The sequence below is a fragment of the Carica papaya genome, chromosome 1 (genome assembly GCF_054855325.1).
Source record: "Carica papaya isolate Zhongbai chromosome 1, ASM5485532v1, whole genome shotgun sequence".
Taxonomy (NCBI): domain Eukaryota; kingdom Viridiplantae; phylum Streptophyta; class Magnoliopsida; order Brassicales; family Caricaceae; genus Carica; species Carica papaya.
Window position 1 is genome coordinate 27,005,147 of NC_142309.1, and position 72,089 is coordinate 27,077,235.

Here is a 72,089-nt window from a genome sequence, read left to right on the forward strand (position 1 = left end):
TTCACTGAGCAACTAATGCTAAACTATTTCAATTTATAATCATTTCAACTCATGCAAAAAAATAAAAATAATTGTTTGATTAGTTAGTAAAAAAATAAAAATAATTGACTAATCAGATAATAAAATCATGAGGTAAAATTTCATACGAACTCATTTCCTCTGTCGCTCTAGTTCTCTTCTTCGTACACACTCTCCCTCTTTTGTCTCTCACAGACCATAAAGCACGCCGTAGGCTATACCGAGAACCTGCCAACGTAAGTAAGACAGCCACTATTCGCAGGTTTGCTACAACAAGTAATTATGAAAAATTATTAAAATAAAAATTAAATTTTCATCACTTACAGCACAATTTGGAAGAATGGTCAGGACCTCCTTCCAGCGATGCGAGAAATAAGATAAACATACCAAAACCCAGGAAATAGAATGTGAAAGACAAGAAGAAAGAGATACCTCATAAAACACAGCAGCTCATAGTACCAAATGACTGTATAATAGACCAGCTCCAATATCCTGATTACCAATTCAGTAAATGCAATCTTATTATAAACATTAAAGAAACAAAAAAATACCGCCGACCAAGCACTCCTGCAACCAAAGAAGATGAGTTCCTGCCATCAAATCGAACCACATATATTCTTTTCCACTAAAGTGATCATAGAGTAGATCTCCTTGTAGCTCCAAATGAAACCTTTTTAAAACTTAATGTGATTGATGATGCAGAAATAGATAGCGTTGTAACTCTCTCTAACTCCATCAAAAAAATTTTAAAAATAAATTAGGCTTAAAAAAAGCAAAACTAAACTGAAAAATATGATAAAAGAAGAAAGACAAACCTCTTATTCCACGGATACCTCATAATCCACGTCTAAAAGAGTGCTACCAACAAAAGAAAATAAAATACAAGTGACACGCCTATACTATCTTAAACTTTTTATCTAAAGAGTTACATACTAACAAAATATAAAAATTTTAACTACCCAAAAAGATAAAAACACATGCTTATTTACCTTAAAAGTGCTCCCTAAGATTGATAATAACGTTCACTAGTCCTACATTAAAGTAAACATAAAGAATATTACTGAATAAATAATTCTAAATAGAAAAAAATTATATATATATATTAGAAAATAAAATTTATATCGTAAGTAAAGCAAAATAAACCTTTTGTTCCACGAATATCTTATAAACCAACATGTTTCTAGTAGTGTTACCCACAAAAGATAACAAAAAAAAGATAATATATGATTGGACTCTCTTTAACTTTTTGCCTAAAGATCTTTACAGTAACAAAGAAAGAAAATTTTAACTAGTTATAGAAAAAATATAATATTGAATACGTGTTTATTTACCTGATTTTGAGCGTTTGAAATCTACAACAATTACACAAATGTGAGTATATCAATTTATAAATGATCAAGACTCTTTTAAAATCAGAAGAAAACCAATAGCAACTAAATGTAACAAATGCAGGCATAGACAGATATCAAAACTTTAAATTAAAAAAAACGACTAAAATAAAAAAGAAAAGACATTAAAAGAGGACAATTTTGTTGTCTTCTGCATAACATTAAAAACAGCCTCAAGTATTACTATGTTAATGTACACATAAAGAAATTCACTGACAAAATAATGCTAAATTGTTTCAATTTATAATCATTTCTACTCACGCAAATATTAAAACGAGATATTCGTTTTCAGGGCTAATACTTGGGTTTTACCATTTTTCCTTGTCAGTTTGTAAGGGAAGTTGTAATTTGTTTGCGGTAATTTATCGTTATTGTGTTTGAGATGTTTGTTTGCAGGAAAAGTTGAAGAGTCAAATGTAGTTTTTGTTTTGGTTTACTTGACTTTGTAATTGTATTTGAGTTTGTTTGTAAGGGTAGATGTAATTTGTTTGTTATAGTTTCTCGTTATTGTGTTTGAGATTTTTGTTATCTGGAAAAGTTGAAGAGTTAAATGTAATTTTTGTTTTGGTTTACTTGAATTTGTGATTCTATTTGAGTTTGTTTGTAATTGTATTAGAATTTCAACGCCTACTTGTTGTTAAAATATGTCGTTTTAGTTTGTTGTAATTTCACTCAAGTTAGTTGTTTGTTTTATTTATTAGGAATTACAAGAAAATCAATCGGATTTTTCTTTCAGTGTACTTAGATTACTAACTGTATTCAAGTTTTTTTGTATTTTTGTTCCAATTTCAGTTTCTAATTATAATTTGTTTGCTTTGCATTGTTCATATCGATCTATCGCATGTAGCTTTTTAGTGTTCAAATCCATCCTTTAACTAAGTTATAGTAGCATAATTTAAAAATTATTGTTTGATTAGATAGTAAAAAATTAAAAATAATTGACTAATCAGATAATAAAATCATGAGGTAAAATTTCATACGAACTCGCTTCCTCTGTCGCTCTGGTTTTCTTCTACGTACACACTCTCCCTCTTTTGTCGCTCACAGACCGTAAAGCACGCCGCAGGCTATACCGAGAACCTGCCAGCGTAAGTAAGACAGCCACTATTCGCAGGTTTGCTACAACAAGTAATTATGCAAAATCATTAAAACAAAAATTGAATTTTCATCACTTACAGCACAATTTTGAAGAATTGTCAGGACTTCCTTCCTTTTGTCAATGACGCGAGAAACAAGACAAAAATACCAAAACTCAGAAACTATAATGTGAAAGATAAGAAGAAGGAGATACCTCATAAAACACAACAGCTCATAGTACCAAACAACTGTGTAACAGACCAGCTCCAATATCCTGATTACCAATTCAGTAAATGCAACCTTATTAGAAATATTAAAAAAATAAAAAATAACCGCTGACCAAGTACTCCTGCAACCGAAGAAGACGAGTTCCCGCCATCACCAGTATCTGCCATCAAATCGAACCACATATCTTCTTTTCCACTAAAGTGATCGTAGAGTAGATCTCCTTGTAGCTCCAAATAAAACTTTTTTAAAACAGAATGTGATAGATGATGCTGAAATAGATAGCGTTGTAACTCTCTCCAACTCCATCAAAAAAATTTAAAAAATAAATTAGGCTTTAAAAAATTAAAACTAAACTTAAAAATATGATAAAAGAAGGAAGACAAACCTCTTATTCCACGGATACCTCATAATCCACGTCTAAAAGAGTGCTACCAACAAAAAAGAATAAAACACAAGTGACACGTCTGTACCATCTTAAACTTTTTGCCTAAAGAGTTACATACTAACAAAATATAAAAATTTTAACTACCTAAAAAGATAAAAACACATACTTATTTACCTTAAAAGTGCTCCTTAAGATTGATAATAACATTCGCTAGTCCTACATTAAAGTAAACATAGAGAATATTGTTAAGTAAATAATTCTAAATATAATATATATATATATATATTAGAAAATAAAATTTGTATCATAAGCAAAGTAAAATAAACCTTTTGTTTCACGAATATCTTATAACCCAACATGTTTTCAGCAGTGTTACCCACAAAAAAGAACAAAATATATATATATATGATTGGACTCTATTTAACTTTTTGCCTAAAGATCTTCATAGTAACAAAGAAAGAAAATTTTAACTAGTTATAAAAAAAACATAATATTGAATACGTGTTTATTTACCTGATTTTTGCCGTTTGAAACCTACAACAATTACACAAAAGTGAGCATATCAATTTATAAATGATCAAGACTCTTTTAAAAACAGGCATGCACGGATATCAAAACTTCAAATAAAAAAAAAACGACTAAAATCAAGAACAACAGACATTGAAAGAGGACAATTTTGTTGTCTTCTGCATAACATTAAAAACAATCTCAGGTATTACTATGTTAATGTACACATAAAGAAATTCACTGACAAAATAATGCTAAATTTTTTTATTTTATAATCATTTCAACTCATGCAAATATTAAAACGAGAATTTGTTTTTAGGGTTGATACTTGGGTTTTATTCTTTTTCTTTGTCAGTTTGTAATTTGTTTGCAGTAATTTGTCGTTATTGTGTTTGAGATGCTTGTTTACAGGAAAAGTTGAAGAGCCAAATGTAATTTTTATTTTGGTTTACTTGACTTTGTAATTGTATCTGAGTTTATTTGTAAGGGTAGATGTAATTTGTTTCTTGTAGTTTCTCGTTATTGTGTTTGAGATGTTTGTTTGTTGGAAAAATTGAAGAGCTAAATGTAATTTTTATTTTGGTTTACTTGAGTTTGTGATTGTATTTGAATTTATTTGTAATTGTATTAGAATTTCAGCGGCTACTTGTTGTTTTCGTTTATTGTACAGTTTCACTCGACTTAGTTGTTTGTCTCATTTTTATGGAATTGCAAAAAAATTAATTGAATTTTTCTTTCAGTATACTTGAATTTGTTAATGTATTTGAATTTGTTTGTATTTTTATTTCAATTTCAGTTTCTAATTACAATTTGTTTGTTTTGCATTGTTCATATCGATCTAGCGTCATGTATGTTTTTAATGTTCAAATTCATCCTTCAACTAAGTTATGGTAGCATAATTTAAAAATTATTGTTTGACTAGTTAGTAAAAAAATAAAAATAATTGACTAATCAGATAATAGAATCATGAGGTAAACTTTCATACGAACTCTCTTCCTCTGCCGTTCTGGTTCTCTTCTTCATACACACTCTCCCTCTTTTGTTGCTCACATACCGTAAAGCCCGCCGTAGGCTATACTGAGAGCTTGCCAGCGTAAGTAAGAGAGTCAGTATTCGCAGGTTTGCTACAATCAGTAAATATGCAAAATTATTAAAATGAAATTTGAATTTTCACAACTTACAGCACAATTTTAAAGAATGGTCATGACCTCCGTCATCTTGCCAGCGACGCGAGAAACAAGACAAACATACCAAAATCTAAGAAATATAATGGAAAAAACAAGAAGAAAGAGATACCTCATAAAACACAGCAGCTCATAGTACTAAACCACTGTATGGTTTAGCTCCAAAATCCTAATTACCAATTAAGTAAATGCAACCTTATTAGAAACATTGAAGAAACAAAAGAAACTGCTGACCAAGTACTCCTGCAACCGAAGAAGACGAGTTCCCGCCAGTACCATTATCTGCCATCAAATCGAACCACAAATCTTTTTAACTAAAATGATCATGGAGAAGATCTCCTTATGAAGCTCCATCTAAAAACTTTTTAAAACTTAATGTGATAAATGATGCAGAAATAAATAACGTTGTAACTCTCTCCAACTCCATTAAAAAATATTAAAGAAAAAATTAGGATGAAAAAAAACAAAACAAAACTGAAAAACAGGATAAAAGAAGAAAGACAAACCTCTTATTCCGCTGGTTCCTCATAATCTATATCTAAAAGAGTGCTACGAACAAAAGAAAACAAAACACAAGTGACACGCCTGGACCATCTTAAACGTTTTGACAAAGAGTTACGCACTAATAAAATATAAAAATATTAGCTACCCAAAAAGATAAAAACACATGATTATTTACGTTAAAAGTATTCCTAAGATTGATAATAACCTTCGGTAGTCCTATATTAAAGTAACCAAAAAGAATATAGTTAAGTAAATAATTCTAAATACTAAAAAATATATGTAATAAAAAATAAAATTCATGTCATAAGCATTAAAAAATAAACCTTTTATTTCACAAATATATCATAACCCGACATTTTTCCAGCAATGTTACCCAGAAAAGAGAACAAAACAGAGATAATATATGATTAGATTCCTTTCAACTTTTTACCTAAAGATCTTCATAATAACAAAGAAATAAAATTTTAACTAGTTAAAGAAAAAACATACTATTGAATATATGTTTATTTACCTGATTTTTACCATTTGAAATCTACAACAACTACACAAAAGTAAGCATATCAATTTATAAATGATCAAGACTCTTTTATGTTGTAATTCAAATCAGAAGAGAATCAATAGCAATTAAATATAACATATGCACAACTTGACATGGACATTAAAAACGACCATTAAAAGAGGACAATTTTGTTGTCCTATGCATGACATTAAAAACAGCCTCAAGTATTGCTACATTAATGTACACACAAAGAAATTCATTGACGAAAAATACTAGATTGTTTTAGTTTATAATCATTTCAACTCATGAAAATGTTAAAAACGAGATATTCAATTTCTGGGTTGATACTTAAAGTTTACTATTTTTCCTTGTCAGTTTGTAAGGGTAGTTGTAATTTGTTTGTTGTAGTTTGCCGTTATTGTGTTTGAGATGCTTGTTTGCTAAAAAAGTTGAAGAGCTAAATGTAATTTTTGTTTTAGTTTAAAAGCTATTAGGTTTCTAAGATCTTCAAAATAAGAAAATAGACGATAACTCTAAATGATAGGTTTCTTAAAATTAAACTCTTAAAATAAAATAATCTTCCAATCTAAATCTAAAGTAAAGCTAATATGTGATAAATTTTTAAATTAGAATTTTTCTGTCGCAGAATTTTATGTATTTTAAAAACTATTAGTTTTTTTAATGAAGTAAGAAAACTTGGCTCTCCATCTACATTTTGTATTTTTTTGATTAAATTATGTAGTTAAAAAATTTATGGATATAATCTTGCAGTAGATTTAGTTCGAGTGCCAAAAAAAATTATTTTTTCATTGCAAGTGCGGCATTTTGCAATACGTTCGGATGCCACATTACATAAACTATTAGGGTCCAACACACACACTTAATGCAGCAAATGAGTATATTTATTGCGAGGTATATTAACCTGCTGCCTAACTCTGATGCTCCAAACTCTTTTTCATGTTCTACTAGTGATGTCATCTTATAAACTACCTTTACTTGATACTTTTATTTTCCAAACTTTTTTTTCAATTACAAATTACTTTAAATTGTTATTATATTCAAATTATGTATTATCTTTTAGAACTAAATCCAAAAGAAAGTCGCATACATATGCAATCTTTTTTTTCTTCTCTAGCTTGCCTTTGAAACGATAATTTACCACTATCTTGGAGCTAAAATCAAACAAGAACTTACCTCCACAAACTTACTACTAACTATTCTATTCCTATTAGCTTCAATACATAAAAAATCAATCCATGTCCACTTCCTAACATTACTCAACAATCCTAACCATCTAAGTTTAAATAAACCACATAACAACCAACAACCACCATTTTTCTAACAATGGGTTATGACAAAAAAAAAAACAGTAAACCATACAAAAGAAAGTCATCTACCTCCAAAAAAACTACAGAATGATTCTAATCATCTTAAAACACCAATTACATCGAATATCTTAGAACAATACTAACCGACCATTGTGTTAGAGCTAAAATCAAACAAAAACTTTCTTGCCTATCACTAGTACTCAATACCTATGAGTTTTAGTACATAAAAGTCAATCAATATAAATTCCTAGTCTTATCTGAAAAAAGCAATCCTAACTATCTAGTTTTGAATGCATCACTAGCTCGTCACTAAATACTCGATACCTATCAGTTTTAATACATAAAAGTTAATCAACATTCAATTCTTAATCTTATTTGAAAATAGCAATTCTAGCTATCTAATTTTAAATATATGTCCAAGGATGATATTATATATTTGGCAACAACCACAACTCATTCTGTCTACTAGCCATTATCCAAAGGAAAAACCAGCAGACCATACAGAGAAAAGTAAATTATCTTGAAAAATTTATTAGCTTATTCAAGTTACCCTAAAAATACCAATTGCATTGCATTTCTTAAAAATAATATTGATCAACCATTATCTATGAGTTAAAGTCAAAGTTATAACGAGTGCATATTATTTTGCAAATAGTAAACAAGTTACTTTCAAGCAACTGACGAAATCATTCAATCGCATTCTAAGATTAAAGATTAAGTTTAAGAATGATTAAAGAGAGAGAGAGAAGAGATACTGAGTGTTTCAGGAAGCCACCAACCGGAATTGAGCAAGTTCTCAGCTTCCCATCTACGGACATACCTTTCATGCTATTTCAGTACCAAAGTTCACTAGCCCATGTCGACAGGTGTGGAGGAAATATATTAGGATGATCACTGAATAGTGAAGGGAACATCTCATCATACTGAAAATGCAAATGTTGCAACAATTGAAAGCATAAATGAGAAGTATGCGACACTTTAGAAAATATTCCCAATTATGAAAATATTTAAAGTAAAGTTCACAAGATAAAATCGTTTCTTAAGAAGTTTTAAATTGTGAAAGAAATGATAAGTTAAAGATTAAAAAGGACTACATTTCCATCTATGCAAAAGAGCTCCAAATCCAATCGTTTTTCTTGCTTTTATTTTTAGTATATTTATTATTGCTATAATATTTTTACACTGTTAGTCTTCAAAAAAATCCCAGTACTCTGAATACATTGGGAGGGTAATCAATCAAGCAATTCTTCTTTTCGAAAGTTCCCTCAGTCGGAAAAGGGTAATATATTCATATAACTGTGGAATATCCACAGCATTAATATTCTATTCCCACAACCTACCTGGGGCTCAAAGGAACATGTTAAATGTATTTAGAAACAGAGACCAAAAGATCACCTTTGCAAACTCCATCAAAAACAGAACCTACTAAATCAAATTCCAGAAGAGAGTTTGTCTGCAAAATTATTGAAGCTAATATGGAATATTTAAATGAAAAAACAAGAAACTGCTGCTATTTTTGAGTAAAATTCAAGTCTATAAATCATGGTAGAAAGGAATAAGAAAAACAACATCTCCACAAACTTACTACTAACTATTCTATTCCTATTAGCTTCAATAGATAAAAAATCAATCAGTGTCTAGTTCCTAACATTACTCAACAGCCCTAAACATTTAAGGTTAAATAAATCACTGTGAATGATACCACATAACAACTAACAACTACCATCTTTCCAACAACGGGCTTTGACCAAAACAAAAAAAATATTAAACCATACAAAAGAAAGTCATCTACCTTCAAAAAACTTTAAAATGATTCAAGTCATCTTAAAACACCAATTACATCGAATATCTTATAACAATACTAATCGATCATTGTGTAAGAGCTAAAATCAAACAAAAACTTTCTTGCCTATCACTAGTACTCTATACCTATCAGTTTTAGTACATAAAAGTCAATCAACATCAATTCTTAGTCTTATCTGAAAAAAGTAATCCTAACTATCTAGTTTTGAATGCATCACTATCTTATCACTAAATACTCGATACCTATCAGCTTTAGTACATAAAAGTTAATCAACATTTAATTTATAATCTTATTTAAAAATAGCAATTCTAGCTATATAATTTTAAATATATCTCCAAGGATGATATCATATATTTGCCAACAACCACAAGTCATTTTATCTACTAGCCATGATCCAAATGGAAAACCAGCAGACCATATAGAGAAAAGTAAATTATCTTAAGAAAATTATTAGCTTATTCAAGTTACCCTAAAAATACCAATTGCATTGCATTTCTTAAAAATAATATTGATCAACCATTATTTATGAGTTAAAGTCAAAGTTATAACGAGTGCATATTATTTTGCAAATAGTAAACAAGTTACTTTCAAGCAACTGACGAAATCATTCAATCGCATTCTAAGATTGAAGATTAAGTTTAAGAATGATTAGAGAGAGAGAGAGAGAGAAGAGATACTGAGTGTTTCAGGAAGCCACCAATTGGAATTGAGCAAGTTCTCAGCTTCCCGTCTGCGGACCTTTCATGCTATTTCAGTGCCAAAATTCACTAGCCCATATCGACAGGTGTGGAAGAAATATATTAGGATGATCACTGAATAGTGAAGGGAACATCTCATCATACTGAAAATGCAAATGTTGCAACAATTGAAAGCATAAATGAGAAGTATACGACACTTTAGAAAATATTTCTAATTACGAAAATATTTAAAGGAAAGTTCACAAGATAAAATAGTTTCTTAAGAAGTTTTAGATTGTGAAATAAATGATAAGTTAGAAGATTAAAAAAGACTAGATTACCATCTATGCAACAGAGCTCCAAATCCAATTGTTTTTCTTGCTTTTATTTTTAGTATATTTATTATTACTGTAACATTTTTACGCTGTTAATTTTCAAAAAAACCCGAATACTCTGAATACTTTGGGAGGGTAATCAATCAAGCAATTCTTCTTTTTGAAAGTTCCCTCAATCGGAAAAGGGTAATATGTTCATATTTGATTCATACATTAGCATATAACTATGGAATATCCACAGCATTAATATTCTATTCCCAACCCACCTGGGGCTCAAAGGAACATGTCAAATGTATTTAGAAACAGAGACCAAAAGATCAACTTTGCAAACTCCATAAAAAACAGAACCTACTAAATCAAATTCCAGAAGAGAGTTTGTTTGTCTGTAAAATTATTAAAGCTAATCTGGAATATTTAAATGAAAAAACAAGAAACTGCTGCTATCTTTGAGTAAAATTCAAGTCTGTAAATCATGGTAGAAAGGAATAAGAAAAACAACATCTCCCCAGTTAAGAAACCTGCTGCGATGTTTATAACAAGAAAGAACTCGAATTAATTTAGAAATATGTTATGTGTGAAATTTAGGAAGAGGGCTTTTAGGGTTTGGAATGTAGCAAACAAAGAGAGAAGTGCAGAGAGAGTGAGAAACAGACAAAGAGAGAAGAAAAGAGAGAAGAGAACACAGAGAGAGACAGAGAACCAATTCATTATTCCTCATTACAGATATAGTTGAAAATAACTGATGCTAAGAAACAATTAGTTAGTTAGTTAAGAACAGATGCTACACATAACAAAACAAATTTATGAAAACTAAAAACATTAAATAAGAAGAATAAATAAATAAGAAGACAGAAACTGTAAAAAGAAATTTAAAAAAAAAAAGATTTATGTAAACCCAGATTAAGAGAGACTAAATCACTTATGCCAACTTCATGAAAGGAGAACCAAATAAAAATAAACTCCATGAATGATCACCTACCAATATTAAGAGATAAGTAAAAATACCTCCGGCTACCGTTGGGTCTTTGAAGAGAAAGACATATCTCTTCTTTCGATCTTCTTCTTCCCTCTTTCTTTGCTCTTCTTTTCTTTCTCTATTCGGCTCTTTACTCCCAATAAACTGAAAAAGAAATAGAATGGAAGAAAGAGGACAGTTTAATTTGTTTTCTATCATCTTCTTCCTTACCTCTTTCTGATATTCTTTTCTTTCCGTCTCCACATTGAAGAGAATGGAGAGTCTCAGATCCATGTCTGCTCGTTCCTGATTTTTTCCCCTTTTTCTCTCTCCGTTATGCTCGTACTTCTCACCTTCTCTCTGGGCAAGGCTTGTGAACAAGAGAGATTGAAATTTAACAGAATGACTAAGTAGTGTTGGGTCTTTAAGAGAAACCCATCTATCTTCTTTTCGATCTTCTTCTTCCTTCTTTCTTTGTTCTTCTTTTCTTTCTCTATTTGATTCTTCGCTCTCAAGAAACTGAAGAAGAAAAAGAATGATAGGAGGAACCATTTTAATCTTGTTTTCTATCTTCTTCTTCCTCATCTCTTTCCGATATTCGCTTCTTTCCCTCCCGACATTGAAGAGAACGAAGAGTTTCAGACCCATGTCTGTTCTTTCCTATCTTTTTCCCCGTTCTCTCCCTCTGTTATGCTTGTATTTCTCTCCTCTCTGCCCATGGCTTGTGGGAAAGAGATTGAATCTTTCAATACTGTTGGGTCTTTAAGAGAAACCTATCTATCTTCTTTTCGATCTTCTTTTTTCCTTCTTTCTTTGTTCTTCTTTTCTTTCTCTGTTTGATTCTTTGCTCTCAAGAAACTGAAAAAGAAATAGAATGGTAGAAAGATGACCATTCTAATTTTTTTTCTATCATCTTCTTCCTTACCTCTTTCTGATATTCTTTTATTTCCCTCTCCACATTGAAGAGAATGGAGGGGTTTCAGATCCATGTCTGCTCGTTTCTGTCTTTTTCCCCTTTTTCTCTCTCTGCTATGCTCGTACTTCTCAACTTCTCTCTGGGCAAGGCTTGTGAACAAGAGAGATTGAAATTTAACAGAATGACCAAGTAGTGTTGGGTCTTTAAGAGAAACCCATCTATCTTCTTTTCGATCTTCTTCTTCCTTCTTTCTTTGTTCTTCTTTTCTTTCTCTATTTGGTTCTTTGCTCTCAAGAAACTGAAGAAGAAAAAGAATGGTAGAACGATGACCATTCTAATTTGTTTTCTATCATCTTCTTCCTTACCTCTTTCTGATATTCTTTTCTTTCCCTCTCCACATTGAAGAGAATGGGGGGGGTTTCAGATCCATGTCTGGTCGTTTCTGTCTTTTTCCTGTTTTTCTCTCTCTCTTTTGTGCTTGTATCTCTCTTCTTTTCTCTGGGCAAGGCCAGATCTGAAAACAAAGAACGTAGAAAACTTTTTGAAAGTAAAAGAAAGGAAGAAGGTGGTCTGAAGAGGAGAATCGCACGGTCAGTTTGCTTTTAAAGGGAAAATAAAGAAATGCAGACTGCGTTAAAATGACGCCGACAACGGTCAATTTGTTTTTTAAAAAACTTTTTAAAGAAAAGAAAAAGAAAGAAATAAGCAGCGTTAAAAAAGTTAAACTACACGGAGTCCAGGCTTAGGGTGTTGTTTTAAATTTTTGTTATATTTTATAAAAAATTAAAACATTTTTATGATAAAAAACTGTAATTATTAAGAGAGAGATAATAAATTAAAAGTTTTTTTTTAAGTAAAATATCATAAATAAGAATGTATGATAAACACTTATTAATTAATTCTAAAAAAATGTACATGATTATTTGACAGAAAAATGAAAAAGACTCCCTTGTAGATGATTTTTTTTATTAATTATTATTGAAAGAAAATAAAAATAAATAAATTTAAAGCAGATAAATATAATTTTACAATAAATTTTAATAATTTATGTTAGAATATAAATAATTAACTATATATATTTTGATTGTATTATATAATTGATTAACTATACATATAATTATGCTTCAAATGTAGATTATGAAATAATTCATAAAGTAAAATGTTTTTATTTAGTTTTAGAAAGTATGAAAATTTATGTATATTCAATGAAAGTTGGTGAGTTCCTCCATATTACTTTAAAAAATTATTAAATTTTGGGTATTTATTATTCAACTTTTGTAAACAGTTGGCATTTAATTATGAAATAAATATTTTATGTAATAGTTATAAGCTAATGTTGTATTATATTTTATTTAACAACTATTCAACAAAACTATATAGAATATTAATTAATTATTTAAAAAATTATAAAAAAATATCATACTTTTTGGGTTCTCTATATGCATTAATTAAAGCAACAGTATCTCAACCACACATTTGGAAAAAAATAATATCTTTCGTGTATGATAAATATGGACACCAACCACTACATGTCAATTAAAAAGAGAACAAAAAAAAAGATAAAAATGCAGAGGAGCACAGACCATTCAAGTAACAAAACAATGTTATCTATAAAAGAATTAAAAATGCAAAACAAACAACTAGACTATTTTAAATTTTTTGCCTAAAGAGTCACATAATAACATGAGCAATTTATTTTAATTAGCTGAGCAAAAACAAAATATTGGGTACACGATTATTTACCTCATCTTTGGAGTTCGAAATCAACAATAAGCAAATAAAAGTGAGCAAATCAATTTGTAAATAACAAAGATTCGTCGATATTATAATTCAAAGAAGTAAAAAATCATTAGCAAATAAATAGAACATATGGATAATTTCCCATGGGAGCTACGCGTACCAAAATTGAAATATAAAAAAAAATCAACTAGAACCGGGAGTAACAAGCATTAAAAGAGAACAATAAACTTATTTTTTTATGAACAAATAAGATTTTTCTACATTGTAATTTAAATGAGAAGAGAACTAAGCAATTAAATGTAACATATGCATAGTTTGGCATGAAAAAACAGATATCAAAACTTCAAATTAAAAAAAGACTAAAACAAAGAACAAACATCAAAAGAGGACAATTTTATTACTCTCAGCATAATATTTAAAATTGCCTCCTTTTAAGTACTGCTATGTTAATGTACACATAAAAGAAATTCACTAAGCAAATAATGCTAATTTTATCAATTTATAATCATTTCAACTCATACAAATGTAAAAAAAATGACATGTTCGTTCTATAGACTGATATTTGGGATTTATTGTTTTTTTATCCTTCACTTTTGTTTACTCATTTTTAGGCAATTAGTAGTCAAAATCCTAGATCACCTCAATTCTTAAAACAAACAATCATTGGATTCAAATATCAAATAGATATATTATAAATTTAAGTCAAAGTTATCCAATAGTCATCACTTGCAACTCTTCCAACAGTATTTTTGACATACAGCTAATGTTGTAAATTTACCAGACATTTCTTTTTCTTAAGCACCAATCCCTAAGTTCACTTTTCATAACTAGAAAACAATATTCTAATGGACATCCTTCAATAATTAGAATCATCCTCTATCTACTATATCAACTCGCAACACCTTGAACTATTTAATCCATGACTTTATCACTAAAATCTTCAAAATAAGAAAATGAACGATAATTCTAAATTATAGATTTCTAAAAATTAAACTCTTAAAATAAAATAATCCTCCAATCTAAATCTAAAGTAAAAACATAATATTGAATACGTGATGGATGATGCAGAAATAGATAGCATTGTAACTATCCCAAACTCCATCAATTGAATTTTAAAAAATAAATTAGGCTTAAAAAAAGTAAAACTATACTGAAAAATATAATAAAATAAGGAAGGCAAACCTCTTATTCCACAGATACCTCATAATCCACGTCTAAAAGAGTGCTACCAACAAAAAAGAATAAAATACAAGTGACACGTCCGGACCATCTTAAACTTTTTGCCTAAAGAGTTACATACTAACAAAATATAAAAATTTTGACTACCCTAAAAGATAAAAACACATGCTTATTTACCTTAAAAGTGCTCCATAAGATTGATAATAACATTCGGTAGTCCTACATTAAAGTAAACATAAAGAATATTGTTAAATAAATAATTCTAAATATAAAAATATATGTATATAAATACAAAATAAAATTTGTATCGTAAGTAAAGTAAAATAAACCTTTTATTCCACGAATATCTTATAACCCAACATATTTCCAGCAGTGTTACCCACAAAAGAGAACAAAAAAAAAAAGATTGGACTCTCTTTAACTTTTTGCCTAAAGATCTTCATAGTAACAAAGAAAGAAAATTTTAACTAGTTATAGAAACAACATAATATTGAATACGTGTTTATTCATCTGATTTTTGCCGTTTGAAATCTACAACAATTACACAAAAGTAAGCATATCAATTTATAAATGATCAAGACAGCCACTATTCGCACGTTTGCTACAACAAGTAATTATGCATAATCATTAAAATAAATATTTAATTTTCATCACTTACAGCACAATTTTAAAGAATCAAGACCTCCTTCCTTTTGCCAGCGATGCGAGAAACAAGACAAACATACCAAAATGCAGGAAATATAATGTGAAAGACAAGAAGAAAGAGATACCTCAAAAAACCTAGCGACTCATAGTACCAAACCACTATATAATAGACCAGCTCCAATATACTGATTACCAATTTAGTAAATGCAACCTTATTAGAAAGATAAAAGAAGCAAAAAAAACCGCTGACCAAGTATTCCTGCAACTGAAGAAAACGAGTTCCTGCCATCACCAGTATCTGCCATCAAATCGAACCACATATCTTCTTTTCCACTAAACTGATCATAGAGTAGATCTCCTTTTAGCTCCAAATGAAACCTTTTTAAAACTTAATGTGATAGATAATGCACAAATAGATAGCGTTGTAACCCTCTCCAACTCCATCAAAAAATTTTAAAAAATAAATTAGGCTAAAAAAAAACAAAACTAAACTGAAAAATATGATAAAAGAAGAAAGACAAATCTCTTATTCCACATATACTTCATAATCTACAAACAAAAGAAAATAAAACACAGGTGACACTGCTGGACCATCTTAAACTTTTTGCCTAAAGAATTACATACTAACAAAATATAAAAATTTTGATTACCCAAAAGGATAAACACACATGTTTATTTACCTTATAAGTGCTCCATAAGATTAATAATAACTTTCGGTAGTCCTACATTAAAGTAAACATAAAGAATACTGCTAAATAAATAATTCTAAATAGAAAAAATATTTATATATATATAATAGAAAATAAAATTTATATCGTAAGTAAAGCAAAATAAACCTTTTGTTCCACGAATATCTTATAATCCAACATGTTTCCAGTAGTATTACCCACAAAAGAGAACAAAAAAGAGATAATATATGATTGGACTCTCTTAAACTTTTTGCATAAAGATCTTTATAATAACAAAGAAAGAAAATTTTAACTAGCTATAGAAAAAAATATAATATTGAATACGTGTTTATTTATCTGATTTTGGGCGTTTGAAATCTACAACAATTACACAAAAGTGAGTATATCAATTTATAAATGATCAAGACTCTTTTAAAATTAGAAGAAAACCAATAGCAATTAAATGTAACAAATGCAGGCATGGACAGATTTCAAAACTTTAAATTAAAAAAAACGACTAAAATAAAAAAGAAAAAATATTAAAAGAGGACAATTTTGTTGTCTTTTGCATAACATTAAAAACAACCTCAAGTATTACTATGTAATTTTTGTTTTAGTTTACTTGAGTTTATGATTATATTTGAGTTTATTTGTAATTGTATTAGAATTTCAGCGTCTACTTGTTTTAGTTTGTTGTACAATTTCACTCAAACTTAGTTGTTTGTTTCATTTTTGTGGAATTGCAAAAAAATCAATTGGATTTTTCTTTAAATATACTTGAATTTATTAATTTATTTGAATTTGTTTGTATTTTTATTCCAATTTCAGTTTCTTATTACAATTTATTTGTTTTGCATTGTTCATATCGATCTAGCGTCATGTAGGTTTTTAGTGTTCAAATCCATCCTTCAACTAAGTTATGGTAGCATAATTTAAAAATTATTGTTTGATTAGTTAGTAAAAAATAAAAATAATTGATTAATCAGATAATAAAATCATGAGGTAAACTTTCATACGAACTCTCTTCCTCTGCCTTCCTGGTTCTCTTCTTCGTACACACTCTCCCTCTTTTGTTGCTCACATACCGTAAAGCACGCCGTAGGCTATACTGAGAGCCTGCCAGCGTAAGAGAGCCAGTATTCGCAGGTTTGCTACAATCAATAAATATGCAAAATCATTAAAATGAAATTTGAATTTTCATCACTTACAGCACAATTTTAAAGAATGCTCATGACCTCCGTTATCTTGCCAGCGACGCGAGAAACAAGACAAACATACCAAAATCTAAGAAATATAATGGGAAAGGCAAGAAGAAAGAGATACCTCCTAAAACACAGCAGCTCATAGTACCAAACCATTGTATGGTCTAGCTCCAAAATCCTAATTACCAATTCAGTAAATGCAACATTATTAGAAACAATGAAGAAACAAAAGAAACTGATGACCAAGTACTCCTACAACTGAAGAAGACGAATTTCCGCCAGTACCATTATCTGCCATCAAATCAAACCACAGATCTTTTTAACTAAAATGATCATGGAGAAGATCTCCTTATGAAGCTCCATCTAAAAACTTTTTAAAACTTAATGTGATAAATAATGCAGAAATAAATAACGTTGTAACTCTCTCCAACTCCATTAAAAAATATTAAAGAAAAAATTAGGATGAAAAAAAACAAAACAAAACAAAACTGAAAAACAGGATAAAAGAAGAAAGACAAACCTCTTATTCCGCTGGTTCCTCATAATCTATATCTAAAAGAGCGCTACGAACAAAAGAAAACAAAACACAAGTGACACGCCTGGACCATCTTAAACGTTTTGACAAAGAGTTACGCACTAACAAAATATAAAAATATTAGCTACCCAAAAAGATAAAAACACATGATTATTTACGTTAAAAGTATTCCTAAGATTGATAATAACCTTCGGTAGTCCTATATTAAAGTAACCAAAAAGAATATAGTTAAGTAAATAATTCTAAATACTAAAAAATATATGTAATAAAAAATAAAATTCATGTCATAAGCATTAAAAAATAAACCTTTTATTTCACAAATATATCATAACCCGACATTTTTCCAGCAATGTTACCCAGAAAAGAGAACAAAACAGAGATAATATATGATTAGATTCCTTTCAACTTTTTACCTCAAGATCTTCATAATAACAAAGAAATAAAATTTTAACTAGTTAAAGAAAAAACATACTATTGAATATATGTTTATTTACCTGATTTTTACCATTTGAAATCTAGAACAACTACACAAAAGTAAGCATATCAATTTATAAATGATCAAGACTCTTTTATGTTGTAATTCAAATCAGAAGAGAATCAATAGCAATTAAATATAACATATGCACAACTTGACATGGACATTAAAAACGACCATTAAAAGAGGACAATTTTGTTGTCCTCTGCATGACATTAAAAACAGCCTCAAGTATTGCTACATTAATGTACACACAAAGAAATTCATTGACGAAAAATACTAGATTGTTTTAATTTATAATCATTTCAACTCATGAAAATGTTAAAAACGAAATATTCAATTTTTGGGTTGATACTTGAAGTTTACTCTTTTTCCTTGTCAGTTTGTAAGGATAGTTGTAATTTATTTGTTGTAGTTTGTCGTTATTGTGTTTGAAATGCTTGTTTGCTAAAAAAGTTGAAGAGCTAAATGAAATTTTTGTTTTGGTTTAAAAGCTATTAGGTTTCTAAGATCTTCAAAATAAGAAAATGAACGATAACTCTAAATTATAAGTTTGTAAAAATTAAACTCTTAAAATAAAATAATCATCCAATCTAAATCTAAAGTAAAGCTAACATGTGATAAATCTTTAAGTTAGAATTTTTCAGTCGCAGAATTTTATGTATTTTAAAAACTATTAATTTTTTAATGAAGTAAGGAAACTTAGCTCTCCATCTACATTTCGCATTTTTTTTATTAAATTATGTAGTTGAAAAATTCATTGATATAATCTTGCAGTAGATTTATTTTGGGTGCCAAAAAAAATTGTTTTTTCAGTGCAAGTGCAGCATTTTTGCAATACGTTCACAAGCCACATTACATAAACTATTAGGATCCAATACACACACTTAATGCAGCAAATAAGTATATTTATTTCGAGGTGTATTAACCTACTGCCTAACTCCGATGCTCCAAACTCTTCTTCATGTTCTACTAGTGATGTTATCTTATAAACTATCTTTACTTGATACTTTTATTTACCAAACTTTTCTTTCAATTACAAATTACTTTTAACTGTTATTGTATTCAAACTATGTATTATCTTTTAGAATTAGATTCAAAAGAAAGCCACCAACTGGAATTGAGCAAGTTCTCAGCTTCCCGTCTGCGGACATACCTTTCATGCTATTTCAGTGCCAAAGTTCACTAGCCCATGTCGACAGGTGTGGAGGAAATATATTAGGAAGATCACTGAATAGTGAAGGGAACATCTCATCATACTGAAAAAACAAATATTGCAACAATTGAAAGCATAAATGAAAAATATGCGACACTTTAGAAAATATTTCTAATTATGAAAATATTTAAAGGAAAGTTCACAAGATAAAATAGTTTTTTAAGAAGTTTTAGATTGTGAAAGAAATGATAAGTTAGAAAATTAAAAAAGACTAGATTACCATCTATGCAATAGAGCTCCAAATCCAATCGTTATTCTTGCTTTTATTTTTAATATATTTATTATTGCTGTAACATTTTTACGCTGTTAGTTTTCAAGAAAACCCGAATACTCTGAATACTTTGGGAGGGTAATCAATCAAGCAATTCTTCTTTTCGAAAGTTCCCTCAATCGGAAAAGGGTAATATGTTCATATTTGATTCATACATTAGCATATAACTATGGAATATCCACAGCATTAATATTCTATTCCCAACCTACCTGGGTCTCAAAGGAACGTGTCAAATGTACTTAGAAACAGAGACCAAAATATCAACTTTGCAAACTCCATAAAAAACAGAACCTACTAAATCAAATTCCAGAAGATAGTTTGTTTGTCTGTAAAATTATTAAAGCTAAATTGGAATATTTAAATGAAAAAACAAGAAACTGCTGCTATCTTTTGAGTAAATTTCAAGTCTATAAATCATGGTAAAAAGGAATAAGAAAAACATCTCCCCAGTTAAGAAACCTGCTGCAATGTTTATAACAAGAAAGAACTCGAATTAATTTAGAAATATGTTATGTGTGAAATTTAGGAAGAGGGCTTTTAGGGTTTGGAATGTAGCAAACAAAGAGAGAAGTGCAGAGAGAGTGAGAAACAGACAAAGAGAGAACAAAAGAGAGAAGAGAACACAGAGAGAGACAGAGAACCAATTCATTATTCCTCATTACAGATATAGTTGAAAATAACTGATGCTAAGAAACAATTAGTTAGTTAGTTAAGAACAGATGCTACACATAACAAAACAAATTTATGAAAACTAAAAACATTAAATAAGAAGAATAAATAAATAAGAAGACAAACTGTAAAAAGAAATTTAAAAAAAAAAAGATTTATGTAAACCCAGATTAAGAGAGACTAAATCACTTATGCCAACTTCATGAAAGGAGAACCAAATAAAAATAAACTCCATGAATGATCACCTACCAATATTAAGAGATAAGTAAAAATACCTCCGGCTACCGTTGGGTCTTTGAAGAGAAAGACATATCTCTTCTTTCGATCTTCTTCTTCCCTCTTTCTTTGCTCTTCTTTTCCTTCTCTATTTGGCTCTTTACTCCCAGTAAACTGAAAAAGAAATAGAATGTTAGAAAGAGGACAGTTCAATTTGTTTTCTATCATCTTCTTCCTTACCTCTTTCAGATATTCTTTTCTTTCCCTCTCCACATTGAAGAGAATGGAGAGTTTCAGATCCATGTCTGCTCGTTCCTGTCTTTTTCCCCTTTTTCTCTCTCTGCTATGCTCGTACTTCTCACCTTCTCTCTGGGCAAGGCTTGTGAACAAGAGAGATCGAAATTTAACAGAATGAATAAGTAGTGTTGGGTCTTGAAGAGAAACCCATCGATCTTCTTTTCGATCTCCCTTGAAGAGAACGGAGAGTTTCAGATCCATGTCTGCTCGTTTCTGTCTTTTTCCCCTTTTTCTCTCTCTATTATGTTTGTATTTCTCACCTTCTCTCTGGGCAAGGCTTGTGAACAAGATAGATTGAAATTTAACAGAATGACTAGGCAGTGTTGGGTCTTTAAGAGAAACCTATCTATCTTCCTTTCGATCTTCTTTTTTCCTTCTTTCTTTGTTCTTCTTTTCTTTCTCTATTTGATTCTTTGCTCTCAAGAAACTGAAAAAGAAATAGAATGCTAGAAAGATGACCATTCTAATTTGTTTTCTATCATCTTCTTCCTTACCTCTTTCTGATATTCTTTTCTTTCCCTCTCCACATTGAAGAGAATGGAGGGGTTTCAGATCCATGTCTGGTCGTTTCTGTCTTTTTCCCCTTTTTCTCTCTCTTTTGTGCTTGTATCTCTCTCCTTCTCTCTGGGCAAGGCCAGATCTGGAAACAAAGAACGTCGAAAACTTTTTGGAAGTAAAAGAGAGGCAGAAGGTGGTCTGAAGAGGAGAATTGGAAAACTTTTGTGGGGTTTTAATCTAATCGCACGGTCAGTTTGCTTTTAAAGGGAAAATAAAGAAATTCAGACTGCGCACGCCGACAAGCATAACACAACGGTCAATTTGTTTTTTAAAAAACTTTTTAAAGAAAAGAAAAAGAAAGAAAAAAGCAACTATTGCAGATCCATGTCTGCTCGTTTCTGTCTTTTTCCCCTTTTTCTCTCTCTGCTATGCTCGTACTTCTCACCTTCTCTCTGGGCAAGGCTTGTGAACAAGAGAGATTGAAATTTAACAGAATGACTAAGTAGTGTTGGGTCTTTAAGAGAAACCCATATATCTTCTTTTCGATCTTCTTTTTTTTCCCCTTATTCTCTCTCTGCTATGCTCGTACTTCTCAACTTCTCTCTGGGCAAGGCTTGTGAGAACAAGAGAGATTGAAATTTAACAGAATGACTAGGCAGTGTTGGGTCTTTAAGAGAAACCTATCTATCTTCTTTTCGATCTTCTTTTTTTTTCCTTCTTTCTTTGTTCTTCTTTTCTTTCTCTATTTGATTCTTTGCTCTCAAGAAACTGAAAAAGAAATAGAATGCTAGAAAGATTACCATTCTAATTTGTTTTCTACCATCTTCTTCCTTACCTCTTTCTGATATTCTTTTCTTTCCCTCTCCACATTGAAGAGAATGGAGGGGTTTCAGACCTCGTTTCTGTCTTTTTCCCCTTTTTCTCTCTCTCTTTTGTGCTTGTATCTCTCTCCTTCTCTCTGGGCAAGGCCAGATCTGAAAACAAAGAACGTTGAAAACTTTTTGAAAGTAAAAGAAAGACGAAAGAAAGGAAGAAGGTGGTCTGAAGAGGAGAATTGGAAAACTTTTGTGGGGTTTTAATCTAATCGCACGGTCAGTTTGCTTTTAAAGGGGAGATAAAGAAATTCAGACTGCGTTAAAAGGACGCCGACAAGCATAACACAACGGTCAATTTGTTTTTTAAAAAACTTTTTAAAGAAAAGAAAAAGAAAAAAGCAACTACTGCGTTAAAAAAGTTAAACTACACGGAGCCCAGGCTTAGGGTGTTGTTTTAAATTTTGGTTATATTTTATAAAAAATTAAAATATCTTTATAATAGAAAACTGTAGTTATTAAGAAAGAGATAATAAATTAAAAAAAAAAAATTAAAGTAAAATAGCATAAATAAGAATGTGAAGAATGTGTGATAAACACTTAGTAATTAATTCTAAAAAAATGTGAGTGAATTTTACTGGGAAATAGAAAAAATTAAAAAAATTTGACAGAAAAATGAAAAAGACTCCCTTGTAGATGATTTTTTTTTATTAATTATTACTGAAAGAAAATAAAAATAAATAAATTTAAAGCGGATAAATATAATTTTGTAATAAATTTTAATAATTTATGTTAGAATATAAATAATTAACTATGATATTTTTTTACAATTTTTTAAATAATTAATTTAATCAATTATTTAATACAATCAAAACATATATACTTTTTTAGTTCTCTATATGCATTAAAGCAACAATACCGCTTTCTGATATTCTTTTATTTCCCTCTCCACATTGAAGAGAATGGAGAGTTTCAGATCCATGTCTGCTCGTTTCTGTCTTTTTCCCCGTTCTCTCCCTCTGTTATGCTTGTATTTCTCTCCTCTCTGCGCAAGGCTTGTGGGCAAGAGATTGAATCTTTCAATACTGTTGGGTCTTTAAGAGAACCCATCTATCTTCTTTTCGATCTTCTTCTTCCCTCTTTCTTTGCTCTTCTTTTCTTTCTCTATTTGGCTCTTTGCTCCCAATAAACTGAAAAAGAAATAGAATGGTAGAAAGAGGACAATTTAATTTGTTTTCTATCATCTTCTTCCTTACCTCTTTCTGATATTCTTTTATTTCCCTCTCGACATTGAAGAGAATGGAGGGGTTTCAGATCCATGTCTGGTCGTTTCTGTCTTTTTCCCCTTTTTCTCTCTCTCTTTTGTGCTTGTATCTCTCTTCTTCTCTCTGGGCAAGGCCAGATCTGAAAACAAAGAACGTTGAAAACTTTTTGAAAGTAAAAGAAAGGAAGAAGGTGGTCTGAAGAGGAGAATCGCACGGTCAGTTTGCTTTTAAAGGGAAAATAAAGAAATTCAGACTGCGTTAAAAGGACGCCGACAACGGTCAATTTGTTTTTTAAAAAACTTTTTAAAAAAAAGAAAAAGAAAGAAAAAAGCAACTACTGCATTAAAAAAGTTAAACTAAGAATGTGTGATAAACACTTATTAATTAATTCTAAAAAAATGTACATGATTATTTGACAGAAAAATGAAAAAGACTCCCTTGTAGATGATTTTTTTTATTAATTATTATTAAAAGAAAATAAAAATAAATAAATTTAAAACGGATAAACATAATTTTACAATTAATTTTAACAATTTATGTTAGAATATAAATAATTAATTATAATATTTTTCTATAATTTCTTAAATAATTAATTTAATCAATCATTTAATACAATCAAAACATATATACTTTTTGAATTTTCTATATGCATTAAAATAGCAGTATCTTAACCACACATTTGAAGAAAAGTAACAACACAATATTATCTATAAAAAAAAATGTAAGACAAACAATAGGAATATTTTAAATTTTTTGCCTAAAGAATCACATAATAACAAGAGTTAATTATTTTAGCTAGCTGAGCAAAAATAAAATATTGGGTACATGATTATTTACTTCATCTTTGGAGTTTGAAATCTACAATAAGCAAATAAAAGTGAGCAAATCAATTTGTAAATAACCAAGATTCGTCAATGTTATAATTCAAAGAAGTAAAAAACCATTAGCAAATAAATGGAACATATGGATAATTTTCTATGGGAACTATGCATACCAAAATTGAAATATAAAAGAAGAGAACCAAGCAATTAAATGTAACATATGCATAGTTTGGCATGAAAATATTTTTATGATAAAAAACTGTAATTATTAAGAAAGAGATAATAAATTAAAAGTTTTTTTTAAGTAAAATATCATAAATAAGAATGTGTGATAAACACTTTTTAATTAATTCTAAAAAATGTGAATGTGGATTTTACTGGGAAATAGAAAAAAATAAAAAAAAAAATTTGACAGAAAAATGAAAAAGAGCACCTTCTAGATGATTTTTTTTTATTAATTATTACTGAAAGAAAATAAAAATAAATAAATTTAAAACGGATAAATATAATTTTACAATAAATTTTAATAATTTATGTTAGAATATAAATAATTAACTATGATATTTTTTTATAATTTTTTAGATAATTAATTTAATCAATTATTTAATACAATCAAAATATATATACTTTTTAGGTTCTTTATATGCATTAAAGCAACATTATCTCAACCACATATTTAGAGAAAAGTAATACCTTTCATGTATGATAAATATGGACACCAACCACTGCATGTCAATTAAAAATAGGACAAAAAAAAAAGATAAAAATGCGCCCAGACCACTCAAGTAACAAAACAATGTTATCTATAAAAGAATAAAAAATGCAAAACAAACAACTGGACTATTTTAAATTTTTCGCTTAAAGAGTCACATAATTACAAGAGCTAATTATTTTAACTACTGAGCAAAAACAAAATATTGGGTACACGATTATTTACCTCATCTTTGGAGTTCGAAATTAACAATAAGCAAATAAAAGTGAGCAAATCAATTTGTAAATAATAAAGATTCGTCAATATTATAATTCAAAGAAGTAAAAAATCATTAGCAAATAAATAGAACATATGGATAATTTTCCATGGGAACTACGCGTACCAAAATTGAAATATAAAAAAAAAATCAACTAGAACCAGGAATAACAAGCATTAAAAGAGAACAATAAACATATCTTTTTATGAATAAATAAGATTTTTCTATATTGTAATTTAAATGAAAAGAGAACTAAGCAATTAAATGTAACATATGCATAGTTTGGCATGACAAAACGGATATCAAAACTTCAAATTAAAAAAACGACTAAAACAAAGAACAAACATCAAAATAGGACAATTTTATTATTCTCAGCATAATATTTAAAATTGTTTTTTGAATACTGTTTTGTATACACACATAAAAGAAATTCATTAAGCAAATAATGCTAATTTTATTAATTTATAATCATTTCAACTCATACAAATGTAAAAAATGACATGTTCGTTCTATAGGCTGATATTTGAGATTTATTATTTTTTTATCCTTCACTTTTATTTACTCATTTCTAGGCAATTAGTAGTCAAAATCCTAGATCACCTCAATTCTTAAAACAAACATTCATTGGATTCAAATATCAAATAGATCTACTATAAATTTAAGTCAAGGTTCTCCAATAGTCATCACTTGCAACTCTTCCAACAGTATTTTTGACATACAGCTAATGTTGTAAATTTACCAAACATTTCTTTTTCTTAAGCACCAATCCCTAAGTTCACTTTTCATAATTGGAAAACAATATTCTAATGAACATCCTTCAATAATTACAATCATCCTCTATCTACTATATCAACTCGCAACACCTTGAACTATTTAATCCATGACTTTATCACTAAGATCTTCAAAATAAGAAAATGAACGATAACTCTAAATTATAGATTTCTAAAAATTAAACTCTTAAAATAAAATAATCCTCCAATCTAAATCTAAAGTAAAGTTAACATATGATAAATCTTTAAGTTAGAATTTCTTTGTCACTTACACCATAATAGTTTTTTAATGAAGTAAGAAAGCTTGGCTCTCCATCTACATTTCGTATTTTTTTATTACACCATAATTTATGGATATAATCTTGCAGTAGATTTAGTTCGGGTGCTAGAAAAAATTGTTTTTTCATTGCAAGTGAAGCATTTTGCAATACGTTCGGAGGCCACATTACATAAACTATTAGGGTCCAATACACACTTAATGTAGCAAATGAGTATATTTATTGCGAGGTATATTAACCTGTTGGCTAACTCCGATACTCAAAACTCTTCTTCATGTTCTACTAGTGATGTCATCTTATAAACTATCTTTACTTGATACTTTTATTTGTCAAACTCTTTTTTCAATTACAAATTACTTTTAACTCTTATTGTATTCAAACTATGTATTATCTTTTAGAATTAGATTCAAAAGAAAATTACATACATTTGCAATCTTCTTTTTCTTCTATATCTTCCCTTGAAACGATAATTTACCACCATCTTGGAGCTAAAATTAAACAAGAACTTACCTCCACAAACTTACTACTAACTACTCTATTCCTATTAGCTTCAATACATAAAAAGTCAATCAGTGTCCACTTCCTAACATTACTCAACAATCCTAACCATCTAAGTTTAAATAAACCACTGTGGATGATACCACATAACAACCAACAACCACCATCTTTCTAACAACGGGCTATGACCAAAACAAAAAAATATTAAACCATACAAAAGAAAGTAATCTACCTCCAAAAACCTACAAAATGATTCAAGTCATCTTAAAACACCAATTACATCGAATATCTTAGAACAATACTAACCGACCAGTGTGTTAGAGCTAAAATCAAATAAAGACTTTCTGGCCTATCACTAGTACTCTATACCTATGAGCTTTAGTACATAAAAATCAATCAACATCAATTCCTAGTCTTATCTGAAAAAAGCAATCCTAACTATTTAGTTTTGAATGCATCACTAGCTACTCACTAAATACTCGATACCTATAAGCTTTAATACATAAAAGTTAATCAACATTCAATTCCTAATCTTAGTTGAAAATAACAATTCTAACTATCTAATTTTAAATATATCTCTAAGGATGATATTATATATTTGCCAACAACCACAAGTCATTCTGTCTACTAGCCATGATCCAAAGGGAAAACCAGTAGACCATACAGAGAAAAGTAAAATATTTTGAGAAAATTATTAGTTTATTCAAGTTACCCTAAAAACACCAACTACGTTGTATTTCTTAAAAATAATATTGATCTACCACTATGTATGAGCTAAAGCCAAAGTTATAACGAGTGTATATTATTTTGCAAATGGTAAACAAGTAACTTTCAAGCAACTGAAGAAATCATTCAATCGCATTTTAGGATTGAAGATTAAGTTTAAGAATGATTAAAGAAAGAAAGAGAGAGAGAGAGAGAGAAAGACAAGAGATACTAAGTGTTTTAAGAAGCCACCAACCAGAATTGAGTAAGTTCTCAGCTTCCCGCCTGTGGACAGGTGTGGAGGAAATATATCAGAATGATCATTAAATAGTGAAGGGAACATTTTATCATACTGAAGATGCAAATGTTGCAACAGTTGAAAGAATAAATGAGAAGTATGCAACACAAATAATAAAATAATGAGGTAAAATTTCATACGCACTCTCTTCCTCTGCCGTTCTATTTTTCTTCTTCGTACACACTCTCCCTCTTTTGTCGCTCACAGACCGTAAAACATGCAGCAGACTATACTGAGAACTTGCCAGCGTAAGTAAGAGAGTCAGTATTCTCATGTTTGCTACAACCAATCAACATGCAAAATCATTAAAATGAAATTTTAATTTTCACCACTTACAGTGCAATTTTGAAAAATGGTCGTGACCTCCGTCCTCTTGCCAACGAGCGAGAAAAAAGACAAACATATCAAAACCCAAAAAATATAATGTGAAAGACAAGAAGAAAGAAATACCACATAAAACACAGTAGCTCTTCGTACCAATTCAGTAAATGCAACCTTATTAAAAACATTGACGAATCAAAAGAAACTACTGACCACTCCTGCAATCAAAGAAAACAAGTTACCGCCATCACAGTATCTGCCATCAAATCGAACCACAGATCTACTTTTCGACTAAAATGATCATGCAGTAGATCTCCATGTTAAGCTCCATCAACTAACTTTTTAAAACTAAATGTGATAGATGATGCTGAAATAGATAGCGTTGTAAATCTCTCCAACTCCATCAAAAAAAATTTAAAAACAATTAGGCTAAAAAAGCAAAAAAAAAAAGAAAAATATGATAAAAGAAGAAAGACAAACCTCTTATTCCACAGATACCTTATAATTCACGTCTAAAAAAGTGCTACCAACAAAGAAAAAAAAACATAAATGACACATCTGGACCATCTTAAACGTTTTTCCTAAAGAGTTACACACTAACAAGATATAAAACTGTTATCTACCCAAAAAGATAAAAATATATGCTTATTTACCTTAAAACTGCTAACTAAGATTGATAATAATCTTCGGTGGTCCTATATTAAAGTAAACAAAAATAATATTGCTAAGTAATCCTAAATAGAAAAGAAAATATCTAATAGAAAATAAAATTTATGTCAAAGCATAGGAAAATAAACCTCTTATTCCACGTATATCTTATAACCTAACATGTTTCAAGCAGTGTTACCCACAAAAGAGAAAAAAACAGAGATAATATATGATTGGTCTCTGTTCAACATTTTGCCTAAAGATTTTCATAATAGCAAAGAAAGAAAATTTTAACTAGTTATGAAAAAAATATAATATTAAATACGTGTTTATTTACCTAATTTTTGCCGTTTGAAATCTACAACAACTACACAAAAGTAAGCATATCAATTTATAAATGATCAAAGCCTTTTTACATCGTAATTAAAATAAGAAGAAAACCAATAGTAATTAAATGTAACATATGTGCACAGCTTGGCATGGACAGATATCAAAACTTCAAATTAAAAATGAACGACTAAAATCAAGAAGAATAAATATTAAAAGAGGACAATTTTGTTGTCTTCTGTATAACATTAAAAACAGCTTCAAGTATTGCTATGTTAGTGTACACATAAAGAAATTCACTTACGAAATAATGCTAAATTATTTCAATTTATAATCATTTAACCTCATGCAAGTATTAAAATGAGATATTCGTTTTCAGGGCTGATACTTGGGTTTTACTCTTTTTTCTTATCAGTTTATAAGGGTAGTTGTAATTTTTTACAGGTACTTTATCGTTATTATGTTTGATATATTTGTTTGCAGAGAAAGTTGAAGAACTAAATTTAATTTTTATTTTGGTTTACTTGAGTTTTTGATTATATTTGAGTTTTTTTTTTGTAATTGTATTAGTATTTGAGCGCCTACTTGTTGTATTTTCACTCGAGTTAGTTGTTTGTTTCATTTATTTGAAATTGCAAAAAAAATCAATTGGATTTTTCATTCAGTGTACTTGGATTTGTAACTGTATTTGAGTTTGTTTGTTTTTTATTCCAATATCGGTTTCTAATTACAATTTGTTTGCTATGCATTGTTGATATCGATCTATCGTCATATAGGTTTTTAGTGTTCAAATCCATCCTTCAACTAAGTTATGGTAGCATAATTTAAAAATTATTGTTTGATTAGTTAGTAAAAAAATAAAAATAATTGACTAATCAGATAATAAAATCATGAGGCAAAATTTCATACGAACTCATTTCCTCTGTCGCTCTGGTTCTCTTCTTCGTACACACTCCCCCTCTTTTGTCGCTCACAGACCATAAAGCACGCCGCAGGCTATACCGAGAACCTGCCAACGTAAGTAAGACAGCCACTATTCGCAGGTTTGCTACAACAAGTAATTATGAAAAATCATTAAAATAAAAATTGAATTTTCATCACTTACAACACAATTTTGAAGAATGGTCAGGACCTCCTTCCAACGATGCGAGAAATAAGATAAACATACAAAAACCCAGTAAATAGAATGTGAAAGACAAGAAGAAAGAGATACCTCATAAAACACAGCAGCTCATAGTACCAAATGACTGTATAATAGACCAGCTCCAATATCCTGATTACCAATTCAGTAAATGTAACCTTATTATAAACATTAAAGAAACAAAAAAATACCGCCGACCAAGCACTCCTGCAACCGAAGAAGATGAGTTCCCGCCATCAAATCGAACCACATATATTCTTTTCCACTAAAGTGATCATAGAGTAGATCTCCTTGTAGCTCCAAATGAAACCTTTTTAAAACTTAATGTGATAGATGATACAGAAATAGATAGCGTTGTAACTCTCTCTAACTCCATCAAAAAAATTTAAAAAATAAATTAGGCTTAAAAAAAGCAAAACTAAATTGAAAAATATGATAAAAGAAGAAAGACAAACCTCTTATTCCACGGATACCTCATAATCCACGTTTAAAAGAGTGCTACCAACAAAAAAAAATAAAATACAAGTGACACACCTATACTATCTTAAACTTTTTATCTAAAGAGTTACATACTAACAAAATATAAAAATTTTAACTACCCAAAAAGATAAAAACCCATGCTTATTTACCTTAAAAGTGCTCCCTAAGATTGATAATAACGTTCACTAGTCCTACATTAAAGTAAACATAAAGAATATTACTGAGTAAATAATTCTAAATAGAAAAAAATTATATATATATATTAGAAAATAAAATTTATATCGTAAGTAAAGCAAAATAAACCTTTTGTTCTACGAATATCTTATAAACCAACATGTTTCTAGTAGTGTTACTCACAAAAGATAACAAAAAAAAGATAATATATGATTGGACTCTCTTTAACTTTTTGCCTAAAGATCTTTATAGTAACAAAGAAAGAAAATCTTAACTAGTTATAGAAAAAATATAATATTGAATACGTGTTTATTTACCTGATTTTGAGCGTTTGAAATCTACAACAATTACACAAATGTGAGTATATCAATTTATAAATGATCAAGACTCTTTTAAAATCAGAAGAAAACCAATGGCAACTAAATGTAACAAATGCAGGCATAGACGGATATCAAAACTTTAAATTAAAAAAAAACAACTAAAATAAAAAAGAAAAGACATTAAAAGAGGACAATTTTGTTGTCTTCTGCATAACATTAAAAACAGCCTCAAGTATTACTATGTTAATGTACACATAAAGAAATTCACTGACAAAATAATGCTAAATTGTTTCAATTTATAATCATTTCTACTCACGCAAATATTAAAACGAGATATTCGTTTTCAGGGCTAATACTTGGGTTTTACCATTTTTCCTTGTCAGTTTGTAAGGGAAGTTGTAATTTGTTTGCGGTAATTTATCGTTATTGTGTTTGAGATGTTTGTTTGCAGGGAAAGTTGAAGAGTCAAATGTACTTTTTGTTTTGGTTTACTTGACTTTGTAATTGTATTTGAGTTTGTTTGTAAGGGTAGATGTAATTTATTTGTTATAGTTTCTCGTTATTGTGTTTGAGATTTTTGTTATCTGGAAAAGTTGAAGAGTTAAATGTAATTTTTGTTTTGGTTTACTTAAATTTGTGATTCTATTTGAGTTTGTTTGTAATTGTATTAGAATTTCAACGTCTACTTCTTGTTAAAATATGTCGTTTTAGTTTGTTGTAATTTCACTCAAGTTAGTTGTTTGTTTTATTTATTAGGAATTACAAGAAAATCAATTGGATTTTTCTTTCAGTGTACTTAGATTACTGACTGTATTCGAGTTTTTTTGTATTTTTGTTCCAATTTCAGTTTCTAATTATAATTTGTTTGCTTTGCATTGTTCATATCGATCTATCGCATGTAGCTTTTTAGTGTTCAAATCCATCATTTAACTAAGTTATAGTAGCATAATTTAAAAATTATTGTTTGATTAGATAGTAAAAAATTAAAAATAATTGACTAATCAGATAATAAAATCATGAGGTAAAATTTCATACGAACTCGCTTCCTCTGTCGCTCTGGTTCTCTTCTACGTACACACTCTCCCTCTTTTGTCGCTCACAGACCGTAAAGCACGCCGCAGGCTATACCGAGAACCTGCCATCGTAAGTAAGACAACCACTATTCGCAGGTTTGCTACAACAAGTAATTATGCAAAATCATTAAAACAAAAATTGAATTTTCATCACTTACAGCACAATTTTCAAGAATTATCAGAACCTCCTTCCTTTTGTCAGCGACGCGAGAAACAAGACAAAAATACCAAAACTCAGAAACTATAATGTGAAAGATAAGAAGAAAGAGATACCTCATAAAACACAACAGCTCATAGTACCAAACAACTGTGTAACAGACCAGCTCCAATATCCTGATTACCAATTCAGTAAATGCAACCTTATTAGAAATATTAAAAAAATAAAAAATAACCGCTGACCAAGTACTCCTGCAACCGAAGAAGACGAGTTCCCGCCATCACCAGTATCTGCCATCAAATTGAACCACATATCTTCTTTTCCACTAAAGTGATCGTAGAGTAGATCTCCTTGTAGCTCCAAATAAAACTTTTTAAAAACAGAATGTGATAGATGATGCTGAAATAGATAGCGTTGTAACTCTCTCCAACTTCATCAAAAAAATTTAAAAAATAAATTAGGCTTTAAAAAATTAAAACTAAACTTAAAAATATGATAAAAGAAGGAAGACAAACCTCTTATTCCACGGATACCTCATAATCCACGTCTAAAAGAGTGCTACCAACAAAAAAGAATAAAACACAAGTGACACGTCTGGACCATCTTAAACTTTTTACCTAAAGAGTTACATACTAACAAAATATAAAAATTTTAACTACCTAAAAAGATAAAAACACATGCTTATTTACCTTAAAAGTGCTCCTTAAGATTGATAATAACATTCGCTAGTCCTACATTAAAGTAAACATAGAGAATATTGTTAAGTAAATAATTCTAAATATAATATATATATATATATATAATAGAAAATAAAATTTGTATCGTAAGCAAAGTAAAATAAACCTTTTGTTTCACGAATATCTTATAACCCAACATGTTTTCAGCAGTGTTACCCACAAAAAAGAACAAAAAATATATATATATGATTGAACTCTATTTAACTTTTTGCTTAAAGATCTTCAGAGTAACAAAGAAAGAAAATTTTAACTAGTTATAGAAAAAACATAATATTGAATACGTGTTTATTTACCTGATTTTTGCCGTTTGAAACCTACAACAATTACACAAAAGTGAGCATATCAATTTATAAATGATCAAGACTCTTTTAAAAACAGGCATGCACGGATATCAAAACTTCAAATTAAAAAAAATGACTAAAATCAAGAACAACAGACATTGAAAGAGGACAATTTTGTTGTCTTCTGCATAACATTAAAAACAATCTCAGGTATTACTATGTTAATGTACACAAAGAAATTCACTGACAAAATAATGCTAAATTTTTTTATTTTATAATCATTTCAACTCATGCAAATATTAAAACGAGAATTTGTTTTTAGGGTTGATACTTGGGTTTTATTCTTTTTCTTTGTCAGTTTGTAATTTGTTTGCAGTAATTTGTCGTTATTGTGTTTGAGATGCTTGTTTACAGGAAAAGTTGAAGAGCCAAATGTAATTTTTATTTTGGTTTACTTGACTTTGTAATTGTATTTGAGTTTATTTGTAAGGGTAAATGTAATTTGTTTCTTGTAGTTTCTCGTTATTGTGTTTGAGATGTTTGTTTGTTGGAAAAATTGAAGAGCTAAATGTAATTTTTATTTTGGTTTACTTGAGTTTGTGATTGTATTTGAATTTATTTGTAATTGTATTAGAATTTCAGCGGCTACTTGTTTTCGTTTATTGTACAGTTTCACTCGACTTAGTTGTTTGTTTCATTTTTATGGAATTGCAAAAAAATCAATTGAATTTTTCTTTCAGTATACTTGAATTTGTTAATGTATTTGAATTTGTTTGTATTTTTATTCCAATTTCAGTTTCTAATTACAATTTGTTTGTTTTGCATTGTTCATATCGATCTAGCGTCATGTAGGTTTTTAATGTTCAAATCCATCCTTCAACTAAGTTATGGTAGCATAATTTAAAAATTATTATTTGATTAGTTAGTAAAAAAATAAAAATAATTGACTAATCAGATAATAGAATCATGAGGTAAACTTTCATACGAACTCTCTTCCTCTGCCGTTCTGGTTCTCTTCTTCATACACACTCTCCCTCTTTTGTTGCTCACATACCGTAAAGCCCGCCGTAGGCTATACTGAGAGCTTGCCAGCGTAAGTAAGAGAGTCAGTATTCGCAGGTTTGCTACAATCAGTAAATATGCAAAATTATTAAAATGAAATTTGAATTTTCACAACTTACAGCACAATTTTAAAGAATGGTCATGACCTCCGTCATCTTGCCAGCGACGCGAGAAACAAGACAAACATACCAAAATCTAAGAAATATAATGGAAAAAACAAGAAGAAAGAGATACCTCATAAAACACAGCAGCTCATAGTACCAAACCACTGTATGGTCTAGCTCCAAAATCCTAATTACCAATTAAGTAAATGCAACCTTATTAGAAACATTGAAGAAACAAAAGAAACTGCTGACCAAGTACTCCTGCAACCCAAGAAGACGAGTTCCCGCCAGTACCATTATCTGCCATCAAATCGAACTACAAATCTTTTTAACTAAAATGATCATGGAGAAGATCTCCTTATGAAGCTCCATTTAAAAACTTTTTAAAACTTAATGTGATAAATGATGCAGAAATAAATAACATTGTAACTCTCTCCAACTCCATTAAAAAATATTAAAGAAAAAATTAGGATGAAAAAAACAAAACAAAACTGAAAAACAGGATAAAAGAAGAAAGACAAACCTCTTATTCTGCTGGTTCCTCATAATCTATATCTAAAAGAGCGTTACGAACAAAAGAAAACAAAACACAAGTGACACGCCTGGACCATCTTAAACGTTTTGACAAAGAGTTACGCACTAACAAAATATAAAAATATTAGCTACCCAAAAAGATAAAAACACATGATTATTTACGTTAAAAGTGTTCCTAAGATTGATAATAACCTTCGGTAGTCCTATATTAAAGTAACCAAAAAGAATATAGTTAAGTAAATAATTCTAAATACTAAAAAATATATGTAATAAAAAATAAAATTCATGTCATAAGCATTAAAAAATAAACCTTTTATTTCACAAATATATCATAGCCCGACATTTCTCCAGCAATGTTACCCAGAAAAGAGAACAAAACAAAGATAATATATGATTAGATTCCTTTCAACTTTTTACCTCAAGATCTTCATAATAACAAAGAAATAAAATTTTAACTAGTTAAAGAAAAAACATACTATTAAATATATATTTATTTACCTGATTTTTACCATTTGAAATCTACAACAACTACACAAAAGTAAGCATATCAATTTATAAATGATCAAGACTCTTTTATGTTGTAATTCAAATCAGAAGAGAATCAATAGCAATTAAATATAATATATGCACAACTTGACATGGACATTGAAAACGACCATTAAAAGAGGACAATTTTGTTGTCCTCTGCATGACATTAAAAACAACCTCAAGTATTGCTATATTAATGTACACATAAAGAAATTCATTGACGAAAAATACTAGATTGTTTTAATTTATAATCATTTCAACTCATGAAAATGTTAAAAACGAAATATTCAATTTTTGGGTTGATACTTGAAGTTCACTCTTTTTCCTTGTCAGTTTGTAAGGATAGTTGTAATTTATTTGTTGTAGTTTGTCGTTATTGTGTTTGAGATGCTTGTTTGCTAAAAAAGTTGAAGAGCTAAATGAAATTTTTGTTTTGGTTTAAAAGCTATTAGGTTTCTAAAATCTTCAAAATAAGAAAATGAACGATAACTCTAAATTATAAGTTTGTAAAAATTAAACTCTTAAAATAAAATAATCCTCCAATCTAAATCTAAAGTAAAGCTAACATGTGATAAATCTTTAAATTAGAATTTTTCAGTCGCAGAATTTTATGTATTTTAAAAACTATTAATTTTTTGATGAAGCAAGGAAACTTAGCTCTCCATCTACATTTCGCATTTTTTTTATTAAATTATGTAGTTGAAAAATTCATGGATATAATCTTGCAGTAGATTTAGTTCGGGTGCCAAAAAAAATTGTTTTTTCAGTGCAAGTGCAGCATTTTTGCAATACGTTCACAAGCCACATTACATAAACTATTAGGATCCAATACACACACTTAATGCAGCAAATAAGTATATTTATTTCGAGGTGTATTAACCTGCTGCCTAACTCCGATGCTCCAAACTCTTCTTCATGTTCTACTAGTGATGTCATCTTATAAACTATCTTTACTTGATACTTTTATTTACCAAACTTTTCTTTCAATTACAAATTACTTTTAACTGTTATTGTATTCAAACTATGTATTATCTTTTAGAATTAGATTCAAAAGAAAGCCACCAACTGGAATTGAGCAAGTTCTCAGCTTCCCGTCTGCGGACATACCTTTCATGCTATTTCAGTGCCAAAGTTCACTAGCCCATGTCGACAGGTGTGGAGGAAATATATTAGGATGATCACTGAATAGTGAAGGGAACATCTCATCATACTGAAAAAGCAAATATTGCAACAATTGAAAGCATAAATGAGAAATATGCGACACTTTAGAAAATATTTCTAATTATGAAAATATTTAAAGGAAAGTTCACAAGATAAAATAGTTTTTTATAGTTTTTTAAGAAGTTTTAGATTGTGAAAGAAATGATAAGTTAGAAAATTAAAAAAGACTATAGATTACCATCTATGCAATAGAGCTCCAAATCCAATCGTTATTCTTGCTTTTATTTTTAGTATATTTATTTTTGTTGTAACATTTTTACGCTGTTAGTTTTCAAGAAAACCCGAATACTCTGAATACTTTGGGAGGGTAATCAATCAAGCAATTCTTCTTTTCGAAAGTTCCCTCAATCGGAAAAGGGTAATATGTTCATATTTGATTCATACATTAGCATATAACTATGGAATATCCACAGCATTAATATTCTATTCCCAACCTACCTGGGTCTCAAAGGAACGTGTCAAATGTACTTAGAAACAGAGACCAAAATATCAACTTCGCAAACTCCATAAAAAACAGAACCTACTAAATCAAATTCCAGAAGATAGTTTGTTTGTCTGTAAAATTATTAAAGCTAAATTGGAATATTTAAATGAAAAAACAAGAAACTGCTGCTATCTTTTGAGTAAATTTCAAGTCTATAAATCATGGTAAAAAGGAATAAGAAAAACAACATCTCCCCAGTTAAGAAACCTGCTGCAATGTTTATAACAAGAAAGAACTCGAATTAATTTAGAAATATGTTATGTGTGAAATTTAGGAAGAGGGCTTTTAGGGTTTGGAATGTAGCAAACAAAGAGAGAAGTGCAGAGAGAGTGAGAAACAGACAAAGAGAGAATAAAAGAGAGAAGAGAACACAGAGAGAGACAGAGAACCAATTCATTATTCCTCATTACAGATATAGTTGAAAATAACTTATGCTAAGAAACAATTAGTTAGTTAGTTAAGAACAGATGCTACACATAACAAAACAAATTTATGAAAACTAAAAACATTAAATAAGAAGAATAAATAAATAAGAAGACAAACTGTAAAAAGAAATTTAAAAAAAAAAGATTTATGTAAAACCCAGATTAAGAGAGACTAAATCACTTATGCCAACTTCATGAAAGGAGAACCAAATAAAAATAAACTCCATGAATGATCACCTACCAATATTAAGAGATAAGTAAAAATACCTCCGGCTACCGTTGGGTCTTTGAAGAGAAAGACATATCTCTTCTTTCGATCTTCTTCTTCCCTCTTTCTTTGCTCTTCTTTTCCTTCTCTATTTGGCTCTTTACTCCCAGTAAACTGAAAAAGAAATAGAATGTTAGAAAGAGGACAGTTCAATTTGTTTTCTATCATCTTCTTCCTTACCTCTTTCAGATATTCTTTTCTTTCCCTCTCCACATTGAAGAGAATGGAGAGTTTCAGATCCATGTCTGCTCGTTCCTGTCTTTTTCCCCTTTTTCTCTCTCTGCTATGCTCGGACTTCTCACCTTCTCTCTGGGCAAGGCTTGTGAACAAGAGAGATCGAAATTTAACAGAATGACTAAGTAGTGTTGGGTCTTGAAGAGAAACCCATCGATCTTCTTTTCGATCTCCCTTGAAGAGAACGGAGAGTTTCAGATCCATGTCTGCTCGTTTCTGTCTTTTTCCCCTTTTTCTCTCTCTATTATGTTTGTATTTCTCACCTTCTCTCTGGGCAAGGCTTGTGAACAAGATAGATTGAAATTTAACAGAATGACTAGGCAGTGTTGGGTCTTTAAGAGAAACCTATCTATCTTCCTTTCGATCTTCTTTTTTCCTTCTTTCTTTGTTCTTCTTTACTTTCTCTATTTGATTCTTTGCTCTCAAGAAACTGAAAAAGAAATAGAATGCTAGAAAGATGACCATTCTAATTTGTTTTCTATCATCTTCTTCCTTACCTCTTTCTGATATTCTTTTCTTTCCCTCTCCACATTGAAGAGAATGGAGGGGTTTCAGATCCATGTCTGGTCGTTTCTGTCTTTTTCCCCTTTTTCTCTCTCTCTTTTGTGCTTGTATCTCTCTCCTTCTCTCTGGGCAAGGCGAGATCTGGAAACAAAGAACGTCGAAAACTTTTTGCAAGTAAAAGAGAGGCAGAAGGTGGTCTGAAGAGGAGAATTGGAAAACTTTTGTGGGGTTTTAATCTAATCGCACGGTCAGTTTGCTTTTAAAGGGAAAATAAAGAAATTCAGACTGCGCACGCCGACAAGCATAACACAACGGTCAATTTGTTTTTTAAAAAACTTTTTAAAGAAAAGAAAAAGAAAGAAAAAAGCAACTATTGCAGATCCATGTCTGCTCGTTTCTGTCTTTTTCCCCTTTTTCTCTCTCTGCTATGCTCGTACTTCTCACCTTCTCTCTGGGCAAGGCTTGTGAACAAGAGAGATTGAAATTTAACATAATGACTAAGTAGTGTTGGGTCTTTAAGAGAAACCCATATATCTTCTTTTCGATCTTCTTTTTTCCTTCTTTCTTTGCTCTTCTTTTCTTTCTCTATTTGATTCTTTGCTCTCAAGAAACTGAAAAATAAATAGAATGGTAAAACGATGACCATTCTAATTTGTTTTCTATCATCTTCTTCCTCACCTCTTTCTGATATTCTTTTCTTTCCCTCTCCACATTGAAGAGAATGGAGAGTTCCAGATCCATGTCTGCTCGTTTCTGTCTTTTTCCCCTTATTCTCTCTCTGCTATGCTCGTACTTCTCAACTTCTCTCTGGGCAAGGCTTGTGAGAACAAGAGAGATTGAAATTTAACAGAATGACTAGGCAGTGTTGGGTCTTTAAGAGAAACCTATCTATCTTCTTTTCGATCTTCTTTTTTTTTCCTTCTTTCTTTGTTCTTCTTTTCTTTCTCTATTTGATTCTTTGCTCTCAAGAAACTGAAAAAGAAATAGAATGCTAGAAAGATTACCATTCTAATTTGTTTTCTACCATCTTCTTCCTTACCTCTTTCTGATATTCTTTTCTTTCCCTCTCCACATTGAAGAGAATGGAGGGGTTTCAGACCTCGTTTCTGTCTTTTTCCCCTTTTTCTCTCTCTCTTTTGTGCTTGTATCTCTCTCCTTCTCTCTGGGCAAGGCCAGATCTGAAAACAAAGAACGTTGAAAACTTTTTGAAAGTAAAAGAAAGACGAAAGAAAGGAAGAAGGTGGTCTGAAGAGGAGAATTGGAAAACTTTTGTGGGGTTTTAATCTAATCGCACGGTCAGTTTGCTTTTAAAGGGGAGATAAAGAAATTCAGACTGCGTTAAAAGGACGCCGACAAGCATAACACAACGGTCAATTTGTTTTTTAAAAAACTTTTTAAAGAAAAGAAAAAGAAAAAAGCAACTACTGCGTTAAAAAAGTTAAACTACACGGAGCCCAGGCTTAGGGTGTTGTTTTAAATTTTGGTTATATTTTATAAAAAATTAAAATATCTTTATAATAGAAAACTGTAGTTATTAAGAAAGAGATAATAAATTAAAAAAAAAAAATTAAAGTAAAATAGCATAAATAAGAATGTGTGATAAACACTTAGTAATTAATTCTAAAAAAATGTGAGTGAATTTTACTGGGAAATAGAAAAAATTAAAAAAATTTGACAGAAAAATGAAAAAGACTCCCTTGTAGATGATTTTTTTTTATTAATTATTACTGAAAGAAAATAAAAATAAATAAATTTAAAGCGGATAAATATAATTTTGTAATAAATTTTAATAATTTATGTTAGAATATAAATAATTAACTATGATATTTTTTTACAATTTTTTAAATAATTAATTTAATCAATTATTTAATACAATCAAAACATATATACTTTTTTAGTTCTCTATATGCATTAAAGCAACAATATCTCAACCACACATTTGGAGAAAAGTAATATATTTCATATATGATAAATATGGACACCAACCACTGCATGCTAATTAAAAATAGGACAAAAAAAAAGATAAAAATGCAGAGGAGTCCAGACCACTCAAGTAACAAAACAATGATATCAATGAAATAAAAAAAAATGCAAAACAAACAACCGGACTATTTTAAATTTTTTGTCTAAAGAGTCACATAATAACAAGAGCTAATTGTTTTAACTAGCTAAGCAAAAATAAAATATTGGGTACATGATTATTTACCTCATCTTTGGAGTTTGAAATCAACAATAAGCAAATAAAAGTGAGTAAATCAATTTGTAAATAACAAAGATTCGTTAATATTATAATTCAAAGAAGTAAAAAATCATTAACAAATAAATAGAACATATAGATAATTTTTCATGGGAACTACGCGTACCAAAATTGAAATATAAAAAAAAATCAACTAGAACCATGAGTAACAAGCATTAAAAGAGAACAATAAACATATCTTTTTATAAATAAGTAAGATTTTTCTACATTATAATTTAAATAAGAAGAGAACCAAATAATTAAAAGTAACATATGCATAGTTTGGCATGAAAAAACGGATATTGAAACTTCAAAATTAAAAAAAAACGACTAAAATAAAGAACAAACATCAAAAGATGACAATTTTATTATTCTCAGTATAATATTTAAAATCGTCTTTTGAGTACTACTACGTTAATGTACATATAAAAGAAATTCACTAAGCTAATAATACTAATTTTGTCGATTTATAATCATTTCAATTCATACGAATGTAAAAATGATATGTTCATTCTATAAGCTGATATTTAGGATTTATTGTCATTTTATCATTCACTTCTGTTTACTCATTTCTAAGCAATTAGTAGTCAAAATCCTAGATCATCTCAATTCAAAAGACAAACATTCATTGGATTCAAATATCAAATAAATATACTATAAATTTAAATCAGAGTTCTCTAATAGTTATCACTTGCAACTCTTCCAACAGTATTTTTGACATATAGCTAATGTTGTAAATTTACCAAACATTTCTTTTTCTTAAGCACTAATCCCTAAGTTCACTTTTCATAACTGAAAAATAATATTCCAATGGACATCCTTCAAACATTCACTATGGATGATACCACATAATAACCAACAACCACCATCTTTCTAACAACACGCTATGAGCAAAACATTAAACCATACAAAAGAAAGTCATCTACCTCCAAAAACCTACAAAATGATTCAAGTCATCTTAAAACACTAATTACATCGAATATCTTAGAGCAATACTAACTGACCAATGTATTAGAGCTAAAATAAAACAAAGACTTTCTTGCCTATCACTAGTACTTTATAGATTTTTAAAAATTAAACTCTTAAAATAAAATAATCCTCCAATCTAAATATAAGTAAAGTTAACACGTGATAAATCTTTAATTTAAAATTTCTTTGTCACTTACACCGTAATAGTTTTTTAATGAAGTAAGAAAGTTTGGCTCTCCATCTACATTTTGTATTTTTTTATTAAATTAGGTAGTTGAAAAATTCATGGATATAATCTTGCAGTAGATTTAGTTCGGGTGCCAAAAAAATTTATTTTTTCATTGCAAATGCAGCATTGTGCAATACTTTCGGAGGCAACATTACATAAACTATTAGGGTCCAATACACACACTTAATGCAGCAAATGAGTATATTTATTGCGAGGTATATTAAACTGCTGCCTAACTCCGATGTTACAAACTCTTCTTCATGTTCTATTAGTGATGTCAAAACATATATACTTTTTTAGTTCTCTATATGCATTAAAGCAACACTATCTCAACCACACGTTTAGAGAAAAGTAATATATTTCATATATGATAAATATGGACACCAACCACTGCATGCCAATTAAAAATAGGACCAAAAAAAAGATAAAAATGCAGAAGAGTCCAGACCACTCAAGTAACAAAACAATGATATCAATGAAAGAAAAAAAAATGCAAAACAAACAACCGGACTATTTTAAATTTTTTTTCTAAAGAGTCACATAATAACAAGAGCTAATTGTTTTAACTAGCTGAGCAAAAACAAAATATTGGGTACATGATTATTTACCTCAACTTTGGAGTTTGAAATCAACAATAAGCAAATAAAAGTGAGTAAATCAATTTGTAAATAACAAAGATTCGTCAATATTATAATTCAAAGAAGTAAAAAATCATTAACAAATAAATAGAACATATAGATAATTTTTCATGGGAACTACGCGTACCAAAATTGAAATATAAAAAAAAATCAACTAGAACCATGAGTAACAAGCATTAAAAGAGAACAATAAACATATCTTTTTATAAATAAGTAAGATTTTTCTACATTATAATTTAAATAAGAAGAGAACCAAATAATTAAAAGTAACATATGCATAGTTTGGCATGAAAAAACGGATATTGAAACTTCAAAATTAAAAAAACGACTAAAATAAAGAACAAACATCAAAAGATGACAATTTTATTATTCTCAGTATAATATTTAAAATCGTCTTTTGAGTACTACTACGTTAATGTACATATAAAAGAAATTCACTAAGCTAATAATACTAATTTTGTCGATTTATAATCATTTCAATTCATACGAATGTAAAAATGATATGTTCATTCTATAAGCTGATATTTAGGATTTATTGTTATTTTATCATTCACTTTTGTTTACTCATTTCTAAGCAATTAGTAGTCAAAATCCTAGATCATCTCAATTCATAAGACAAACATTCATTGGATTCAAATATCAAATAAATATACTATAAATTTAAATCAGAGTTCTCTAATAGTTATCACTTGCAACTCTTCCAACAGTATTTTTGACATATAGCTAATGTTGTAACTTTACCAAACATTTCTTTTTCTTAAGCACTAATCCCTAAGTTCACTTTTCATAACTGAAAAATAATATTCCAATGGACATCCTTCAAACATTCACTATGGATGATACCACATAATAACCAACAACCACCATCTTTCTAACAACACGCTATGAGCAAAACATTAAACCATACAAAAGAAAGTCATCTACCTCCAAAAACCTATAAAATGATTCAAGTCATCTTAAAACACTAATTACATCGAATATCTTAGAGCAATACTAACCGACCAATGTATTAGAGCTAAAATAAAACAAAAACTTTCTTGCCTATCACTAGTACTCTATACATAAAAGTCAATCAACATCAACTCCTAGTCTTATATGAAAAAAGCAATCCTAACTATCTAGTTTTGAATGCATCACTAGCTCATCACTAAATACTCGATACCTATAAGCTTTAATACATAAAAGTTAATCAACATTCAATTCTTAATGTTATTTAAAAATAGCAATTCTAACTATCTAATTTTAAATATATCTCTAAGGATGATATCATATATTTGCCAACAACCACAAGTCATTCTGTCTACTAGCCATGATCCAAAGGGAAAACCAGCAGACCATATAAAGAAAAGTAAATTATCTTGAGAAAATTATTAGCTTATTCAAGTTACCCTAAAAACACCAATTACGTTGTATTTCTTAAAAATAATATTGATCTATCACTATCTATGAGCTAAATTAAAAGTTATAACGAGTGCATATTATTTTGCAAATGGTAAACAAGTAACTTTCAAGTAACTAAAGAAATCATTCAATCGCATTTTAGGATTGAAGATTAAGTTTAAGAATGATTAAAGAGAGAGAGAGAGAGAGAGAGAGAGAGAGAGAGAAGAGATACTGAGTGTTTTAGAAAGCCACCAACCAGAATTGAGCAAGTTCTCAGCTTCCCGTTTGTGGACAAGTGTGGAGGAAATATATCAGGATGATCACTAAATAGTGAAGGGAACATTTCATCATACTGAAGATGCAAATGTTGCAACAATTGAAAGAATAAATGAGAAGTATGCAACACAGATAATAAAATAATGAGGTAAAATTTCATACGCTCTCTCTTCCTCTGCCACTCTGGTTCTCTTCTTCGTACACACTCTCCCTCTTTTATCGCTCACAGACCGTAAAACATGCAGCAGACTATACTGAGAACTTGCCAGTGTAAATAAGAGAGCCAGTATTCTCATGTTTGCTACAACCAATCAACATGCAAAATCATTAAAATAAAAATTTAATTTTCATCACTTACAGCGTAATTTTTCATTACTTACAGCGCAATTTTGAAGAATGGTCAGGACCTCCGTCCTCTTGCCAACGAGCGAGAAAAAAGACAAACATATCAAAACCCAAAAAATATAATGTGAAAGACAAGAAGAAAGAAATAGCACATAAAACACAGTAGCTCTTCGTACCAATTCAGTAAATGCAACCTTGTTAAAAACATTGAAGAATCAAAAGAAACTACTGACCACTCCTCCAACCGAAGAAAACAAGTTCCCGCCATCACCAATATCTGCCATCAAATCGAACCACAGATCTACTTTTCGACTAAAATGATCATGCAGTAGATCTCCATGTTAAGCTCCATCAACTAACTTTTTAAAACTAAATGTGATAGATGATGCTGAAATAGATAGCGTTGTAAATCTCTCCAACTCCATCAAAAAAATTTAAAAAACAATTAGGCTAAAAAAGCAAAAAAATAGAAAAATATGATAAAAGAAGGAAGACAAACCTCTTATTCTACAGATACCTCATAATTCACGTCTAAAAGAGTGCTACCAACAAAAAAAAACAAAACACAAGTGACACATCTGGACCATCTTAAACGTTTTTCCTAAAGAGTTACACATTAACAAAATATAAAAATTTTATCTACCCAAAAAGATAAAAATATATGCTTATTTACCTTAAAAGTGCTAACTACGATTGATAATAACCTTCGGTAGTCCTATATTAAAGTAAACAAAAATAATATTGCTAAGTAAATAATCTTAAATAGAAAATAAAATTTATGTCATAAGCATAGGAAAATAAACCTCTTATTCCACGTATATCTTATAACCCAACATGTTTCAAGCAGTGTTACCCACAAAAGAGAACAAAACAGAGATAATATATGATTGGTATCTGTTCAACATTTTGCCTAAAGATTTTCATAATAGCGAAAAAAGAAAATTTTAACTAGTTATAGAAAAAATATAATATTAAATACGTGTTTATTTACCTGATTTTTGCCGTTTGAAATCTACAACAACTACACAAAAGTAAGCATATCAATTTATAAATGATCAAGACCCTTTTACGTTGTAATTAAAATAAGAAGAAAACCAATAGCAATTAAATATAACATATGTGCACAGCTTGGCATGGTCGGATATCAAAACTTCAAATTAAAAAAGAACGACTAAAATCAAGAATAACATATATTAAAATAGGACAATTTTGTTGTCTGCTGCATAACATTAAAAACAGCCTCAAGTATTGCTATGTTAATGTACACATAAAGAAATTCACAGATGAAATAATGCTAAATTATTTCAATTTATAATCATTTAACCTCACGTAAATATTAAAATGAGATATTCGTTTTCAAGTCTGATACTTGGGTTTTACTCTTTTTTCTTGTCAGTTTGTAAGGGTAGTTGTAATTTTTTACTGATACTTTGTCGTTAATTTGTTTGAGATTTTTGTTTGCTGGAAAAGTTGAAGAGCTAAACGTAATTTTTGTTTTGGTTTACTTGAGTTTGTGATTGTATTTGAGTTTGTTTGTAATTATATTAGAATTTGAGCGTCGACTTGTTCTTGTAATTTCGCTCGAGTTAGTTGTTTGTTTTAATTGTTTGGAATTGCAAAAAAAATCAATTGGATTTTTCTTTCAGTGTACTTAAATTTGTAACTGTATTTGAGTTTGTTTGTATTTTTATTCCAATTTCGGTTTCTAATTACAATTTGTTTGCTTTGCATTGTTGATATCGATCTATCACCATATAGGTTTTTAGTGTTCAAATACATCATTCAACTAAGTTTTGGTAGCATAATTTAAAAATTATTGTTTGATTAGTTAGTAAAAAAATAAAAATAATTGACTAATCAGATAATAAAATCATGAAGCAAAATTTCATACGAACTCACTTCCTCTATCGCTCTGGTCCTCTTCTTCATACACACTCTCCCTCTTTTGTCGTTCACAGACCATAAAGCACGCCGCAGGCTATACCGAGAGTCTGCCAGCGTAAGTAAGACAGTCACTATTCGCACGTTTGCTACAACAAGTAATTATGCAAAATCATTAAAATAAAAATTAAATTTTCATCACTTACAGCACTATTTTAAAGAATGGTTAGGACCTCCTTCCAGCGACGCGAGAAATTAAACAAACATACCAAAACTCAGGAAATAGAATGTGAAGAAAGAGATACCTCATAAAACACATCAACTCATAGTACCAAACGACTGTATAATAGACTAGCTCCAATATTCTGATCACCAATTCAGTAAATGCAACCTTGTTAGAAACATTAAAGAAAAAAAAAAACCACCGACCAAGCACTCCTGCAACCGAAGAAGATGAGTTCCTGCCATCAAATCGAACCACATATCTTCTTTTCTACTAAAGTGATCATAGAGTAGATCTCCTTGTAGCTCCAAATGAAACCTTTTTAAAACTTAATGTGATAGATGATGTAGAAATAGATAGCGTTGTAACTCTCTCCAACTCCATCAGAAAATTTTAAAAAATAAATTAGGCCTAAAAAAAGCAAAACTAAACTGAAAAATACGATAAAAGAAGGAAGACAAACCTCTTATTTCACGGATACCTCATAATTCACGTCTAAAAGAGTGTTACCAACAAAAAAGAATAAAACACAAGTGACACGCCTGGACCATCTTAAACTTTTTGCCTAAAGAGTTACACACTAAAAAGTTTAAAAAATTTTATCTACCAGAAAGTTAAAAAAAACATATTTATTTACCTTAAAAGTGCTCACTAATATTTATAATAACCTTCGGTAATCCTACATTAAAGTAAACAAAAATAATATTGCTAAGTACATATTTTTTTTTGAGATAAATATTGCAAGTAAATAATCCTAAATAGAGAAGAAAATATGTAATAGAAAATAAATTTTATGTCATAAGCATAGGAAAATAAACTTTTTATTCTACGAATATCTTATAACCCAACATGTTTCAAGCAGTGTTACCCACAAAAGAGAACAAAACAGAGATAATATATGATTGGACTCCCTTTTAACTTTTTGCCTAAAGATTTTCATAATAACAAAGAAAAAGAATTTTAACTAGTTATAAAAAAAATAATATTAAATATGTATTTATTTACCTGATTTTTGCCGTTTGAAATCTACAACTACACAAAACTAAGCATATCAATTTATAAATGATCAAGACTCTTTTACCTTGTAATTAAAATAAGAAGAAAATCAATAGCAATTAAATGTAACATATGCACAGCTTGACAAGGACATATATCAAAACTTCAAATTAAAAAAAAGACGAATGAAATCAAGAAGAACAGACATTATAAAGGACAATTTTGCTGTCATCAACATAACATTAAAAACAGCCTCAAGTATTGCTATGTTAATGTACACATAAAGAAATTCACTGAGAAACTAATGCTAATTCAGTAAATGCAACCTTATTAGAAAGATTAAAGAAACAAAAAAAATCGCTGACCAAGTACTCCTGCAACCGAAGAAGACAAGTTCCCGCCATCACCAATATCTGCCATCAAATCGAACCACATATCTTCTTTTCCACTAAAGTGATCATAGAGTAGATCTCCTTGTAGCTCCAAATGAAACCTTTTTAAAACTCAATGTAATAGATGATGCACAAATAGATAGCGTTGTAACTCTCTCCAACTCCATCAAAAAATTTAAAAAATAAATTAGACTCAAAAAAAGCAAAACTAAATTGAAAAATATGATAAAAGAAGAAAGACAAACCTCTTATTCCACAGATACTTCATAATCTACAAACTAAAATACAGGTGACACTGCTGGACCATCTTAAACTTTTTGCCTAAAGAATTACATACTAACAAAATATAAAAATTTTGACTACCCAAAAAGATAAAAACACATGCTTATTTACCTTAAAAGTGCTCCATAAGATTGATAATAATCTTCGGTAGTCCTACATTAAAGTAAACATAAAGAATACTGCTAAATAAATAATTCTAAATAGAAAAAAATTATATATATATATTAGAAAATAAAATTTATATCGTAAGTAAAGCAAAATAAACCTTTTGTTCCACGAATATCTTATAAACCAACATGTTTCTAGTAGTGTTACCCACAAAAGATAATAAAAAAAAGATAATATATGATTGGACTCTCTTTAACTTTTTGCATAAAGATCTTTATAGTAACAAAGAAAGAAAATTTTAACTAGTTATAGAAAAAATATAATATTGAATACGTGTTTATTTACCTGATTTTGAGCGTTTGAAATCTACAACAATTACACAAATGTGAGTATATCAATTTATAAATGATCAAGACTCTTTTAAAATCAGAAGAAAACCAATGGCAACTAAATGTAACAAATGCAGGCATAGACGGATATCAAAACTTTAAATTAAAAAAAACGACTAAAATAAAAAAGAAAAGACATTAAAAGAGGACAATTTTGTTGTCTTCTGCATAACATTAAAAACAGCCTCAAGTATTACTATGTTAATGTACACATAAAGAAATTCACTGACAAAATAATGCTAAATTGTTTCAATTTATAATCATTTCTACTCACGCAAATATTAAAACGAGATATTCGTTTTCAGGGCTAATACTTGGGTTTTACCATTTTTCCTTGTCAGTTTGTAAGGGAAGTTGTAATTTGTTTGCGGTAATTTATCGTTATTGTGTTTGAGATGTTTGTTTGCAGGGAAAGTTGAAGAGTCAAATGTACTTTTTGTTTTGGTTTACTTGACTTTGTAATTGTATTTGAGTTTGTTTGTAAGGGTAGATGTATTTTGTTTGTTGTAGTTTCTCGTTATTGTGTTTGAGATTTTTGTTATCTGGAAAAGTTGAAGAGCTAAATATAATTTTTGTTTTGGTTTACTTGAGTTTGTGATTGTATTTGAGTTTGTTTGTAATTGTATTAGAATTTTAGCGCCTACTTATTGTTAAAATTTGTTATTTTAGTTTGTTGTAATTTCACTCGAGTTAGCTGTTTGGTTCATTTATTAGGAATTACAAAAAAATCAATTGGATTTTTGAGTTTGTTTGTAATTGTATTAGAATTTTAGCGCCTACTTGTTGTTAAAATTTGTTATTTTAGTTTGTTGTAATTTCACTCGAGTTAGCTCTTTGTTTCATTTATTAGGAATTACAAAAAAATCAATTGGATTTTCCTTTCAGTGTACTTGGATTACTAACTGTATTCGAGTTTTTTTGTATATTTGTTCCAATATCGGTTTCTAATTATAATTTGTTTGCTTTGCATTGTTCATATCGATCTATCTTCGTGCAGCTTTTTAGTGTTCAAATCCATCCTTTAACTAAGCTTTAGTAGCATAATTTAAAAATTATTGTTTGATTAGTCAGTAAAAAATTAAAAATAATCGACTAATCAAATAATAAAATCATAAGGTAAAATTTCATACGAACTCGCTTCCTCTGTCGCTCTAGTTCTCTTCTTCGTACACACTCTCCCTCTTTTGTCGCTCACAGAGCATAAAGCACACCGCAGGCTATACCGAGAACCTGCCAGCGTAACTAAGACTGGCACTATTCGCAGGTTTGCTACAATCAATAAATATGCAAAATCATTAAAATGAAATTTGAATTTTCATCACTTACAGCACAATTTTGAAGAATTGTCAGGACCTCCTTCCTTTTGCCAGCGATGCGAGAAATAAGACAAAAATACCAAAACTCAGAAAATATAATGTGAAAGATAAGAAGAAAGAGATGTCTCATAAAACACAGCATCTCATAGTACCAAACAACTGTGTAATAGACCAGCTCCAATATCCTGATTACCAATTCAGTAAATGCAACCTTATTTGAAACATTAAAAAAACAAAAAATAACCACTGACCAAGTACTCCTGCAACCGAAGAAGACGAGTTCCCGTCATCACCAGTATCTGCCATTAAATCAAACCACATATCTTCTTTTCCACTAAAGTGATCATAGAGTAGATCTCCTTGTAGCTCCAACTGAAGAAATCACATTTTAAGATTGAAGATTAAGTTTAAGAATGATTAAAGAAAGAGAGAGAGAGAGAGAGAGAAAGAGAAGAGATACTGAGTGTTTTAGGAAGCCACCAACCAGAATTGAGCAAGTTCTCAGCTTCCCGTATGTGGACAGGTGTGGAGGAAATATATCAGGATGATCACTGAATAGTGAAGGGAACATTTCATCATACTGAAGATGCAAATATTGCAACAATTGAAAGAATAAATGAGAAGTATGCAACACAGATAATAAAATAATGAGGTAAAATTTCATACGCACTCTCTTCCTCTGCCGCTCTGGCTCTCTTCTTCGTACAAACTCTCCCTCTTTTGTCGCTCACAGACCGTAAAACATGCAGCAGACTATACTGAGAATTTGCCAGCGTAAGTAAGAGAGCCAATATTCTCATGTTTGCTACAACCAATCAACATACAAAATCATTAAAATGAAAATTTAATTTTCACCACTTACAGTGCAATTTTGAAGAATGGTTAGGACTTCCGTCATCTTGCCAACGAGTAAGAAAAAAGACAAACATATCAAAACCCAAAAAACATAATGTGAAAGACAAGAAGAAAGAAATACCACATAAAGCATAGTAGCTCTTCGTACCAATTCAGTAAATGCAACCTTGTTAAAAACATTGAAGAATCAAAAGAAACTATTGACCACTCCTGCAATCGAAGAAAATAAGTTCCCGCCATCACCAGTATATGCCATCAAATCGAACCACAGATCTACTTTTCGACATCATGCAGTAGATCTCCATTTTAAGCTCCATCAACTAACTTTTTAAAACTAAATGTGATAGATGATGCTAAAATAGATAGCGTTGTAATTCTCTCCAACTCCATCAAAAAAATTTAAAAAATAATTAGGCTAAAAAAGCAAAAAAATAGAAAAATATAATAAAAGAAGGAAGACAAACCTCTTATTCTACAGATACCTCATAATTCACATCTAAAAGAATGCCACCAACAAAAGAAAATAAAATACAAGTGACACATCTGGACCATCTTAAACGTTTTTCCTAAAGAGTTACACACAAACAAAATATAAAAATTTTATCTACCCAAAAAGATAAAAATATATGCTTATTTACCTTAAAAGTACTAACTAAGATTGATAATAACCTTTGGTAGTCCTATATTAAAGTAAACAAAATTAATATTGCTAAGTAAATAATCCTAAATAGAAAAGAAAATATGTAATAGAAAATAAAATTTATGTCATAAGCATAGGAAAATAAACCTATTATTCCATGTATATGTTATAACCCAATATGTTTCAAGCAGTGTTACCTAAAAAAAGAGAACAAAACAGAGATAATATATGATTGGTCTCTATTCAATATTTTGCCTAAAGATTTTCATAATAGCAAAGAAAGAAAATTTTAACTAGTTATAGAAAAAACATAATATTAAATACATGTTTATTTACCTGATTTTTGCCGTTTGAAATCTACAACAACTACACAAAAGTAAGCATATCAATTTATAAATGATCAAGGCCTTTTTACGTCGTAATTAAAATAAGAAGAAAACCAATAGCAATTAAATGTAACATATGTGCACAGCATGGCATGGACAGATATCAAAACTTCAAATTAAAAAAGAACGACTAAAATCAAGAAGAACAAATATTAAAAGAGGAAAATTTTGTTGTCTTCTGCACAATATTAAAAACAGCCTCAAGTATTGCTATGTTAATGTACACATAAAGAAATTCATTGGCGAAATAATGCTAAATTATTTCAATTTATAATCATTTAACCTCATGCAAATATTAAAATGAGATATTCGTTTTTAGGACTGATACTTGAGTTTTACTCTTTTTTCTTGTCAGTTTGTAAGGGTAATTGTAATTTTTTACCGGTATTTTGTCGTTATTATGTTTGAGATGTTTGTTTGTAGAGAAAGTTGAAGAGCTAAATGTAATTTTTGTTTTGGTTTACTTGAGTTTGTGATTGTATTTGAGTTTGTTTGTAATTGTATTAAAATTTGAGTGCCTACTTGTTGTTGTAATTTTGCTCGAGTTAGTTGTTTGCTTCATTTTTTTGGAATTGCGAAAAAAATCAATTGGATTTTTCTTTCAGTGTACTTAAATTTGTAATTATATTTGAGTTTGTTTGTATTTTTGTTCCAATTTCGGTTTCTAATCACAATTTGTTTGCTTTGCATGGTTGATATCGATCTATCCTCATATAGGTTTTTAGTGTTCAAATCCATCCTTCAACTAAGTTATGGTAGCATAATTTAAAAATTATTGTTTGATAAGTTAGTAAAAAAATAAAAATAATTGACTAATCAGATAATAAAACCATGAGGTAAAATTTCATACGAACTCGCTTCTTCTGTCGCTCTGGTTCTCTTCTTCGTACACACTCTCCCTCTTTTGTCGCTCACAAACCGTAAAGCATGCCGCAGGCTATACCGAGACCCTGTTAACGTAAGTAAGACAGCCACTATTCGCAGGTTTGCTATAACAAGTAATTATACAAAATCATTAAAATAAAAATTAAATTTTCGTCACTTACAGCACAATTTTGAAGAATGGTCAGGATCTCCTTCCTTTTGCCAGCGACGCGAGAAAAAAGAAAAACATACCAAAACCCAGGAAATATAATGTGATAGACAAGAAGAAAGAGATACCTCATAAAACACAACAGCTCATAGTACCAAACGACTGTATAATAGACCAGCTTAAATATCCTGATTACTAATTCAGTAAATGCAACCTTATTAGAAACATTAGAAAAAAAAAACCACTGACCAAGTAGTCCTGCAACCGAAGAAGACGAGTTTCCGCCATCACCAGTATCTGCCTTCAGATCGAACCACATATCTTTTTTTTCACTAAAGTGATCATAGAGCAGATCTCTTTGTAGCTCCAAATAAAACTTTTTTAAAACTTAATGTGATGGATGATGCAGAAATAGATAGCGTTATAACTCTCTCCAACTCCATCAAAAAAATTTAAAAAATAAATTAGGCTTAAAAAAAGTAAAACTAAACTGAAAAATATGATAAAAGAAGGAAGACAAACCTCTTATTCTACGGATACCTCATAATCCACGTCTAAAAGAGTGCTACCAACAAAAAAGAATAAAACACAAGTGACACGTCTGGACCATCTTAAACTTTTTGCCTAAAGAGTTACATACTAACAAAATATAAAAATTTTAACTATCCAAAAAAATAAAAACACATGCTTATTTACCTTAAAAGTGCTCCCTAAGATTGATAATAACCTTCGGTAGTCCTACATTAAAGTAAACATAAAGAATATTGCTAAATAAATGATTCTAAATAGAAAATAAAACTTATATCACAAGCAAAGCAAAATAAACATTTTGTTCCACGAATATCTTATAACCCAAGATGTTTCCAGTAGTATTACCCACAAAAGAGAACAAAAAAGAGATAATATATGATCAAACTCTCTTTAGCTTTTTACCTAAAGATCATAGTATCAAAGAATGAAAATTTTAACTAATTATAGAAAAAACATAATATTGAATACGTGATGGATGATGCAGAAATAGATAGCATTGTAACTATCCCCAACTCCATCAATTGAATTTTAAAAAATAAATTAGGCTTAAAAAAAGTAAAACTATACTGAAAAATATAATAAAATAAGGAAGGCAAACCTCTTATTCCACAGATACCTCATAATCCACGTCTATAAGAGTGCTACCAACAAAAAAGAATAAAATACAAGTGACACGTCTGGACCATCTTAAACTTTTTGCCTAAAGAGTTACATACTAACAAAATATAAAAATTTTGACTACCCTAAAAGATAAAAACACATGCTTATTTACCTTAAAAGTGCTCCATAAGATTGATAATAACCTTCGGTAGTCCTACATTAAAGTAAACATAAAGAATATTGCTAAATAAATAATTCTAAATATAAAAATATATGTATATAAATACAAAATAAAATTTGTATCGTAAGTAAAGTAAAATAAACCTTTTATTCCACGAATATCTTATAACCCAACATATTTCCAGCAGTGTTACCCACAAAAGAGAACAAAAAAAAAATGATTGGACTCTCTTTAACTTTTTGCCTAAAGATCTTCATAGTAACAAAGAAAGAAAATTTTAACTAGTTATAGAAACAACATAATATTGAATACGTGTTTATTCATCTGATTTTTGCCGTTTGAAATCTACAACAATTACACAAAAGTAAGCATATCAATTTATAAATGATCAAGACAGCCACTATTCGCACGTTTGCTACAACAAGTAATTATGCATAATCATTAAAATAAATATTTAATTTTCATCACTTACAGCACAATTTTAAAGAATCAAGACCTCCTTCCTTTTGCCAGCGATGCGAGAAACAAGACAAACATACCAAAATGCAGGAAATATAATGTGAAAGACAAGAAGAAAGAGATACCTCAAAAAACCTAGCGACTCATAGTACCAAACCACTATATAATAGACCAGCTCCAATATACTGATTACCAATTTAGTAAATGCAACCTTATTAGAAAGATAAAAGAAGCAAAAAAAACGGCTGACCAAGTATTCCTGCAACTGAAGAAAACGAGTTCCTGCCAGCACCAGTATCTGCCATCAAATCGAACCACATATCTTCTTTTCCACTAAAGTGATCATAGAGTAGATCTCCTTTTAGCTCCAAATGAAACTTTTTTAAAACTTAATGTGATAGATAATGCACAAATAGATAGCGTTGTAACTCTCTCCAACTCCATCAAAAAATTTTAAAAAATAAATTAGGCTAAAAAAAAACAAAACTAAACTGAAAAATATGATAAAAGAAGAAAGACAAATCTCTTATTCCACAGATACTTCATAATCTACAAACAAAAGAAAATAAAACACAGGTGACACTGCTGGACCATCTTAAACTTTTTGCCTAAAGAATTACATACTAACAAAATATAAAAATTTTGATTACCCAAAAGGATAAACACACATGCTTATTTACCTTATAAGTGCTCCATAAGATTAATAATAACTTTCGGTAGTCCTACATTAAAGTAAACATAAAGAATACTGCTAAATAAATAATTCTAAATAGAAAAAATATTTATATATATATAATAGAAAATAAAATTTATATCGTAAGTAAAGCAAAATAAACCTTTTGTTCCACGAATATCTTATAATCCAACATGTTTCCAGTAGTATTACCCACAAAAGAGAACAAAAAAGAGATAATATATGATTGGACTCTCTTAAACTTTTTGCATAAAGATCTTTATAATAACAAAGAAAGAAAATTTTAACTAGCTATAGAAAAAAATATAATATTGAATACGTGTTTATTTATCTGATTTTGGGCGTTTGAAATCTACAACAATTACACAAAAGTGAGTATATCAATTTATAAATGATCAAGACTCTTTTAAAATTAGAAGAAAACCAATAGCAATTAAATGTAACAAATGCAGGCATGGACAGATTTTAAAACTTTAAATTAAAAAAAACGACTAAAATAAAAAAGAAAAAATATTAAAAGAGGACAATTTTGTTGTCTTTTGCATAACATTAAAAACAACCTCAAGTATTACTATGTAATTTTTGTTTTAGTTTACTTGAGTTTATGATTATATTTGAGTTTATTTGTAATTGTATTAGAATTTCAGCGTCTACTTGTTTTAGTTTGTTGTACAATTTCACTCAAACTTAGTTGTTTGTTTCATTTTTGTGGAATTGCAAAAAAATCAATTGGATTTTTCTTTAAATATACATGAATTTATTAATTTATTTGAATTTGTTTGTATTTTTATTCCAATTTCAGTTTTTTATTACAATTTGTTTGTTTTGCATTGTTCATATCGATCTAGCGTCATGTAGGTTTTTAGTGTTCAAATCCATCCTTCAACTAAGTTATGGTAGCATAATTTAAAAATTATTGTTTGATTAGTTAGTAAAAAATAAAAATAATTGATTAATCAAATAATAAAATCATGAGGTAAACTTTCATACGAACTCTCTTCCTCTGCCTTCCTGGTTCTCTTCTTCGTACACACTCTCCCTCTTTTGTTGCTCACATACCGTAAAGCACGCCGTAGGCTATACTGAGAGCCTGCCAGCGTAAGAGAGCCAGTATTCGCAGGTTTGCTACAATCAATAAATATGCAAAATCATTAAAATGAAATTTGAATTTCATCACTTACAGCACAATTTTAAAGAATGCTCATGACCTCCGTTATCTTGCCAGCGACGCGAGAAACAAGACAAACATACCAAAATCTAAGAAATATAATGGGAAAGGCAAGAAGAAAGAGATACCTCCTAAAACACAGCAGCTCATAGTACCAAACCATTGTATGGTCTAGCTCCAAAATCCTAATTACCAATTCAGTAAATGCAACATTATTAGAAACAATGAAGAAACAAAAGAAACTGATGACCAAGTACTCCTACAACTGAAGAAGACGAATTTCTGCCAGTACCATTATCTGCCATCAAATCAAACCACAGATCTTTTTAACTAAAATGATCATGGAGAAGATCTCCTTATGAAGCTCCATCTAAAAACTTTTTAAAACTTAATGTAATAAATGATGCGGAAATAAATAATGTTGTAACTCTCTCCAACTCTATTAAAAAATATTAAAGAAAAAATTAAGATGAAAAAAAACAAAATAAAATTGAAAAACAAGATAAAAGAGGAAAGACAAACCTCTTATTGTGCTGGTACATCATAATCTATATCTAAAAAAGTGCTACGAACAAAAGAAAATAAAACACAAGTGACACGCCTGGACCATCTTAAACTTTTTGCCTAAGAGTTACACACTGACAAAATATTAAAATATTAGCTACCCAAAAAGATAAAAACACACGTTTATTACGTTAAAAGTGCTCCTAAAATTGATAATAACTTTCGGTAGTCCTATATTAAAGTAAACAAAAAGAATATTGTTATGTAAATAATTATAAATAGAAAAAAATATATGTAATAAAAAAATAAAATTTATGTCATAAGCATTGAAAAATAAACTTTTTATTTCACGAATATATCATAACCCAACATTTCTCCAGCGGTGTTACCCAGAAAAGAGAACAAAACAGAGATAATATATGATTGGATTCCTTTCAACTTTTTACCTAAAGATCTTCATTATAACAATTAAAGAAAATTTTAACTAGTTAAAGAAAAAACACACTATTAAATATATGTTTATTTACATGATTTTTGTCATTTGAAATCTACAACAACTACACAAAAGTAAGTATATCAGTTTATAAATGATCAAGACTCTTTTATGTTATAATTCAAATCAGAAGAGAATCAATAGCAACTAAATATAATGTGATAGACAAGAAGAAAGAGATATCTCATAAAACACAGCACCTCATAGTACCAAACGACTGTATAATAGACCAGCTCAAATATCCTGATTACCAATTCAGTAAATGCAACCTTATTAGAAACATTAGAAAAAAAAAAAAAATCGCTGACCAAGTACTCCTACAACCGAAGAAGACGAGTTTCTGCCATCACCAGTATCTGCCTTCAAATCGAACCACATATCTTCTTTTTCACTAAAGTGATCATAAAGCAGATCTCTTTGTAGCTCCAAATGAAACTTTTTTAAAACTTAATGTGATAGATGATGCAGAAATAGATAGCGTTGTAACTCTCCCCAACTCCATCAATTGAATTTTAAAAAATAAATTAGGATTAAAAAAAGTAAAACTAAACTGAAAAATATGATAAAAGAAGAAAAACAAACCTCTTATTCTACAGATACATCATAATCCACGTCTAAAAGGGTGCTACCAACAAAAAAAAATAAAACACAAGTGACACGTCTGGACCATAAACTTTTTGCCTAAAGAGTTACATACTAACAAAATATAAAAATTTTAACTACCCAAAAAAATAAAAACACATGCTTATTTACCTTAAAAGTGCTCCCTAAAATTGATAATAACCTATGGTAGTCCTATATTAAAGTAAACATAAAGAATATTGCTAAATAAATGATTCTAAATAGAAAATAAAACTTATATCATAAGCAAAACAAAATAAACCTTTTGTTCCACGAATATCTTATAACCCAAAATGTTTCCAGTAGTATTACCCACAAAAGAGAACAAAAAAGAGATAATATATGATTAAACTCTCTTTAACTTTTTACCTAAAGATCTTCATAGTATCAAAGAAAGAAAATTTTAACTAATTATAGAAAAAATATAATATTGAATACGTGTTTATTTACCTGATTTTTGGCGTTTGAAATCTACAACAATTACACAAAAGTGAGCATATATAAATGATCAAGACTCTTTTATGTTGTAACTAAAATAAGAAGAAAACCAATAGCAATTAAATGTAACAAATGCAGGCATGGACGGATATCAAAACTTCAAATTAAAAAAAAAACCGACTAAAATCAAGAAGAAAAGACATTAAAAGAGGACACTTCTGTTGTCTTCTGCATAACATTAAAAACAGCCTCATGTATTGCTATGTCAATGTACACATAAAAAAATTCACTAACGAAATAATGCTAAATTGTTTCCATTTAATCATTTCAACTCATACAAATATAAAAAATGAGATATTTATTTTCAGGACTGATACTTGGGTTTTGCTCTTTTTCCTTGTAAGTTTGTAAGGGTAGTTGTAATTTGTTTATTATGGTTTGTCGTTATTGTTTTTGAGATGTTTTTTTCTTGGCAAGTTGAAGAACTAAATGTAATTTTTGTTTTTGTTTATTTGACTTTGTAATTGTATTTGAGTTTGTTTGTAAGGGTAAATGTAATTTGTTTGTTGTAGTTTCTCGTTATTGTGTTTGAGATGTTTGTTATCTGGAAAAGTTGAAGAGCTAAATATAATTATTGTTTTGATTTACTTAAGTTTGTGATTATATTTGAGTTTGTTTGTAATTGTACTAGAATTTCAGTGCCAACTTAGTTGTTTGTTTCATTTATTTGGAATTAAAAAAAAAATCAATTGAATTTTTCTTTCGGTATACTTGGATTTGTAACTGTATTTGAGTTTGTTTGTATTTTTTTTCCAATTTCAGTTTCTAATTATAATTTATTTGCTTTACATTGTTTATATCGATCTATCGTCATGTAGCTTTTTAGTGTTCAAATCCATGTAGCTTTGTAGCTTTTTAGTGTTCAACTAAGTTATGGTACCATAATTTAAAAATTATTATTTAATTAGTTAGTAAAAAATAAAAATAATTGACTAATCAGATAATAAAATAATGAGGTAAAATTTCATACGAACTCGCTTCTTTTGTCGCTCTGGTTCTCTTCTTCGTACACACTCTCCCTCTTTTGTCGCTCACATATCGTAAAGCACGCCGCAGACTATACCGAGAACCTGCCAGCGTAAGTAAGACAGCCACTATTAGCAGGTTTGCTATAATAAGTAATTATACAAAATCATTAAAATAAAAATTGAATTTTCATCATTTACAGGATCTCCTTTCTTTTGATAGCGACGCGAGAAAAAAGACGAACATACCAAAACTCAGGAAATATAATGTGATACACAAGAAGAAAGAAATACCTTATAAAACACAGCAACTCATAGTACCAAACGACTGTATAATAGACCAGTTCAAATATCCTGATTACCAATTCATTAAATACAACCTTATTAGAAACATTAAAAAAATAAAAAAAAAAATCGCTAACCAAGTACTCCTGCAACCGAATATGAGTTTCCGCCATCACTAGTATCTGCCTTCAAATCGAACCACAAATCTTTTTCACTAAAGTAATCATAGAGCAGATCTCTTTGTAGCTCCAAATGAAACCTTTTTAAAACTTAATGTGATAAATGATGCAGAAATAGAAAGTGTTCTAACTCTCCCCAACTCCATCAATTGAATTTTGAAAAATAAATTAGGCTTAAAAAAAGTAAAACTAAACTGAAAAATATTATAAAAGAAGGAAGCCAAACTTCTTATTCCACGGATACCTTATAATTCTCGTCTAAAAGAGTGCTACCAACAAAAAAGAATAATACACAAATGATACGCCTGGACCATCTTAAACTTTTTGCCGAAGAATTATACACTAACAAAATATTAAAATATTAGCTACCCAAAAAGATAAAAACACACGTTTATTACGTTAAAAGTGCTCCTAAAATTGATAATAACTTTCGGTAGTCCTATATTAAAGTAAACAAAAAGAATATTGTTAAGTAAATAATTATAAATAGAAAAAAATATATGTAATAAAAAAATAAAATTTATGTCATAAGCATTGAAAAATAAACTTTTTATTTCACGAATATATCATAACCCAACATTTCTCCAGCAGTGTTATCTAGAAAAGAGAACAAAACAGAGATGATATATGATTGGATTCCTTTCAACTTTTTACCTAAAGATCTTCATTATAACAATTAAAGAAAATTTTAACTAGTTAAAGAAAAAACACACTATTGAATATATGTTTATTTACATGATTTTTACCATTTGAAATCTACAACAACTACACAAAAGTAAGTATATCAGTTTATAAATGATCAAGACTCTTTTATGTTATAATTCAAATCAGAAGAGAATCAATAGCAACTAAATATAACATATGCACAACTTGACATGGATATTAAAAACGACCATTAAAAGAGGACAATTTTATTGTCCTCTGCATGACATTAAAAACAGCCTCAAGTATTGCTATATTAATGTACACATAAAGAAACTCATTGACGAAATAATACTAAATTGTTTCAATTTATAATCATTTCAACTCATGAAAATGTTAAGAACGAGATATTCGATTTCTGAGTTGATATTTAAAGTTTACTCTTTTTCCTTGTCAGTTTGTAAGGGTAGTTGTAATTTATTTGTTGTAGTTTGCCGTTATTGTGTTTGAGATGCTTGTTTGCTAAAAAAGTTGAAGAGCTAAATGTAATTTTTGTTTTAGTTTAAAAGCTATTAGGTTTCTAAGATCTTCAAAATAAGAAAATGAACGATAACTCTAAATGATAGGTTTCTTAAAATTAAACTATTAAAATAAAATAATCTTCCAATTTAAATCTAAAGTAAAGCTAATATGTGATAAATTTTTAAATTAGAATTTTTCTGTCGCAGAATTTTATGTATTTTAAAAACTATTAGTTTTTTAATGAAGTAAGAAAACTTGGCTCTCCATCTACATTTTGTATTTTTTTGATTAAATTATGTAGTTGAAAAATTCATGGATATAATCTTGCAGTAGATTTAGTTCGAGTGCCAAAAAAAATTATTTTTTCATTGCAAGTGCGGCATTTTGCAATACGTTCGGATGCCACATTACATAAACTATTAGGGTCCAACACACACACTTAATGCAGCAAATGAGTATATTTATTGCGAGGTATATTAACCTGCTGCCTAACTCTGATGCTCCAAACTCTTTTTCATGTTCTACTAGTGATGTCATCTTATAAACTACCTTTACTTCATACTTTTATTTCCCAAACTTTTTTTTCAATTACAAATTACTTTAAATTGTTATTATATTCAAACTATGTATTATCTTTTAGAACTAAATCCAAAAGAAAGTCACATACATATGCAATCTTTTTTTTCTTCTCTAGCTTGCCTTTGAAACGATAATTTACCACTATCTTGGAGCTAAAATCAAACAAGAACTTACCTCCACAAACCTACTACTAATTATTCTATTCCCATTAGCTTCAATACATAAAAAATCAATCCGTGTCCACTTCCTAACATTACTCAACAATCCTAACCATCTAAGTTTAAATAAACCACTGTAGATGATACCACATAACAACCAACAACCACCATTTTTCTAACAACGGGTTATGACCAAAAAAAAAAACAGTAAACCATACAAAAGAAAGTCATCTACCTCCAAAAAAACTACAGAATGATTCTAATCATCTTAAAACACCAATTACATCGAATATCTTATAACAATACTAATCGATCATTGTGTAAGAGCTAAAATCAAACAAAAACTTTCTTGCCTATCACTAGTACTCTATACCTATCAGTTTTAGTACATAAAAGTCAATCAACATAAATTCCCAGTCTTATCTGAAAAAAGCAATCCTAACTATCTAGTTTTAAATGCATCACTAGCTCGTCACTAAATACTCGATACCTATCAGTTTTAATACATAAAAGTTAATCAACATTCAATTCTTAATCTTATTTGAAAATAGCAATTCTAGCTATCTAATTTTAAATATATGTCCAAGGATGATATCATATATTTGGCAACAATCACAACTCATTCTGTCTACTAGCCATGATCCAAAGGAAAAATCAGCAAACCATACAGAGAAAAGTAAATTATCTTGAAAAATTTATTAGCTTATTCAAGTTACCCTAAAAATACCAATTGCATTGCATTTCTTAAAAATAATATTGATCAACCATTATCTATGAGTTAAAGTCAAAGTTATAACGAGTGCATATTATTTTGCAAATAGTAAACAAGTTACTTTCAAGCAACTGACGAAATCATTCAATCGCATTCTAAGATTAAAGATTAAGTTTAAGAATGATTAAAGAGAGAGAGAGAAGAGATACTGAGTGTTTCAGGAAGCCACCAACTGGAATTGAGCAAGTTCTCAGCTTCCTGTCTACGGACATACCTTTCATGCTATTTCAGTGCCAAAGTTCACTAGCCCATGTCGACAGGTGTGGAGGAAATATATTAGGATGATCACTGAATAGTGAAGGGAACATCTCATCATACTGAAAATGCAAATGTTGCAACAATTGAAAGCATAAATGAGAAGTATGTGACGCTTTAGAAAATATTCCCAATTATGAAAATATTTAAAGTAAAGTTCACAAGATAAAATCGTTTCTTAAGAAGTTTTAAATTGTGAAAGAAATGATAAGTTAAAGATTAAAAAGGACTACATTTCCATCTATGCAAAAGAGCTCCAAATCCAATCGTTTTTCTTGCTTTTATTTTCACTATATTTATTATTACTATAACATTTTTACGCTGTTAGTTTTCAAAAAAACCCGAATACTCTGAATACTTTGGGAGGGTAATCAATCAAGCAATTCTTCTTTTTGAAAGTTCCCTCAATCGGAAAAGGGTAATATGTTCATATTTGATTCATACATTAGCATATAACTATGGAATATCCACAGCATTAATATTCTATTCCCAACCCACCTGGGGCTCAAAGGAACATGTCAAATGTATTTAGAAACAGAGACCAAAAGATCAACTTTGCAAACTCCATAAAAAACAGAACCTACTAAATCAAATTCCAGAAGAGAGTTTGTTTGTCTGTAAAATTATTAAAGCTAATCTGGAATATTTAAATGAAAAAACAAGAAACTGCTGCTATCTTTGAGTAAAATTCAAGTCTGTAAATCATGGTAGAAAGGAATAAGAAAAACAACATCTCCCCAGTTAAGAAACCTGCTGCGATGTTTATAACAAGAAAGAACTCGAATTAATTTAGAAATATGTTATGTGTGAAATTTAGGAAGAGGGCTTTTAGGGTTTGGAATGTAGCAAACAAAGAGAGAAGTGCAGAGAGAGTGAGAAACAGACAAAGAGAGAATAAAAGAGAGAAGAGAACACAGAGAGAGACAGAGAACCAATTCATTATTCCTCATTACAGATATAGTTGAAAATAACTGATGCTAAGAAACAATTAGTTAGTTAGTTAAGAACAGATGCTACACATAACAAAACAAATTTATGAAAACTAAAAACATTAAATAAGAAGAATAAATAAATAAGAAGACAGAAACTGTAAAAAGAAATTTAAAAAAAAAAAGATTTATGTAAACCCAGATTAAGAGAGACTAAATCACTTATGCCAACTTCATGAAAGGAGAACCAAATAAAAATAAACTCCATGAATGATCACCTACCAATATTAAGAGATAAGTAAAAATACCTCCGGCTACCGTTGGGTCTTTGAAGAGAAAGACATATCTCTTCTTTCGATCTTCTTCTTCCCTCTTTCTTTGCTCTTCTTTTCTTTCTCTATTCGGCTCTTTACTCCCAATAAACTGAAAAAGAAATAGAATGGAAGAAAGAGGACAGTTTAATTTGTTTTCTATCATCTTCTTCCTTACCTCTTTCTGATATTCTTTTCTTTCCGTCTCCACATTGAAGAGAATGGAGAGTCTCAGATCCATGTCTGCTCGTTCCTGATTTTTTCCCCTTTTTCTCTCTCCGTTATGCTCGTACTTCTCACCTTCTCTCTGGGCAAGGCTTGTGAACAAGAGAGATTGAAATTTAACAGAATGACTAAGTAGTGTTGGGTCTTTAAGAGAAACCCATCTATCTTCTTTTCGATCTTCTTCTTCCTTCTTTCTTTGTTCTTCTTTTCTTTCTCTATTTGATTCTTCGCTCTCAAGAAACTGAAGAAGAAAAAGAATGATAGGAGGAACCATTTTAATCTTGTTTTCTATCTTCTTCTTCCTCATCTCTTTCCGATATTCGCTTCTTTCCCTCCCGACATTGAAGAGAACGAAGAGTTTCAGACCCATGTCTGTTCTTTCCTATCTTTTTCCCCGTTCTCTCCCTCTGTTATGCTTGTATTTCTCTCCTCTCTGCCCATGGCTTGTGGGAAAGAGATTGAATCTTTCAATACTGTTGGGTCTTTAAGAGAAACCTATCTATCTTCTTTTCGATCTTCTTTTTTCCTTCTTTCTTTGTTCTTCTTTTCTTTCTCTGTTTGATTCTTTGCTCTCAAGAAACTGAAAAAGAAATAGAATGGTAGAAAGATGACCATTCTAATTTTTTTTCTATCATCTTCTTCCTTACCTCTTTCTGATATTCTTTTATTTCCCTCTCCACATTGAAGAGAATGGAGGGGTTTCAGATCCATGTCTGCTCGTTTCTGTCTTTTTCCCCTTTTTCTCTCTCTGCTATGCTCGTACTTCTCAACTTCTCTCTGGGCAAGGCTTGTGAACAAGAGAGATTGAAATTTAACAGAATGACCAAGTAGTGTTGGGTCTTTAAGAGAAACCCATCTATCTTCTTTTCGATCTTCTTCTTCCTTCTTTCTTTGTTCTTCTTTTCTTTCTCTATTTGGTTCTTTGCTCTCAAGAAACTGAAGAAGAAAAAGAATGGTAGAACGATGACCATTCTAATTTGTTTTCTATCATCTTCTTCCTTACCTCTTTCTGATATTCTTTTCTTTCCCTCTCCACATTGAAGAGAATGGGGGGGGTTTCAGATCCATGTCTGGTCGTTTCTGTCTTTTTCCTGTTTTTCTCTCTCTCTTTTGTGCTTGTATCTCTCTTCTTTTCTCTGGGCAAGGCCAGATCTGAAAACAAAGAACGTAGAAAACTTTTTGAAAGTAAAAGAAAGGAAGAAGGTGGTCTGAAGAGGAGAATCGCACGGTCAGTTTGCTTTTAAAGGGAAAATAAAGAAATGCAGACTGCGTTAAAATGACGCCGACAACGGTCAATTTGTTTTTTAAAAAACTTTTTAAAGAAAAGAAAAAGAAAGAAATAAGCAGCGTTAAAAAAGTTAAACTACACGGAGTCCAGGCTTAGGGTGTTGTTTTAAATTTTTGTTATATTTTATAAAAAATTAAAACATTTTTATGATAAAAAACTGTAATTATTAAGAGAGAGATAATAAATTAAAAGTTTTTTTTTTTAAGTAAAATATCATAAATAAGAATGTATGATAAACACTTATTAATTAATTCTAAAAAAATGTACATGATTATTTGACAGAAAAATGAAAAAGACTCCCTTGTAGATGATTTTTTTATTAATTATTATTGAAAGAAAATAAAAATAAATAAATTTAAAGCAGATAAATATAATTTTACAATAAATTTTAATAATTTATGTTAGAATATAAATAATTAACTATATATATTTTGATTGTATTATATAATTGATTAACTATACATATAATTATGCTTCAAATGTAGATTATGAAATAATTCATAAAGTAAAATGTTTTTATTTAGTTTTAGAAAGTATGAAAATTTATGTATATTCAATGAAAGTTGGTGAGTTCCTCCATATTACTTTAAAAAATTATTAAATTTTGGGTATTTATTATTCAACTTTTGTAAACAGTTGGCATTTAATTATGAAATAAATATTTTATGTAATAGTTATAAGCTAATGTTGTATTATATTTTATTTAACAACTATTCAACAAAACTATATAGAATATTAATTAATTATTTAAAAAATTATAAAAAAATATCATACTTTTTGGGTTCTCTATATGCATTAATTAAAGCAACAGTATCTCAACCACACATTTGGAAAAAAATAATATCTTTCGTGTATGATAAATACGGACACCAACCACTACATGTCAATTAAAAAGAGATCAAAAAAAAAGATAAAAATGCAGAGGAGCACAGACCATTCAAGTAACAAAACAATGTTATCTATAAAAGAATAAAAAATGCAAAACAAACAACTAGACTATTTTAAATTTTTTGCCTAAAGAGTCACATAATAACATGAGCAATTTATTTTAATTAGCTGAGCAAAAACAAAATATTGGGTACACGATTATTTACCTCATCTTTGGAGTTCGAAATCAACAATAAGCAAATAAAAGTGAGCAAATCAATTTGTAAATAACAAAGATTCGTCGATATTATAATTCAAAGAAGTAAAAAATCATTAGCAAATAAATAGAACATATGGATAATTTCCCATGGGAGCTACGCGTACCAAAATTGAAATATAAAAAAAAATCAACTAGAACCGGGAGTAACAAGCATTAAAAGAGAACAATAAACTTATTTTTTTATGAACAAATAAGATTTTTCTACATTGTAATTTAAATGAGAAGAGAACTAAGCAATTAAATGTAACATATGCATAGTTTGGCATGAAAAAACAGATATCAAAACTTCAAATTAAAAAAAGACTAAAACAAAGAACAAACATCAAAAGAGGACAATTTTATTACTCTCAGCATAATATTTAAAATTGCCTCCTTTTAAGTACTGCTATGTTAATGTACACATAAAAGAAATTCACTAAGCAAATAATGCTAATTTTATCAATTTATAATCATTTCAACTCATACAAATGTAAAAAAAATGACATGTTCGTTCTATAGGCTGATATTTGGGATTTATTGTTTTTTTATCCTTCACTTTTGTTTACTCATTTTTAGGCAATTAGTAGTCAAAATCCTAGATCACCTCAATTCTTAAAACAAACAATCATTGGATTCAAATATCAAATAGATATATTATAAATTTAAGTCAAAGTTATCCAATAGTCATCACTTGCAACTCTTCCAACAGTATTTTTGACATACAGCTAATGTTGTAAATTTACCAGACATTTCTTTTTCTTAAGCACCAATCCCTAAGTTCACTTTTCATAACTAGAAAACAATATTCTAATGGACATCCTTCAATAATTAGAATCATCCTCTATCTACTATATCAACTCGCAACACCTTGAACTATTTAATCCATGACTTTATCACTAAAATCTTCAAAATAAGAAAATGAACGATAATTCTAAATTATAGATTTCTAAAAATTAAACTCTTAAAATAAAATAATCCTCCAATCTAAATCTAAAGTAAAGTTAACATATGATAAATCTTTAAGTTAGAATTTCTTTGTCACTTACACCATAATAGTTTTTTAATGAAGTAAGAAAGCTTGGCTCTCCATCTACATTTCGTATTTTTTTATTAAATTATGTAGTTGAAAAATTCATGGATATAATCTTGCAGTAGATTTAGTTCGGGTGCCAAAAAAAATTATTTTTTCATTGCAAGTGCAGCATTTTGCAATACATTCGGATGCCACATTACGTAAACTATTAGGGGTCCAATACACACTTAATGCAGCAAACGAGTATATTTATTGCGAGGTATATTAACCTGCTGCCTAACTCCGATTCTCCGAACTCTTCTTCATGTTCTACTAGTGATATCATCTTATAAACTATCTTTACTTGATACTTTTATTTGCCAAACTCTTTTTTCAATTACAAATTACATTTAACTCTTATTGTATTAAAACTATGTATTATCTTTTAGAATTAGATTCAAAAGAAAATCACATACATTTGCAATCTTCTTTTTCTTCTCTATCTTGCCTTGAAACGATAATTTACCACTATCTTGGAGCTAAAATCAAACAAGAACTTACCTCCACAAACTTACTACTAACTACTCTATTCATATTAGCTTCAAAACATAAAAAATCAATCAGTGTCCACTTCCTAACATTACTCAACAATCCTAACCATCTAAGTTTAAATAAACCACTGTGGATGATACCACATAACAACCAACAACCACCATCTTTCTAACAATGGTCTATGACCAAAATAAAAAAATATTAAACCATACAAAAGAAAGTAATCTACCTCCAAAAACCTACAAAATGATTCAAGTCATCTTAAAATACCAATTACATCGAATATCTTAGAACAATACTAACCAATCAGTGTGTTAGAGTTAAAATCAAACAAAGACTTTCTGGCCTATCACTAGTCCTCTATACCTATGCACTTTAGTACATAAAAGTCAATCAACATCAATTCCTAGTCTTATCTGAAAAAAGCAGTCCTAACTATCTAGTTTTGAATACATCACTAGCTTCTCACTAAATACTCGATACCTATCAGCTTTAATACATAAAAGTTAATCAACATTCAATTCCTAATCTTAGTTGAAAATAACAATTCTAACTATCTAATTTTAAATATATCTCTAAGGATGATATCATATATTTGCCAACCACAACTCATTCTGTCTACTAGCCATGATCCAAATGGAAAACCAGCAGACCATACAAAGAAAAGTAAAATATTTTGAGAAAATTATTAGCTTATTCAAGTTACCCTAAAAACACCAACTACGTTGTATTTCTTAAAAATAATATTGATCTACCACTATTTATGAGCTAAAGCCAAAGTTATAACGAGTGCATATTATTTTACAAATGGTAAACAAGTAACTTTCAAGCAACTGAAGAAATCATTCAATCCCATTTTAAGATTGAAGATTAAGTTTAAGAATGATTAAAGAAAGAGAGAGAGAGAGAGAGAGAGAGAGAGAGAGAGAGAGAGAGAAAGAGAGAGAGAGAGAGAGAGAGAGAGAGAGAGAGAGAAATACAAGAGATACTGAGTGTTTTAGGAAGCCACCAACCAGAATTGAGCAAGTTCTCAGCTTCTCGTTTGTGGACAGGTGTGGAGGAAATATATCAGGATGATCACTGAATAATGAAGGGAACATTTCATCATACTGAAGATGCAAATGTTGCAACAATTGAAAGAATAAATGAGAAGTATGCAACACAGATAATAAAATAATGAGGTAAAATTTCATACGCACTCTCTTCCTCTGCCGCTCTGGCTCTCTTATTCGCACACACTCTCCCTCTTTTGTTGCTCACAGACCGTAAAACATACAGCAGACTATACTCAGAACTTGCCAGCGTAAGTAAGAGAGCCAGTATTCTCATGTTTGCTACAACCAATCAACATGCAAAATAATTAAAATGAAATTTTAATTTTCACCACTTACAGCGCAATTTTGAAGAATGGTCAGGACCTCCGTCCTCTCGCCAACGAGCAAGAAAAATGACAAACATATCAAAACCCAAAAAATATAATGTGAAAGACAAGAAGAAAGAAATACCACATAAAACACAGTAGCTCTTCGTACCAATCGAAGAAGATGAGTGCCCACCATCACTAGTATCTACCATCAAATCGAACCACAGATCTTCTTTTCCACTAAAGTTATCATGGAGTAGATCTCCTCGTAGCTCCAAATGAAACCTTTTTAAAACTTACTGTGATAGATGATGCAGAAATAAATAACGTTGTAACTCTCTCTAACTCTATCAGAAAATTTTAAAAAATAAATTAGGACTAAAAAAAGCAAAACTAAACTGAAAAATACGATAAAAGAAGGAAGACAAACCTCTTATTTCATGGATGCCTCATAATTCACGTTTAAAAGAGTGTTACCAACAAAAAAGAATAAAACACAAGCGACACGCCTGGACCATCTTAAACTTTTTGCCTAAAGAGTTACACACTAACAAGTTTAAAAAATTTTATCTACCAAAAAGATAAAAAAAACATGTTTATTTATCTTAAAAGTGCTCATTAATATTTATAATAACCTTCGGTAATCCTACATTAAAGTAAACAAAAATAATATTGCTAAGTAAATATTTTTTTTTGAGATAAATATTGCAAGTAAATAATCATAAATAGAGAAGAAAATATGTAATAGAAAATAAATTTTATGTCATAAGCATAGGAAAATAAACTTTTTATTTTACGAATATCTTATAACCCAACATGTTTCAAGCAGTGTTACCCACAAAAGAGAACAAAACAGAGATAATATATGATTGGGCTCTCTTTTAACTTTTTGCCTAAAGATTTTCATAATAACAAAGAAAAAGAATTTTAACTAGTTATCAAAAAAATATAATATTAAATATGTATTTATTTACCTGATTTTTGACATTTGAAATCTACAACAACTACACAAAAATGAGCATATCAATTTATAAATGATCAAGACTCTTTTACCTTGTAATTAAAATAAGAAGAAAATCAATAGCAATTAAATGCAACATATGCACAGCTTGGCATGGACGTATATCAAAACTTTAAATTAAAAAAAAAAAAAAAGACGACTGAAATCAAGAAGAACAGAAATTAAAAGAGGACAATTTTGTTGTCATCAACATAACATTAAAAACAGCCTCAAGTATTGCTATATTAATGTACACATAAAGAAATTCACTGAGAAACTAATGCTAAGTTGTTTTAATTTTTAATCATTTCAACTCCTGCAAATGTTAAAAACGAGATACTCATTTTCAGGGCTGATAGTTGGATTTACTCTTTTTCCTTGTAGGTTTGTAAGGATAATTGTAATTTATTTGTTTCAATTTGTCATTATTGTGTTTGAGATATTTGTTTGCAGGAAAAGTTGAAGAGCCAAATGTAACTTTTCTTTTGGTTCACTTGACTTTGTGATTGTTTGAGTTTGTTTGTAAGGGTAGTTTGTAATTTGTATTTTGTAATTTGTCATTATTGTGTTTGAGATGTTTGTTTGCTAGGAAAGTTGAAAAGCTAAATGTAATTTTTGTTTTGGTTTACTTGAGTTTTTTTGTAAGGGTAGAAGTAATTTATTTGTTGTAGTTTCTCGTTATTGTGTTTGAGATGTTTGTTATCTGGGAAAGTTGAAGAACTAAATGTAATTATTGTTTTGGTTTA

General features: G+C 29.3%; 2 protein-coding genes and 3 long non-coding RNA genes across 18 annotated transcripts; all 5 read right to left on the minus strand.

The window, feature by feature from the left end:
- Window positions 1-4,478: 4,478 nt before the first annotated feature.
- Window positions 4,479-12,812, minus strand: LOC148270499 (uncharacterized). The gene is made up of 2 exons (XR_015813062.1): window positions 10,940-12,812; window positions 4,479-9,763 (listed from the first exon to the last, which is right to left on the minus strand). It is a non-coding gene; the product is annotated as an uncharacterized LOC148270499 (long non-coding RNA).
- Window positions 12,813-14,705: 1,893 nt separating this feature from the next.
- LOC110825293 (uncharacterized) lies at window positions 14,706-23,755 on the minus strand. Of its 12 annotated transcripts, none has more exons than XR_015813045.1 (5): window positions 20,862-23,755; window positions 17,361-20,795; window positions 15,620-17,188; window positions 14,902-14,943; window positions 14,706-14,770 (listed from the first exon to the last, which is right to left on the minus strand). XR_015813045.1 is itself a non-coding variant. In XM_088206886.1 (5 exons), the coding sequence occupies exons 1-3, from the start codon at window positions 21,117-21,119 to the stop codon at window positions 17,792-17,794; spliced, it is 384 nt and encodes a 127-aa protein (XP_088063012.1). In that variant the 5' UTR covers window positions 21,120-23,734; the 3' UTR covers window positions 15,492-17,188; window positions 17,361-17,417; window positions 17,760-17,791. The 12 variants fall into 12 exon arrangements, 5 of the variants coding, with proteins under 5 accessions (XP_088063012.1, XP_088063002.1, XP_088062996.1 ...); XR_015813060.1 differs by lacking the exons at window positions 14,706-14,770; window positions 14,902-14,943 and having other exon boundaries at window positions 15,213-17,188; window positions 17,361-17,417; window positions 17,760-17,802; window positions 19,406-20,795; window positions 20,862-23,753; XR_015813058.1 differs by lacking the exons at window positions 14,706-14,770; window positions 14,902-14,943 and having other exon boundaries at window positions 15,213-17,188; window positions 17,361-17,530; window positions 17,760-17,802; window positions 19,406-20,795; window positions 20,862-23,752.
- A 2,333-nt stretch (window positions 23,756-26,088) lies between these two features.
- On the minus strand, window positions 26,089-30,064 carry LOC148270500 (uncharacterized). Its single transcript, XR_015813074.1, has 4 exons — window positions 28,309-30,064; window positions 28,168-28,203; window positions 27,976-28,070; window positions 26,089-27,818 (listed from the first exon to the last, which is right to left on the minus strand). It is a non-coding gene; the product is annotated as an uncharacterized LOC148270500 (long non-coding RNA).
- Window positions 30,065-34,365: 4,301 nt separating this feature from the next.
- On the minus strand, window positions 34,366-40,429 carry LOC148270501 (uncharacterized). 2 transcript variants are annotated; one of them, XM_088206912.1, is made up of 3 exons: window positions 38,297-40,429; window positions 38,116-38,230; window positions 34,366-34,843 (listed from the first exon to the last, which is right to left on the minus strand). In XM_088206912.1, exons 1-3 carry the CDS (start codon window positions 38,552-38,554, stop codon window positions 34,830-34,832), a joined length of 387 nt encoding a protein of 128 aa, XP_088063038.1. In that variant the 5' UTR covers window positions 38,555-40,429; the 3' UTR covers window positions 34,366-34,829. The 2 variants fall into 2 exon arrangements, with proteins under 2 accessions (XP_088063038.1, XP_088063042.1); XM_088206916.1 differs by having other exon boundaries at window positions 34,366-36,928; window positions 38,297-40,427.
- Window positions 40,430-56,777: 16,348 nt separating this feature from the next.
- LOC148270502 (uncharacterized) lies at window positions 56,778-66,407 on the minus strand. Of its 2 annotated transcripts, XR_015813076.1 has the most exons (4): window positions 64,775-66,406; window positions 60,440-63,599; window positions 57,193-60,250; window positions 56,778-57,021 (listed from the first exon to the last, which is right to left on the minus strand). It is a non-coding gene; the product is annotated as an uncharacterized LOC148270502 (long non-coding RNA). The 2 variants fall into 2 exon arrangements; XR_015813075.1 differs by having other exon boundaries at window positions 57,193-63,599; window positions 64,775-66,407.
- Window positions 66,408-72,089: the final 5,682 nt, after the last annotated feature.

Bases quoted from the DNA above. Each gene is read 5' to 3' on its own strand.
- LOC110825293 (XM_088206870.1), bottom strand. From the start codon at position 21,119: ATGGATCTGAAACTCTCCGTTCTCTTCAAGGGAGATCGAAAAGAAGAT. The intron at 20,796-20,861 runs GTAAGGAAGAAG...TTTCTTTTTCAG, and splicing joins GAAAAGAATATCTGAAAGAG to TTTACTGGGAGTAAAGAGCC.
- LOC148270501 (XM_088206912.1), bottom strand. From the start codon at position 38,554: ATGGATCTGAAACTCTCCGTTCTCTTCAAGGGAGATCGAAAAGAAGAT. The intron at 38,231-38,296 runs GTAAGGAAGAAG...TTTCTTTTTCAG, and splicing joins GAAAAGAATATCTGAAAGAG to TTTACTGGGAGTAAAGAGCC.